Source organism: Sphaerodactylus townsendi, linkage group LG14 (genome assembly GCF_021028975.2).
Source record: "Sphaerodactylus townsendi isolate TG3544 linkage group LG14, MPM_Stown_v2.3, whole genome shotgun sequence".
Classification (NCBI taxonomy): Eukaryota; Metazoa; Chordata; class Lepidosauria; order Squamata; family Sphaerodactylidae; genus Sphaerodactylus; species Sphaerodactylus townsendi.
In genome coordinates this window covers 39,575,955-39,645,030 of record NC_059438.1, presented here as the reverse complement: position 1 = coordinate 39,645,030, position 69,076 = coordinate 39,575,955, and the positions used below count along the sequence as shown (strand labels likewise).

Sequence of the window (69,076 nt, the reverse complement as noted above, 5' to 3'; positions counted from 1 at the left end):
GGGGGGGGGGGTGGGGGGGGGGGGGGGTGGGGGGGGGGGGGGGTGGGGGGGGGGGGGGGTGGGGGGGGGGGGGGGTGGGGGGGGGGGGGGGTGGGGGGGGGGGGGGGTGGGGGGGGGGGGGGGTGGGGGGGGGGGGGGGTGGGGGGGGGGGGGGGTGGGGGGGGGGGGGGGTGGGGGGGGGGGGGGGTGGGGGGGGGGGGGGGTGGGGGGGGGGGGGGGTGGGGGGGGGGGGGGGTGGGGGGGGGGGGGGGTGGGGGGGGGGGGGGGTGGGGGGGGGGGGGGGTGGGGGGGGGGGGGGGTGGGGGGGGGGGGGGGTGGGGGGGGGGGGGGGTGGGGGGGGGGGGGGGTGGGGGGGGGGGGGGGTGGGGGGGGGGGGGGGTGGGGGGGGGGGGGGGTGGGGGGGGGGGGGGGTGGGGGGGGGGGGGGGTGGGGGGGGGGGGGGGTGGGGGGGGGGGGGGGTGGGGGGGGGGGGGGGTGGGGGGGGGGGGGGGTGGGGGGGGGGGGGGGTGGGGGGGGGGGGGGGTGGGGGGGGGGGGGGGTGGGGGGGGGGGGGGGTGGGGGGGGGGGGGGGTGGGGGGGGGGGGGGGTGGGGGGGGGGGGGGGTGGGGGGGGGGGGGGGTGGGGGGGGGGGGGGGTGGGGGGGGGGGGGGGTGGGGGGGGGGGGGGGTGGGGGGGGGGGGGGGTGGGGGGGGGGGGGGGTGGGGGGGGGGGGGGGTGGGGGGGGGGGGGGGTGGGGGGGGGGGGGGGTGGGGGGGGGGGGGGGTGGGGGGGGGGGGGGGTGGGGGGGGGGGGGGGTGGGGGGGGGGGGGGGTGGGGGGGGGGGGGGGTGGGGGGGGGGGGGGGTGGGGGGGGGGGGGGGTGGGGGGGGGGGGGGGTGGGGGGGGGGGGGGGTGGGGGGGGGGGGGGGTGGGGGGGGGGGGGGGTGGGGGGGGGGGGGGGTGGGGGGGGGGGGGGGTGGGGGGGGGGGGGGGTGGGGGGGGGGGGGGGTGGGGGGGGGGGGGGGTGGGGGGGGGGGGGGGTGGGGGGGGGGGGGGGTGGGGGGGGGGGGGGGTGGGGGGGGGGGGGGGTGGGGGGGGGGGGGGGTGGGGGGGGGGGGGGGTGGGGGGGGGGGGGGGTGGGGGGGGGGGGGGGTGGGGGGGGGGGGGGGTGGGGGGGGGGGGGGGTGGGGGGGGGGGGGGGTGGGGGGGGGGGGGGGTGGGGGGGGGGGGGGGTGGGGGGGGGGGGGGGTGGGGGGGGGGGGGGGTGGGGGGGGGGGGGGGTGGGGGGGGGGGGGGGTGGGGGGGGGGGGGGGTGGGGGGGGGGGGGGGTGGGGGGGGGGGGGGGTGGGGGGGGGGGGGGGTGGGGGGGGGGGGGGGTGGGGGGGGGGGGGGGTGGGGGGGGGGGGGGGTGGGGGGGGGGGGGGGTGGGGGGGGGGGGGGGTGGGGGGGGGGGGGGGTGGGGGGGGGGGGGGGTGGGGGGGGGGGGGGGTGGGGGGGGGGGGGGGTGGGGGGGGGGGGGGGTGGGGGGGGGGGGGGGTGGGGGGGGGGGGGGGTGGGGGGGGGGGGGGGTGGGGGGGGGGGGGGGTGGGGGGGGGGGGGGGTGGGGGGGGGGGGGGGTGGGGGGGGGGGGGGGTGGGGGGGGGGGGGGGTGGGGGGGGGGGGGGGTGGGGGGGGGGGGGGGTGGGGGGGGGGGGGGGTGGGGGGGGGGGGGGGTGGGGGGGGGGGGGGGTGGGGGGGGGGGGGGGTGGGGGGGGGGGGGGGTGGGGGGGGGGGGGGGTGGGGGGGGGGGGGGGTGGGGGGGGGGGGGGGTGGGGGGGGGGGGGGGTGGGGGGGGGGGGGGGTGGGGGGGGGGGGGGGTGGGGGGGGGGGGGGGTGGGGGGGGGGGGGGGTGGGGGGGGGGGGGGGTGGGGGGGGGGGGGGGTGGGGGGGGGGGGGGGTGGGGGGGGGGGGGGGTGGGGGGGGGGGGGGGTGGGGGGGGGGGGGGGTGGGGGGGGGGGGGGGTGGGGGGGGGGGGGGGTGGGGGGGGGGGGGGGTGGGGGGGGGGGGGGGTGGGGGGGGGGGGGGGTGGGGGGGGGGGGGGGTGGGGGGGGGGGGGGGTGGGGGGGGGGGGGGGTGGGGGGGGGGGGGGGTGGGGGGGGGGGGGGGTGGGGGGGGGGGGGGGTGGGGGGGGGGGGGGGTGGGGGGGGGGGGGGGTGGGGGGGGGGGGGGGTGGGGGGGGGGGGGGGTGGGGGGGGGGGGGGGTGGGGGGGGGGGGGGGTGGGGGGGGGGGGGGGTGGGGGGGGGGGGGGGTGGGGGGGGGGGGGGGTGGGGGGGGGGGGGGGTGGGGGGGGGGGGGGGTGGGGGGGGGGGGGGGTGGGGGGGGGGGGGGGTGGGGGGGGGGGGGGGTGGGGGGGGGGGGGGGTGGGGGGGGGGGGGGGTGGGGGGGGGGGGGGGTGGGGGGGGGGGGGGGTGGGGGGGGGGGGGGGTGGGGGGGGGGGGGGGTGGGGGGGGGGGGGGGTGGGGGGGGGGGGGGGTGGGGGGGGGGGGGGGTGGGGGGGGGGGGGGGTGGGGGGGGGGGGGGGTGGGGGGGGGGGGGGGTGGGGGGGGGGGGGGGTGGGGGGGGGGGGGGGTGGGGGGGGGGGGGGGTGGGGGGGGGGGGGGGTGGGGGGGGGGGGGGGTGGGGGGGGGGGGGGGTGGGGGGGGGGGGGGGTGGGGGGGGGGGGGGGTGGGGGGGGGGGGGGGTGGGGGGGGGGGGGGGTGGGGGGGGGGGGGGGTGGGGGGGGGGGGGGGTGGGGGGGGGGGGGGGTGGGGGGGGGGGGGGGTGGGGGGGGGGGGGGGTGGGGGGGGGGGGGGGTGGGGGGGGGGGGGGGTGGGGGGGGGGGGGGGTGGGGGGGGGGGGGGGTGGGGGGGGGGGGGGGTGGGGGGGGGGGGGGGTGGGGGGGGGGGGGGGTGGGGGGGGGGGGGGGTGGGGGGGGGGGGGGGTGGGGGGGGGGGGGGGTGGGGGGGGGGGGGGGTGGGGGGGGGGGGGGGTGGGGGGGGGGGGGGGTGGGGGGGGGGGGGGGTGGGGGGGGGGGGGGGTGGGGGGGGGGGGGGGTGGGGGGGGGGGGGGGTGGGGGGGGGGGGGGGTGGGGGGGGGGGGGGGTGGGGGGGGGGGGGGGTGGGGGGGGGGGGGGGTGGGGGGGGGGGGGGGTGGGGGGGGGGGGGGGTGGGGGGGGGGGGGGGTGGGGGGGGGGGGGGGTGGGGGGGGGGGGGGGTGGGGGGGGGGGGGGGTGGGGGGGGGGGGGGGTGGGGGGGGGGGGGGGTGGGGGGGGGGGGGGGTGGGGGGGGGGGGGGGTGGGGGGGGGGGGGGGTGGGGGGGGGGGGGGGTGGGGGGGGGGGGGGGTGGGGGGGGGGGGGGGTGGGGGGGGGGGGGGGTGGGGGGGGGGGGGGGTGGGGGGGGGGGGGGGTGGGGGGGGGGGGGGGTGGGGGGGGGGGGGGGTGGGGGGGGGGGGGGGTGGGGGGGGGGGGGGGTGGGGGGGGGGGGGGGTGGGGGGGGGGGGGGGTGGGGGGGGGGGGGGGTGGGGGGGGGGGGGGGTGGGGGGGGGGGGGGGTGGGGGGGGGGGGGGGTGGGGGGGGGGGGGGGTGGGGGGGGGGGGGGGTGGGGGGGGGGGGGGGTGGGGGGGGGGGGGGGTGGGGGGGGGGGGGGGTGGGGGGGGGGGGGGGTGGGGGGGGGGGGGGGTGGGGGGGGGGGGGGGTGGGGGGGGGGGGGGGTGGGGGGGGGGGGGGGTGGGGGGGGGGGGGGGTGGGGGGGGGGGGGGGTGGGGGGGGGGGGGGGTGGGGGGGGGGGGGGGTGGGGGGGGGGGGGGGTGGGGGGGGGGGGGGGTGGGGGGGGGGGGGGGTGGGGGGGGGGGGGGGTGGGGGGGGGGGGGGGTGGGGGGGGGGGGGGGTGGGGGGGGGGGGGGGTGGGGGGGGGGGGGGGTGGGGGGGGGGGGGGGTGGGGGGGGGGGGGGGTGGGGGGGGGGGGGGGTGGGGGGGGGGGGGGGTGGGGGGGGGGGGGGGTGGGGGGGGGGGGGGGTGGGGGGGGGGGGGGGTGGGGGGGGGGGGGGGTGGGGGGGGGGGGGGGTGGGGGGGGGGGGGGGTGGGGGGGGGGGGGGGTGGGGGGGGGGGGGGGTGGGGGGGGGGGGGGGTGGGGGGGGGGGGGGGTGGGGGGGGGGGGGGGTGGGGGGGGGGGGGGGTGGGGGGGGGGGGGGGTGGGGGGGGGGGGGGGTGGGGGGGGGGGGGGGTGGGGGGGGGGGGGGGTGGGGGGGGGGGGGGGTGGGGGGGGGGGGGGGTGGGGGGGGGGGGGGGTGGGGGGGGGGGGGGGTGGGGGGGGGGGGGGGTGGGGGGGGGGGGGGGTGGGGGGGGGGGGGGGTGGGGGGGGGGGGGGGTGGGGGGGGGGGGGGGTGGGGGGGGGGGGGGGTGGGGGGGGGGGGGGGTGGGGGGGGGGGGGGGTGGGGGGGGGGGGGGGTGGGGGGGGGGGGGGGTGGGGGGGGGGGGGGGTGGGGGGGGGGGGGGGTGGGGGGGGGGGGGGGTGGGGGGGGGGGGGGGTGGGGGGGGGGGGGGGTGGGGGGGGGGGGGGGTGGGGGGGGGGGGGGGTGGGGGGGGGGGGGGGTGGGGGGGGGGGGGGGTGGGGGGGGGGGGGGGTGGGGGGGGGGGGGGGTGGGGGGGGGGGGGGGTGGGGGGGGGGGGGGGTGGGGGGGGGGGGGGGTGGGGGGGGGGGGGGGTGGGGGGGGGGGGGGGTGGGGGGGGGGGGGGGTGGGGGGGGGGGGGGGTGGGGGGGGGGGGGGGTGGGGGGGGGGGGGGGTGGGGGGGGGGGGGGGTGGGGGGGGGGGGGGGTGGGGGGGGGGGGGGGTGGGGGGGGGGGGGGGTGGGGGGGGGGGGGGGTGGGGGGGGGGGGGGGTGGGGGGGGGGGGGGGTGGGGGGGGGGGGGGGTGGGGGGGGGGGGGGGTGGGGGGGGGGGGGGGTGGGGGGGGGGGGGGGTGGGGGGGGGGGGGGGTGGGGGGGGGGGGGGGTGGGGGGGGGGGGGGGTGGGGGGGGGGGGGGGTGGGGGGGGGGGGGGGTGGGGGGGGGGGGGGGTGGGGGGGGGGGGGGGTGGGGGGGGGGGGGGGTGGGGGGGGGGGGGGGGGGGGGGGGGGGGGGGGGGGGGGGGGGGGGGGTGGGGGGGGAGGGGGGGGGGTGGGGGGGGGGGGGTGGGGGGGAAGGTGGGGGGGGGGGGGGGGGGGGGGGGGGGGGGGGGGGGGGGGTGGGGGGGGGGGGGGGGGGGGGAGGGGGGGGGTTTGGGGGGGGGGGGGTGGGGGGGGGGGGGGGGGGGGGGGGGGGGGGAGGGGGGGGGGGGGGGGGGGAGGGGGGGGGGGTGGGGGGGGGCCCATCAGCCTCTGTCAGCATGGCCAATTGGCCAATTGGCCATGCTGGTAGGGGCTGATGGGAATTGTAGTTCCTGAACATCTGGAGAGCCGCAGGTTCCCTACCCCTGGACTAGAGTTTTTTACCCCCATCATCATTGAAAGGGATCCTAAAATTTGAAGATGGGGAAAAGCTGACAAAATTGTATTTTCTTAATTTTTTCTCTGGTGTCTTTTCTGCTGTTCTATCTCTCTACTGTCAGAGACAAACATCGAATAGATTTTCAGATGGAATCATGCTGAATGAAACCATCTAAGGCGTGGATTATTATTTCTATGAAATTCTATCGGGTTTGTTTGACTAGACTAGCAAAGTACCTTGGTGGCGGGGGGTGTCTGTCTAGGGCAGTATTTACCAACCTTTTCGATGTCACGGCACCCTTGACCTCACTCTTCATCTCATGGTACCCCTGCCATCCCCCCACCTTCCCCTCTCAGTGCCCCTGCTTGCACCACCCCCACCTTCCCCTCCCAGGGTGAAGGGAAGAACTGGGGGGGGGGGCAGGAAGTGGCTGCTGACCTTGTGGCAGGCCCTGCCCCGAGCCAGCTCCATGTCCTTGCTGGCGCCGGCAGGAGACACCACAAAAATGAGGGGGGAATTAGCATTGCCACGGTACCCCTGGGACATGCTCACAGTACCCCAGGGTACTACGGAACCCTGGTTGAAAATCACTGGTCTAGGGCTAAATTTGCAACCTAATTTACATTTTCCGCAGGAGGAGAATCAAATTGGTTTGAATTCCTTCTGAATAAACTAGACAAAATAGGAGCTAGACTTTGTGTTGTGCATTTCCCTTGAATGGTAGAAAAATACGCCCCTCGTTTTGCAGCCCAGGAATGAGATGGGTGTGTGGGGGGTGTGTGTGTGTGTGCGCGCTCCATCAGGAAGGAGCATTTTTGGTCTCTTGGAAGCTTTTTCGATTAATGCTCTCTGACTCCAACCTTGCATTCGTTGCTGTTGCTATGAGGACCCGGTAGCTGTTTCCCCGTGCTGATTCTTTGTTCATTCATCCAATCGAGCTTCATCACTCCCCCGAAACATAATTTCCCCACAATAAGCCCTGATTTGAAAATAATTGAAAAATCTTTATGTTTCTTCCAGAGCGTTGGTTTTGTGAGCGCCGTCTGGAAGACTGATACGGTGCCCGTGTAGAGATGAAAGCCCTCTTTTGGGACTGCTGGCGCTGGAAAACGTGCCATATTCTTTTAATAGTCTGATTTGAAAAAGAATATTGTGTTTAATTTTTAATGCCTCGCCTGTAATGGAAGTCTCGAATTGATCTCATTTGTTTGGTTAGTGCCCAGGGGGGAATCAATTATGTGCTATTTCAGGCCTGTCCGTTGGAAGTGAGTGCTCTGGCGTTGAGGAAACCGGGAGAACTGCGAAGGAGTCTGTTGTCCTTTGGCGAGCTGCGGCTGTGGCTAAATATAGAGCAGCAGTGTAGTTTTATGATGTGCCCACGCGGCCTGTTAGCCGTTTTCTGTGGAGGTTAAAAGTGAGGATTTAGTTCACTTTACATTTAGTAAAAGTGAGGATTTAGTTCACTTACAGATAGACGGAGGCAGAGGTGGGATCCAGCAGGTTCTCACAGGTTCCCGAGAGTAGGTTACTAATTATTTGTGTGTGCCGAGAGGGGGTTACTAATGGGTGATTTTGCCACGTGATTTTTGCCTTAGTTACGCCCCTCCTCTCAGCAGTAGCGCGCAGAACTTGAAGCAGTCTAGCAGGAGGTGCACCGGCATGCATGGCAGCCTGCGCCTGCATGCATTTGTTTCCTGCCCAAGGACCAGCGCAGCGGCTGAGTCCTTGCCACAGCCCGGCCCAGCAATGCCTGCCCCAGAATGCCTGGCCGTGCCCCCGCCGTGCCGCGCCCAGCCCCATTGGCGCTACGCCACAGTTTGAATCCCACCACCGTGGGAACCTGTTACTAAATTTTTTGGATCCCACCACTGCATGGGGGCGTGTCCCCTGGCCTCCACAGAGCTCCGAGGACAGCAGAAGGTGAGGAGGTGTTTGGGGACGGCGCAGCCTGTGTGGAGGCGGTGCCATTGGCGCCGCTTCCAGTGGGACCGTCCATGCGAACGGTCCCAGAGGGGTGCGTTGGCATGAACTATGGTGACGCACCCCCGCTAAGTGCCTGTGCAGAGAGGGCCAAGGTGTCTGTGGTGTGGAGAGGAAGGGAAAGAGTTTGTAAGCCATTGTTATTGTTAGAAATATTCCTAATATCGAATGTAAGCTTGCTCCTTTTCATATGTAATTGTCAGCTGAAGATGTTTTGGACTCTCCAACCCAACTTCTTCTTTTCAACGAGAGTTTGGGGTCCTGTCATAGCTCTTGTGCCTCTTTAGTATGCGTTGGTGAAACCTGTTTCTCCTCCTCCTCCTTGTAAACAGCTGGCCAAACTTGAGAAACAGCAGCAGAGGAAAGAGAAGACCAGAATGAAGGTTCCCTCTGAATCGAGCAGAGAAAGGAACGTTCCTAGAAGTAAAAACGACCCCAGCGCCAGCAGCGGAGCAGAGGGGGATGTGTCCTCAGAAAGAGAACCGTAGCTGATTGCAAGCGGAGTCAGGTATGGATTGGTGGTGTCTCAGCGAATGGCTTGAACTTCTGTACATGATTCCAGGCTGGGTGAGTACAGAGTTACAGAGGAACCCCTTTCCAGCCCCTTCCTTTCTTTATTGGATGCCAAATCGTTATCTTCTCCTGGAGGCGACTTCGGGCATCCTGTATGGGTGATTTCCAACCCTGGCTCAGGGAGGCAGGACAGATTTCTTTTGTCACTTCCTGTAGAGGGTTGGACATCCCTTCTGCCCAGTTCGTTTCCTGCCTACAGTAGGGAGAGCAGGACTTGGAGCTGAATTCAACAAAATCTATCCTCCTTGATCTGAGGTTGCAAATGCCTTAGCAGACCAGGTGCTCGGGAGCAGCGGCAGCAGCAGAAGGCCATTGCTTTCACATCCTGCACGTGAGCTCCCAAAGGCACCTGGTGGGCCGCTGCGAGTAGCAGAGAGCTGGACTAGATGGACTCTGGTCTGATCCAGCAGGCTAGTTCTTATGTTCTTATGTTCTTATTCTTTTCACTCCTTTTTCGTCTCTTCGTCTGTGTTGTTCCTAGCCTTAGTCTCCCCTCGTATCGTAAGTCCTTTGTGTGTGTGTGTGTGTATTCTCCGTCGTCTCCCCGCTCCCTCTACTGCTCAGTTTGCTGCCAAAAGGGGCCGCCATAAAGAATGCTGGAAGAAGTGAGCCTCGATTTCACTTATTCTTAGGCAAGGAGGGGTCACATGTCCCCGGGCGGAGGCCATCTAGTCACATGGGGGGGGGAGAGAATCCCCCCACACCCCTCCTCCTTCCTTCCTATAGACCAGTGGTTCAATCAATCAATCAATCAATCAATCAATCAATCAATCAATATTTTATTTTGGTCAAAGACCAGAAAATAACAGATACAAAATATAAAATCCAGATAGTACATTTCCAGACCAGATACAAAATAAAATTGAGGTGACCAGTTTCCAAAGACTGTTTGTCCAAACCATAATATAAGCTCAAGTTAAAAACTGGAATAAAATTTGAATAAAAGATAAAATCATTGATCCAGAGTTCCTATTTTTATTGCCCTACTTGTCCACGCCTTTTAACCACATAAGCGCTGAATTTTGCCACCTCTCTGGTTATATTTGGATTGGCATCTTCTAATAGTCTTTCCAGGGCACAATCCTCAGGGCCAAGAAAAATTGATGTTGGAAGAGAGTCAAACAGTTTTGCCCTCATTTCTTTGTCAGTGGGGCATCATAAAAAAATATGCGTCAGGGTCTCTATTTCCCCCATATCACATGGACAAAGCCTGTCGATATATGGAATTTTTTAATATCTGCCCTCAAGCATTGCTGAGGGAGGAGCATCACATCTGGTGAGTGTGAAAGCCCTCCTAAGTGACTGGCTGTCCAAGTTATATAGAGAGGGGGAAGGGCCCAAAGTGTATTTAATGGATGGTTTGAGATTAAATTTGGGAAATGCTGTTATATCTTCTTGACCCCCTTCGGGGGTCGAACGACCCTTTCACAGGGGTCGCCTAAGACTCTCTGCATCAGTGGTCTCCATCTGTAAAATGGATAAATGTTAGGGTTGGGGGTCACCACAACACGAGGAACTGTATTAAAGGGTCGCGGCATTAGGAAGGTTGAGAACCGCTGCTATAGACTATAGGTGTCAAACTCACAGCCCTCCAGCATGATGCTGGCAGGGGATGATGGGAACTGTAGTCCATGACATCTGGAGGGCCGCGAGTTCGACACCTATGCTGTAGACCAGGGGTCTTCAAACTATGGCCCTCCAGATGTTCATGAACTACAACTACCATCAGCCCCTGTTGAGGGGTGCGGTACTGAAGCGGGGTTCACACCCCAGATAGCAGGGATGCGCAACACTCACACTGGAACACACAGCAGGAACTGAGACGCACACAGCTATATCAGCTTCCCAGAAGCGGTCCTTCTTTATTAGGTTCACAGCAATGTTGCTCTCTCTGACAAAGTGCTTCGCCAGACGACGAGAAGACAAGAGTCTCACAGTACATAGCACACTGCTGCATTATATGCATTTCATCAACCAATCAGGAAACCTTTCCAATTAGCTCCAGAAAGAGGCTGTCATAAAGAGGTAGTCATATGACACCTGTCATTTAGATTTTGTAGATCAGACATTTGTCCTGACAGCCCCTACCAGCATGGCCAAGTGGAAGGGCTCATGGGAATTGTAGTCTATGAACATCTGGTGGGCCATAGTTTGAAGACCCCTGCTATAGACTGTCTGGAGCCGGGGACAGCACTCAAGCCGGCCCTGGAAGAAGCCAGTGGGGGAGGGAGAACCGACCGCAGAGGCAGCTGACCCTCCGGGGAAAGGAAAGTGGCCGGGCAAGGCCCAGAGCCGGACTGGCCGTTGTGGCTGAAAGAGGAGCTGGGCGGCAAGCCGGCAGCAGCCCAGCGGGCAGGGTGCAGCCTGGGCTCGGCCAGAGGAGGCGGGGCCAGCCGTGAGCCAGGACGAACCAGGCCAGGGCAAGGCCGGACGTGGCTGAGAGGGAGCCAGGCTGATTGGGCTGGGGGCTGGCCAGCCCTGCGGGGAGGAGGTAAGAGGGCAGGAACACTGTGGACAGGGGTGGAGAGTTGGAATGTGGAGAAGAGAGGAGAGGGAGAGGAGAGAGAGAGCTGGAGGAGGAGGAGGAGGAGGAGGCTGGAGAAGGCAGGCTGATTGGAAGGAGACGGGGCGGGGGGGAGGGAGAGAGGAAAGACCAAGGAGGAAGACGGGCGAGAGGACATCGTGGTGGGAGAGGGCGACTGCTGGGGGGGTGGGGGGAGGTGGAGAAAATTCAGTTCTTGCCCCGGGCTCTAAATACGCATGTGTGCGTATTTGGGACTGCTTAACACAAATGAAATGTGCTGTGGGTGTTACAAGTTCCAGAGTGGGTCTCTTGTGGAGTTAAAACATGTTGGTAGACCACTGGAATTTGTGGGGGTTGAACAGCCCATGCAAGACACATTTGTCCACCCCGGCGGAGTCACCTGCAGGCCTTTGACTTTCTCCAGGATGTCAAGGCGTTCAGCACTCTGGCAAACACCTCAGCTGACTGAGCGTGGGGTCGGCTTCAAGTCGGGGCTTGAGTGGAGGTCCTGCTGCTGGCGTTCGTGGGATGGCTTTGAAGAGGAGGAGGAGGGGGGCAGGAGGAGGAGGAGGAGGGGGGCAGGAGGAGGAGGAGGAGGAGGAATTCATTTGGATGCAGTATATAGATGCAGTATATAGTACCCTGTTTCCCCGAAAATAAGACTGGGTCTTATATTAATTTTTGCTCCAAAAGATGTGTTGGGCCTATTTTCAGGGGATGTCTTCTTTTTTTTAAAAAAAAGATTTTGTGCCCCCCATATGACCAGATCAGCTGCACCGGGGAATCACTAGGGCTTATTTTTGGAGTAGGGCTTATATTTCAAACATCCTCCAAGAATCCTGAAAAATCGTGCCAGGGCTTATTTTCGCGGTAGGTCTTATTTTTGGGGAAACAGTACCCAAGAGTCAGACATGACTAAATGCATCATGATGACGACGACGACGACGACGACGATGATGAAGGGGAGGAGGAGTAGTTTGGATTTATATCCCCCCTTTCTCTCATGTCTCTGTCTCTGAAGATAAACCGCAAGGTTCAACTGGCACAAAATGCAAGAGGCAGACTTGGTCTAGGACTAGATCGCATCAGATCTTGGAAGTTCAGCAGGGTCAGCCTTGGTTCGTACTGAAGAAGAAGAAGAAGAAGAAGAAGAAGCAGCAGAAGCAGAAGAAGAAGAAGCAGAAGCAGAAGCAGTAGCAGAAGCAGTAGCAGTAGCAGAAGCAGAAGCAGAAGAAGAAGCAGAAGAAGAAGAGGAGGAGGAGGAGGAGGAGTAGTTTGGATTTATGTCCCTCCCCTTTCTCTCCTGCAGGAGACTCAAAGGGGCTGACAATCTCCTTGCCCTTCCCCCCTCACAACAAGCACCCTGTGAGGTGGGTGGGGCTGAGAGAGCTCCGTAGAGCTGTGACTAGCCCAAGGTCACCCAGCTGGCGTGTGTGGGGGCGCACGGGCTAATCTGAATTCCCCAGATAAGCCTCCACAGCTCAAGCGGCAGAGCGGGGAATCAAACCCGGTTGCTGCAGATTAGAATTCACCTGCTCTTAGCCACTACGCCACTGCTGCTCCACAAAAAAAGAAGTTATATTATATTAGGAGGGGCCAACCTATGGTGCTCCAGAGGTTCATGGACTACAATTCCCATCAGTCTCTGCCAGCATGGCCAATTGGCCAATGCTGGCAGGAGCTGATGGGAATTGTAGTCCATGCACCTCTGGCACACTTAAAGGGTGGGCCACCCCTGTTAATGCTTGTCTGCTGTTGAAATACCATCATTGCTACACTTAGGGGTAAACAGTACCATTCCAGCACTTGATTTTCATCATCAGATGTCAGCTCTAGGGCTCGGCAAGGTTCCCAATCTTGACAACCTGTCACTTTATAAACAGAGATGTCATCTAACTGTTCCCCTGGGCTGCCGGATCAATACCTTTTTGGCCTTGGGTGGTGTACAGAAGAGGCGAGAGAACTCTTCCAATCCTCGCCGGCCAAATATCGATCTGGCCACATGGTGGTGCCGTTGTGCAGCTCCTTCGCTGTGCGGTTGGGCAGAGAGACTATTTCGGGTTCTCAGGGGGAGGGGAGGGGAGGGGGGTGGGCGAAGCCTCCTTGTCAGAATGACTCACTGTACATTTTGTACAATTTTCCCAACTGAGTTCGACGATAGTTTCATACAATTCTGCAGGGAAGGTATTCAATCAAACTGCTTTCCAGACTTTCATTTTGAAAATTACTTTGACTCCCTTACCTCCCGCAAGGAAGGTATTTAAGTCTCACACGCTGAGCAGCCGTGAGGCTTCCAGCAGATTCGTTTCCAAGCTGTCTAGTGGAAACTTTGGAACAAAGACGGGGAAGGGGGGGGGGGGAGCTGGTGCTCAGAAAATAGCCAAGAGAAGCCGCAGAATATAGATTCTCTGTTGAAATAGGAGACTCGTGGTGTCGCTACAGAGATGCTAATTCCTTTCCCCAAAAAGTGATTCTGAGCATCATAAATTTAGTTCTTGCTGTTGTATAATTAGGAATTCAAAACCTTTTGCAAGTTTCACTCTAACTGCCAGTCTGGTAGTTGATGGACAGAAGTCTTTCATGCTGCATGGTTTATTTGTGAAATTTGTTGCCCCGTGGTAATCAGATGGCTCTGAAAGAACACGAGCTACGTTCATGAAGCTCAGTCTCTCCATGGCTGTTAGCCCCAGTGGCTAAATTGGAGCAGCAGTGGCGTAGTGGTTAAGAGGAGATGTACTCTAATCTGGAGGAACCGGGTTAGATTCCCCGCTCTGCTGCTTGACCTGTGGAGGTTTATCTGGGGAATTCAGCTTAGCCTGTGCACTCCCACACACGCCAGCTGGGTAACCTTGGGCTAGTCACAGTTCTTCTGAGCTCTCTCAGCCCCTCACAGGGTGTTTGTTGTGAGGGGGGAAGGGCAAGGAGATTGTCAGCCCCTATGAGTCTCTTTCCAGGAGAGAAAGGGGGAATATAAACCCAACTCTTCCTCCTCCTCCTCCTCTCCCCTCACTCCTCCTCCTCCTTCATCATGATTATCATCATCATCATGGAACCTCCAGGATCAGGAACACTGTACATGTGAGCACCAGTGGCTGAGGGCCAGAGAAACTCCCTTTTTTCTTGGGGTTTCCCAGAGGCATTTGCTGGGCCGGGACTTGAAAGAAGGTGGCGGATTTGAAGGTCTCCTTGAGTGTTCTGAAGCCTCGTTGACGGCATTCCATTCTCGTCCTCAAAAATTAGCACGGAGGCTGACATAGGTCAGTAGTTGTGCTTTGGTGTCGCGTTCTCTGGATCTCACAACGAAATAGACTCCGTTAATAACCAATTCCATGTATTGACCCGAGCATCAAAGGAGTCGCACTACTGGAAAAGGAAAGCTTTGCAAAGTCTGACGTTTAGGCTGGAAACATCCCTCTGTAAAAAGGCATCAGCTGCCCCTCCGTCCCCGTTCCCAGGCAACCACTCTTCCCAGCCTCACCGTTCTGCTCAGCTTTGCTCCTGCCACGTGTTTCAGATAAGAGTCCTTTGAAGGCCCTCAGAGGCCCCGCTGCCCGGAAAAAAGCAGCGCAGCAAAATGAAGACAGGAACCCAGTGAAAACGAAACTAGGCAGGCCAATCTCCCGCGAGCACCACCTCGCCCGCTTTCCCCCAGACACTCCTGAGAAGACCACACCATCAAGGTCTTGACATTTGGTCCCTTAATGGCCTGAGCATCTAACCAATGAAAAAAACAATGCAAATTATGAAGACCACTCTTTGTTTTGTGGGGCCAGTGATGCGGGAAGAAATCCTGCTTCCTTCGAATATTTCTGCCTCCTTTTTGAAACCTTTGATGTCTGCAGTCGTATTCTGGAGTCTTCTGTTCTTTCCCCCTTTTCTGTTGTCAGTTTTGTGCAGCTTTTTGCACAAATCAAAGCACTCACTATTTCTTTAGCAATTTTGTGCAGCTATTTTAGCACTATTTCTTTAGCAGTTTTGTGCAGCTTTTTGCACAAATCAAAGCACTCACTATTTCTTTAGTCGAGAATCTTCCCCCGGCATCATAAGTGGCCGTGCATCCATTCGCGGCAGCCTTTTTGGCCTAAGCAGCATCTGCTACTAATAAATGGCTCATTTCCCTCCCACCACATAGACATCAGAACCCCAGAAATCCCGATCCAGATGGAAATGGCCCAGTACAGCCTGTAAAAATAATCTGCAGGTGGTTGGGTTCAGAGCCACAATTATTTATTTATTTATTTATAATCGATTTTGTACCCCCCCCCCCCCCCCCGAAGGGCTCTGGGCAGTGAACAACACAATAAAACAACAAATTACATTAAAACCCCATTAAAACAGCAGATTAACAAAATTACATTGGCGTCCAGCATAAAACTTCATAAACACACCCTGGGAAGAAACAAATAATGGGGCTGAGGACCCCCATAAGTATTAAGGGGCCCAGAGTGTAAAGGGGAGGGGAAAGGGGCGCACATCAGCAGCCGCCCCCCCCAAAAGCCCGGTGGAACAATTAGATCTTACAGGCCCTGCGGAACTCTCCAAGATCCCGCAGGGCCCGGATAGTTGGTGGTAAGGTGTTCCACCAGGCAGGGGCCAGGGCTGTAAAGGCCCTGGCCCGGGTAGAGGCCAGCCGCATCATCGAGGGGCTAGGGACCACCAGCAAGTTGGCCTCTGACTAACGTAGAGGCCATGCAGGGACATATGGGGTAAGACGGTCCCGAAGGTACAAAGGTCCCAGGCTGCGTTAGGCCTTAAAGGTAAGCACCCATACCTTATGAATGATTCGAAACTCGACTGGGAGCCAATTAGGGAGCTTTGATTGAAAGGGAGAACTTCCACGTTTGGAAGGTGTGTTTGGCTCCCAAGAGGGACTTGTTTTCACACTTGTCCTGGAGCGTTGAGTGAGGAAAGTGGAACACAACCTTAAAAGTTTTCTAGTGGGGCAGTTGTGCAAGTGTATCACCTCAAGAATGAAAAGGCACCGAAAAGGCTCAACAAACTTGCAGTAGCTGAAGCTTTCATGAGTGGCCTCTAAGGTCCAGCCATATAGGCCAATCCAATCATGGAAGCTGTGGTGTAGTGGTTAGGAGTGGTGGACTCCAATCTGGAGAACCAAGTTTGATCCCCTACTCCTCCACATGAAGCCTGCTGGGTGGTCCAGGCACAGTTATTTCTGAACTCTCTCTGCTCCACCTACCTCACAAGGTGTCTCTTGTAGGGAGAGGAAGAGAAAGAGTTTGTAAGCCCCCTTGAGACTCCTTACAGTTGAGAAAAGTGGGGTATAAATCCAAATTCTTCCTCTCTTCTTCTTGAATCTACCTGTGGTAGTACTAGAAGAAGAAGAGGAGGAGGAGGAGGAGGAGGAGGAGGAGGAGGAGGAGTTTGGATTTATATTCCCCCTTTCTCTCCTTGTAGGAGACTCAAAGGGGCTTACAATCTCCTTGCCCTTCCCCACTCACAACAAACACCCTGTGAGGTAGGTGGGGCTGAGAGAGCTCCGAGAAGCTGTGACTATCCCAAGGTCACCCAGCTGGTGTGTGTGGGAGTGCGCAGGCTAATCTGAATTCCCCAGATAAGCCTCCACAGCTCAGGCGGCAGAGCTGGGAATCAAACCCGGTTCCTCCAGATGAGACACACGAGCTCTTAACCTCCTACGCCACCGCTGCTCCTACTACATGAGTTTTTCTGCCGTGGCAGTTAATAAACACTTTGCATAAGTAAAATAGTGCACATGTATTTCCTGGCAAATGTCCTTTGGCCAATGCCGAGCTGATATCTCAGACAGGACCTTTTGCTGTTTCCATAAAAACGTGGCAATACATGTCAATTGGAACAGTTTGTATGAACTTATCAGCTGTACATGGCTGGGAACTGGACCTGCATGGCCACACCCACTGGAAGTATCTGTCTGCCTCTTTACCTGCTGCATTTATATATATAAATATTGTGTGTGTGTGTGTGTGTGAGAGAGAGAGAGAGAGAGAGAGAGAGAAGAAGAAGAAGAAGAAGAAGAAGAGTTTGGATTTATATCCCCCCTTTCTCTCCTGCAGGAGACTCAAAGGGGCTGACAATCTCCTTGCCCTTCCCCCCTCACAACAAACACCCTGTGAGATAGGTGGGGCTGAGAGAGCTCCGAGAAGCTGTGACTAGCCCAAGGTCACCGAGCTGGCGTGTGTGGGAGTGCACGGGCTAATCTGAGTTCCCCAGATAAGCCTCCACAGCTCAAGTGACAGAGCGGGGAATCAAACCCAGTTCCTCCAGATTAGATACATGAGCTCTTAACCTCCGACGCCACTTCGTGAACACACTCTTGGTTTTGTGCCTACACTTGCAACTTCCAGCACACGTCGGCGCAAATTATTGTCCAGCATAAAATCAAGAAACCGACCATTTGATTCAAGTCTCAACTGGTTGGTGTTTTTTTGCAAACGGGATGCCCAGGTGCAGGTATACGGTCTGCCTGATGAGATCAGGAAGGCTCCTGCCTTTCTGGCATTTTGCAACCTACGCAAAACCGAATTATCCAGGAGGGCATTTTTACTAAGGTATTAGGGCTATATTGTAACACAAGGGTTCAGAAAGATGCTTTAATAAAGAGAAAGAGATAGTGGATTATACTACTGTGTGTAGTACTATGTGCTATCTGTTACTCTGTGATTCATTCTATTATGTAATTTCTGCATCAGTGGCCAAGTGACTCTCCACCATATTTTCCAAGAAGAAATGAAGCCTTCTCAGGATCGTTAGACCAAAGGAGCTTGAAAGAAAGGAAAGGCGTCATTTAACAGGCCATATGAATAATTACACTTTCAGTTTGTTCCAGATTTTTTCTTCCACAGTCCTAATAGTGCTGTTTTGCTTATTGGATGTCTGGTTCTGTTGACTGCATTGGCTTGCAATCTATAATCTGCCTTGAGTCTCAGTGAGAAAGGGAGGCTATAAATACATATATCTGGCTTGGGACGTGTTCCTGCTATGGGCAGTGCAGGTTGTCTGAAGCCAAAAGCACAGTGCCAGCACCAAGCAGAAGGTCCTGGAAGGATCTGTGTGTGCCTGGGATCAGAGGGTTGCTCCTCGTTCACCTGCCCTTCTGAAAAAAGTTCGTCAAAAGATTTGGGGGGAGGGTGTCTGCATCTTCTTTCTTTCTTTCTTTCTTTCTTTCTTTCTTTCTTTCTTTCTTTCTTTCTTTCTTTCTTTCTTTCTTTCTTTCTTTCTTTCTTTCTTTCTTTCTTTCTTTCAGAAACAGGTATTTCTTTCTTTCAGAAACAGGTATTTCCTTCCTTCCTTCCTTCCTTCCTTCCTTCCTTCCTTCCTTCCTTCCTTCCTTCCTTCCTTCCTTCCTTTCTTTCTTTCTTTCTTTCTTTCTTTCTTTCTTTCTTTCTTTCTTTCTTTCTTTCTTTCTTTCTTTCTTTCTTTCTTTCTTTCAGAAACAGGTATTTCTTTCCTTCTTTCCTTCTTTCCTTCTTTCCTTCTTTCCTTCTTTCCTTCCTTCTTTCTTTCCTTCCTTCTTTCTTTCTTTCTTTCTTTCTTTCTTTCTTTCTTTCTTTCTTTCTTTCTTTCTTTCTTTCTTTCTTTCTTTCTTTCTTTCTTTCTTTCTTTCTTTCTTTCTTTCTTTCTTTCAGAAACAGGTATTTTTTTTCTTTCTTTCTTTCGAACAGGAACTGAGCAGCCACTGCTTAGAGGCAGTCTGTTTTTCTGATTGGCTTTTATGAGCTGGGAAAAACGTAATCCCCATTTTTAAGCGGATGCTGGACAGGTGTGGAACCATCGCCCTAGTTAGGTGTGGTGAGCGGGGAGGGGGGAATAACATTTGCAAGGTAGGCTGTAAAGTGCCGGGCTGCTGCTCAGCTCCTTCGTGCTTGACAGGCTGCTCTTAGGTATCCAGTGCTTGAGATGTGTTTCCCCTGCTGTCTTTCTCCCACCTCCCTCTCCCACCTTCCTCAGATCTTCCCTTCCCTTCCTCTTGCCTTTCATGATGGCAGGAATATGCGGCTGTCCTGATCAAGCCCTGTCCGTTTGCTCCCTCGAGCCTTTTCCATCCTGATCCTGGGCTACCAACTTCCCTGCCTTGCCCTGCTCCTCTGCTGTGGCTTCTTCCCCACAGAATTCAAACCCCCTTGTCCCTCCCACTGCATAAAAAAGAATCTTCTCCTTCGATCCATCCTTGCCTCCAAGGATCCATCCTTGCCTTCTTCCCGTTGCCCCCACATCTGGCTCCTGCTGTTCTCTCCTAGTGCCTTGATTCTCTCCCAACCCCATTCTGCAGCCTTCGCCATCCGGCTCCCTCTTTCCGCTGCTGCTGAAACTCCCCTTTGTAGAACTTCGGCGGCTCTTCTCATGTGAAGGCTTCTGCGTTTGTCCTCTTCCTCCTTGACCTCTCTGAAGCTGGGGACCATGACTTCCTCTCCACTTTGGTTTTCCACGGCTCCATTCTTCACTAGTTCTCCTTCTGTGGTCGGATGGCTCCTTTCCCCCCCTGCAAATGGAGAGTTTTCCCTTGCCTTCTCCTTCCCGGATGGACCTGTTCTTGTTCTCCTGCTATTCATTCTCTCCCCAAAGGAAAAAAAAACACGATATCAAGTTGAGAGGGGTTGGGTGCGCTTTGGAGCCATGGTTCCCTATTATTATCATCATCATCATCATCATCATCATCATCATCATCATCATCATCATCATCATCATCATCATCATCATCATCATCATCATCATCATCATCATCTGTTTGTTTGTTTGTTTGTTTGTTTAATTTGATATACCGCCCCATCCCCGAAGGGCTCTGGGCGGTGTACAACATAAAATCACATAAAATCATCATAAACACCCATAATTATAATAAAAACAGCAGTTCTAATATCCCAAGATGGCACCCCACCTGAACCTAATCCTCTTAGGAGGAGGGGGGAGGGGTAGTGGGTCCCGATGGTATTAGGGACCCATAGATCTTGATAATGGGTCCCACTAATATTGGGATCTCCAACCTGGGGGTGGGGGTGGGGCACACTCAGCGGCTGGTTTCTCCAAAAGCCCGGTGGAACAAGCCATAAGACCTTAGTGTGCCTCCGTCCGGATGTGTTGACCTCCCACAATAACTAGACTCTTGAGTTTAGAAATCAGTTTATTGACAGGAACACAATGAACAGAATTCAAGCAAGCCTTGCTGGAACTGAGCTCCTGGGGGGGGGGTGGGGGGGCTTCGCGGGGGGGTGGTGGGGGGGGGGGGGGTGGGGGGGGGGGGGGGTGGGGGGGGGGGGGGGTGGGGGGGGGGGGGGGTGGGGGGGGGGGGGGGTGGGGGGGGGGGGGGGTGGGGGGGGGGGGGGGTGGGGGGGGGGGGGGGTGGGGGGGGGGGGGGGTGGGGGGGGGGGGGGGTGGGGGGGGGGGGGGGTGGGGGGGGGGGGGGGTGGGGGGGGGGGGGGGTGGGGGGGGGGGGGGGTGGGGGGGGGGGGGGGTGGGGGGGGGGGGGGGTGGGGGGGGGGGGGGGTGGGGGGGGGGGGGGGTGGGGGGGGGGGGGGGTGGGGGGGGGGGGGGGTGGGGGGGGGGGGGGGTGGGGGGGGGGGGGGGTGGGGGGGGGGGGGGGTGGGGGGGGGGGGGGGTGGGGGGGGGGGGGGGTGGGGGGGGGGGGGGGTGGGGGGGGGGGGGGGTGGGGGGGGGGGGGGGTGGGGGGGGGGGGGGGTGGGGGGGGGGGGGGGTGGGGGGGGGGGGGGGTGGGGGGGGGGGGGGGTGGGGGGGGGGGGGGGTGGGGGGGGGGGGGGGTGGGGGGGGGGGGGGGTGGGGGGGGGGGGGGGTGGGGGGGGGGGGGGGTGGGGGGGGGGGGGGGTGGGGGGGGGGGGGGGTGGGGGGGGGGGGGGGTGGGGGGGGGGGGGGGTGGGGGGGGGGGGGGGTGGGGGGGGGGGGGGGTGGGGGGGGGGGGGGGTGGGGGGGGGGGGGGGTGGGGGGGGGGGGGGGTGGGGGGGGGGGGGGGTGGGGGGGGGGGGGGGTGGGGGGGGGGGGGGGTGGGGGGGGGGGGGGGTGGGGGGGGGGGGGGGTGGGGGGGGGGGGGGGTGGGGGGGGGGGGGGGTGGGGGGGGGGGGGGGTGGGGGGGGGGGGGGGTGGGGGGGGGGGGGGGTGGGGGGGGGGGGGGGTGGGGGGGGGGGGGGGTGGGGGGGGGGGGGGGTGGGGGGGGGGGGGGGTGGGGGGGGGGGGGGGTGGGGGGGGGGGGGGGTGGGGGGGGGGGGGGGTGGGGGGGGGGGGGGGTGGGGGGGGGGGGGGGTGGGGGGGGGGGGGGGTGGGGGGGGGGGGGGGTGGGGGGGGGGGGGGGTGGGGGGGGGGGGGGGTGGGGGGGGGGGGGGGTGGGGGGGGGGGGGGGTGGGGGGGGGGGGGGGTGGGGGGGGGGGGGGGTGGGGGGGGGGGGGGGTGGGGGGGGGGGGGGGTGGGGGGGGGGGGGGGTGGGGGGGGGGGGGGGTGGGGGGGGGGGGGGGTGGGGGGGGGGGGGGGTGGGGGGGGGGGGGGGTGGGGGGGGGGGGGGGTGGGGGGGGGGGGGGGTGGGGGGGGGGGGGGGTGGGGGGGGGGGGGGGTGGGGGGGGGGGGGGGTGGGGGGGGGGGGGGGTGGGGGGGGGGGGGGGTGGGGGGGGGGGGGGGTGGGGGGGGGGGGGGGTGGGGGGGGGGGGGGGTGGGGGGGGGGGGGGGTGGGGGGGGGGGGGGGTGGGGGGGGGGGGGGGTGGGGGGGGGGGGGGGTGGGGGGGGGGGGGGGTGGGGGGGGGGGGGGGTGGGGGGGGGGGGGGGTGGGGGGGGGGGGGGGTGGGGGGGGGGGGGGGTGGGGGGGGGGGGGGGTGGGGGGGGGGGGGGGTGGGGGGGGGGGGGGGTGGGGGGGGGGGGGGGTGGGGGGGGGGGGGGGTGGGGGGGGGGGGGGGTGGGGGGGGGGGGGGGTGGGGGGGGGGGGGGGTGGGGGGGGGGGGGGGTGGGGGGGGGGGGGGGTGGGGGGGGGGGGGGGTGGGGGGGGGGGGGGGTGGGGGGGGGGGGGGGTGGGGGGGGGGGGGGGTGGGGGGGGGGGGGGGTGGGGGGGGGGGGGGGTGGGGGGGGGGGGGGGTGGGGGGGGGGGGGGGTGGGGGGGGGGGGGGGTGGGGGGGGGGGGGGGTGGGGGGGGGGGGGGGTGGGGGGGGGGGGGGGTGGGGGGGGGGGGGGGTGGGGGGGGGGGGGGGTGGGGGGGGGGGGGGGTGGGGGGGGGGGGGGGTGGGGGGGGGGGGGGGTGGGGGGGGGGGGGGGTGGGGGGGGGGGGGGGTGGGGGGGGGGGGGGGTGGGGGGGGGGGGGGGTGGGGGGGGGGGGGGGTGGGGGGGGGGGGGGGTGGGGGGGGGGGGGGGTGGGGGGGGGGGGGGGTGGGGGGGGGGGGGGGTGGGGGGGGGGGGGGGTGGGGGGGGGGGGGGGTGGGGGGGGGGGGGGGTGGGGGGGGGGGGGGGTGGGGGGGGGGGGGGGTGGGGGGGGGGGGGGGTGGGGGGGGGGGGGGGTGGGGGGGGGGGGGGGTGGGGGGGGGGGGGGGTGGGGGGGGGGGGGGGTGGGGGGGGGGGGGGGTGGGGGGGGGGGGGGGTGGGGGGGGGGGGGGGTGGGGGGGGGGGGGGGTGGGGGGGGGGGGGGGTGGGGGGGGGGGGGGGTGGGGGGGGGGGGGGGTGGGGGGGGGGGGGGGTGGGGGGGGGGGGGGGTGGGGGGGGGGGGGGGTGGGGGGGGGGGGGGGTGGGGGGGGGGGGGGGTGGGGGGGGGGGGGGGTGGGGGGGGGGGGGGGTGGGGGGGGGGGGGGGTGGGGGGGGGGGGGGGTGGGGGGGGGGGGGGGTGGGGGGGGGGGGGGGTGGGGGGGGGGGGGGGTGGGGGGGGGGGGGGGTGGGGGGGGGGGGGGGTGGGGGGGGGGGGGGGTGGGGGGGGGGGGGGGTGGGGGGGGGGGGGGGTGGGGGGGGGGGGGGGTGGGGGGGGGGGGGGGTGGGGGGGGGGGGGGGTGGGGGGGGGGGGGGGTGGGGGGGGGGGGGGGTGGGGGGGGGGGGGGGTGGGGGGGGGGGGGGGTGGGGGGGGGGGGGGGTGGGGGGGGGGGGGGGTGGGGGGGGGGGGGGGTGGGGGGGGGGGGGGGTGGGGGGGGGGGGGGGTGGGGGGGGGGGGGGGTGGGGGGGGGGGGGGGTGGGGGGGGGGGGGGGTGGGGGGGGGGGGGGGTGGGGGGGGGGGGGGGTGGGGGGGGGGGGGGGTGGGGGGGGGGGGGGGTGGGGGGGGGGGGGGGTGGGGGGGGGGGGGGGTGGGGGGGGGGGGGGGTGGGGGGGGGGGGGGGTGGGGGGGGGGGGGGGTGGGGGGGGGGGGGGGTGGGGGGGGGGGGGGGTGGGGGGGGGGGGGGGTGGGGGGGGGGGGGGGTGGGGGGGGGGGGGGGTGGGGGGGGGGGGGGGTGGGGGGGGGGGGGGGTGGGGGGGGGGGGGGGTGGGGGGGGGGGGGGGTGGGGGGGGGGGGGGGTGGGGGGGGGGGGGGGTGGGGGGGGGGGGGGGTGGGGGGGGGGGGGGGTGGGGGGGGGGGGGGGTGGGGGGGGGGGGGGGTGGGGGGGGGGGGGGGTGGGGGGGGGGGGGGGTGGGGGGGGGGGGGGGTGGGGGGGGGGGGGGGTGGGGGGGGGGGGGGGTGGGGGGGGGGGGGGGTGGGGGGGGGGGGGGGTGGGGGGGGGGGGGGGTGGGGGGGGGGGGGGGTGGGGGGGGGGGGGGGTGGGGGGGGGGGGGGGTGGGGGGGGGGGGGGGTGGGGGGGGGGGGGGGTGGGGGGGGGGGGGGGTGGGGGGGGGGGGGGGTGGGGGGGGGGGGGGGTGGGGGGGGGGGGGGGTGGGGGGGGGGGGGGGTGGGGGGGGGGGGGGGTGGGGGGGGGGGGGGGTGGGGGGGGGGGGGGGTGGGGGGGGGGGGGGGTGGGGGGGGGGGGGGGTGGGGGGGGGGGGGGGTGGGGGGGGGGGGGGGTGGGGGGGGGGGGGGGTGGGGGGGGGGGGGGGTGGGGGGGGGGGGGGGTGGGGGGGGGGGGGGGTGGGGGGGGGGGGGGGTGGGGGGGGGGGGGGGTGGGGGGGGGGGGGGGTGGGGGGGGGGGGGGGTGGGGGGGGGGGGGGGTGGGGGGGGGGGGGGGTGGGGGGGGGGGGGGGTGGGGGGGGGGGGGGGTGGGGGGGGGGGGGGGTGGGGGGGGGGGGGGGTGGGGGGGGGGGGGGGTGGGGGGGGGGGGGGGTGGGGGGGGGGGGGGGTGGGGGGGGGGGGGGGTGGGGGGGGGGGGGGGTGGGGGGGGGGGGGGGTGGGGGGGGGGGGGGGTGGGGGGGGGGGGGGGTGGGGGGGGGGGGGGGTGGGGGGGGGGGGGGGTGGGGGGGGGGGGGGGTGGGGGGGGGGGGGGGTGGGGGGGGGGGGGGGTGGGGGGGGGGGGGGGTGGGGGGGGGGGGGGGTGGGGGGGGGGGGGGGTGGGGGGGGGGGGGGGTGGGGGGGGGGGGGGGTGGGGGGGGGGGGGGGTGGGGGGGGGGGGGGGTGGGGGGGGGGGGGGGTGGGGGGGGGGGGGGGTGGGGGGGGGGGGGGGTGGGGGGGGGGGGGGGTGGGGGGGGGGGGGGGTGGGGGGGGGGGGGGGTGGGGGGGGGGGGGGGTGGGGGGGGGGGGGGGTGGGGGGGGGGGGGGGTGGGGGGGGGGGGGGGTGGGGGGGGGGGGGGGTGGGGGGGGGGGGGGGTGGGGGGGGGGGGGGGTGGGGGGGGGGGGGGGTGGGGGGGGGGGGGGGTGGGGGGGGGGGGGGGTGGGGGGGGGGGGGGGTGGGGGGGGGGGGGGGTGGGGGGGGGGGGGGGTGGGGGGGGGGGGGGGTGGGGGGGGGGGGGGGTGGGGGGGGGGGGGGGTGGGGGGGGGGGGGGGTGGGGGGGGGGGGGGGTGGGGGGGGGGGGGGGTGGGGGGGGGGGGGGGTGGGGGGGGGGGGGGGTGGGGGGGGGGGGGGGTGGGGGGGGGGGGGGGTGGGGGGGGGGGGGGGTGGGGGGGGGGGGGGGTGGGGGGGGGGGGGGGTGGGGGGGGGGGGGGGTGGGGGGGGGGGGGGGTGGGGGGGGGGGGGGGTGGGGGGGGGGGGGGGTGGGGGGGGGGGGGGGTGGGGGGGGGGGGGGGTGGGGGGGGGGGGGGGTGGGGGGGGGGGGGGGTGGGGGGGGGGGGGGGTGGGGGGGGGGGGGGGTGGGGGGGGGGGGGGGTGGGGGGGGGGGGGGAACATCTGGAGAGCCGCAGGTTCCCTACCCCTGGTCTAGGGGCAAGAAGTAGCAAAAGTTAACCTTTAACTTGATTGGTGAATTCAACTGTAATTTTAGACCAATCAGAGGCTGCTGCTGGGACGGGGGGAAAGTATCCTGTTGGATGTATGCTTTGTATATGCTATGCTAAGTTTTTGCCGGGGTTGAGCCGGGAGGGGGACAGCGGGGATGGGGGCACCTTTCTTGGGGTTGGGGATCCCAGTGTTGATGGGACGGGGCAGGTATGGCGGTAGGCGGCGGCCATATGAGAGAAGGCGGACGAGATATGGTTATGCTCTCGACGCCTTCTTTGACCTCCTGACGATCCCAAGGGACTAAGGTGGTTGGGTCTTCAGAGACACCCTGCTTCGGCTCTTTGGTGTTGATAAATGCCAGTGGTCCATAAATAATAAGACCGCTGTCCTCCGGGATTTTCTTGGAGCTCAGCAGATGGACCTGGCCTGTGTCAACAAAACCTGGGTGCTGGTTGGCGAGACCGTCAGCCCTAGGCGGCGTCACGCCACCAGGTTTTGGCATGCGGCTCCACCATCGCGTAACACAGGGCCGGGGTGGAGTGGCGATGTTAGTCCGAGATTCTATCCCTTTTAGGGCTATCCTGTCCTCGGTAGATCATTGGTATGGAGTGTGTCGGCTCAGAGTGGTTGGCATCGGAGAGGTTGGCTGTTCTCCTGATGTATCGGTCGCCTAGCTTCCCGGGAGACGCGCTCTGCCAGCGGCTGCTGGAGGTGGTGGCGGATCTGGGCGCTGCGGTACCCCAGACTTATTGTTCTGGGGGGACTTCAACGCCCATGTCGACGCTTACTCCGGCGCTCATGCACGGTGGCCGCTGATTCCTGGTGTCATCCATGGCGACGCTGGGCCTCTCCCTGGTAAATTCTGCCCCCACTCATGAGGCCGGTCACACACTGGATTTGATCTTTGGGTCAGGGTTGATGTGGTCATATCCTCTATTGATAGGAAAGCGCCATGGTCTGACCACTATGCCCTGAAGATGCTCGGATGGGCATGCCGCAACACTCCGCTTCCAGGCGACTTAATTTGAAGCCGAATTTATGCTCGCCCGCGGAGACTTCATGGATCCTGATGGATTCCAGAATGCTCTGCGGATCCTGAACCCACCAGCACCCTCGATGGACTAGTAGCTGATTGGAATGTCCGGCCTTCAAATGCTGTATTGAGGTTATTGCCTCTCCGACGCCCTCTTCGACTCGCCTCCCGGCTGCCAGTGGGTGGTACACTCGAGGAGCTACGGCCATTTGAAGCGGAGCTTAGACGGCTAGAGCTGAAAGTGTGGAGGAAGTCTTCGCGGACTTTATAGGCTGCGCTAACATCTTATAGGACGCTTTATGAAGGCCTATGAGATGGCTTAATTTAAGGAGATGCGAAGAGAGTGTTCTTCTCCTCCTCGCTGGCGCCTGCTAGCTCTACCAACGCAACTGAATTCCGTATAATTCGGGATCCCCTTTACCTCTTTATCAACAGAGTGGTTCAAAAAATGATCAATTGGCTATTAGGCTGTGAGGCATTTTATGAGCTATTTCGGGCAGATACAAATCACTGCCAAGCTCCGCCAGGGACCTCCCGGCCACCTTTGGAGACAATTTGAGCCAACTGGAGGCCTTGCCGCCTTTTGGCCCTCGCTTGGCCCAGTTCTCCCTGGGTCCGGAAGACGATGTTGACAGAGCCTCAAGGGCTGCTGGTTAGACCTACTACTCTGTCCTTTCTGGATCCGCGGCTCCTCCTGGCTTATTAAAGCATGCCGTGGGAGGAGCTTTCAACTTAATTCCCCCACCTGTTAGGTATTAGCAATTGCTCCCTTGAGCAAGGAGCGTTCCCAGGGGGGTTGAAGGAGGCGGTGGCCCGCCCACTCTTAAAAAGACCATCTTTAGATCCTAGCAATCTGGCTTCACTTACCGCCCCCCGCCTTCGAATCTTTCGCTTCTGGGGAAGGTAATTGGAGAGAGTGGTGTTGGAGCAGCTTCAGGGGTTTCTGGAGGACGATCGCCTTCGGGATCCCTTCCAGTCCGCTTCCGTGCTGGGCATGGGACGGAGACTGTTCTCGCCGCCACAGATACGCCTCGGTATACAGCTCGACACGAATGCGCGGATCGGGCGCCAAGCTGGTGCGTTGTTGATCTCACCGCAGCCGCTTGGATGTGGTCGCACGATCACGCACCTTTTGACCCACCGCTTCTGGCCGCTTCCGGGGTACGGGTACTGTCCTTCAATGGATTGCCTCGTCATCTCCGGGACCGGAGTCAGCAAGTGTGGTGTGGGGACTAAGCTTCCCGGAGGTGCCCGCCTTCCACTGTGGTGTGCCTCAGGAGCCGCTGCTGTCCCCGGGCTGTTATTTTAACATCTATATGTTACCCCTTGCTCAGCTGGTACGGAGCTTTGGGCTGGAGTGCCATCAGTATGCTGATGATACCCAGCTCATTCTGTCGATGGAGGGGGGAGCAGACACTGCCCCTGCAGCTCTACAGCACTGTTTGGAGGCGGTTGCTGGTTGGTTGACGCAGAGCAGGTTGAAACTGAATCCAGCAAAGACGGAGATCCTGTGGCTAGGCCGTCGGGGGGGGCGGGAGTTTTCCAGTCGCCGGTGTGGGAGGGGGTCTCATTGGCACCGGCCCCCTCGGTTCGCAGCCTGGGGGTCCACCTGGATTCGTCTCTTTCCATGGAGACCCAGGTGGCCCATGTAACCCGGGTTGCGTTTTTCCATCTTCGGCCAGGCCCGGCGGCTGGCTCCCCTTCCCTCTCCCCGGCGGATTCTGGCCACAGTGATCCACGCGAACGGTCACCTCCAGGTTAGACTATTGCAACTCGCTCTACGCAGGCTCTACTCCTTGAGGCTGATTCGAAATTGAAACTGGTCCAGCATGCGGCGGCTCGGTTGCTCACGGGAGGTGCTCTTTCAGAGATCACATCACGCCTGCGGTTGCACCGGGCTGTGCACTGGCTCCCTGTTGAGCGTTCAATCGCCTTCAAGGTATTGGTGTTAACTCTTTAAGGCTCCTTACGCTGTCTGGGGTTCTGCACCTTTAGGGGACCGTCTGGCCCCATATGTCCCATCGCCGGGTCTTCTCGGGCGCTCAGCCGCAGAGTGCCAATCTATCTGGAGGTCCTCGCCCCTCTATGATGCTGCTGGCCTCCACCAGGGCCAGGGCTTTCTACGGCCCTGGCCCCTGCCTGCGGAATGCTCTTCCTCCGAAAGCTGTCCGGACTTCCCGCAAGGGATCCTCAGTGAATTCGCGCAGGGCCTGTATAAGATCGAAGAGTTCACAGGCCTTTGGGGAGGCCGTGGGCTTGCTGATAGCGCCCATTAACAACTGAGATCCGCTGTTCCCCCCCCCTCAGAGTCAGAGGAGTGAAAGGTTAGACGCCATCTGTTTTAAATATTTATAAGTTTGGACCGCTGCATTTTAACTTGTATAAATTTTAGTATTTTATTCTATTATCCACTTGTATGTATTATGTTGTTAACCGCCCTGAGCCCTTTGGGGGAGGGCGGTATAAAAGTGGAATGAATACATAAATAAATAAATAAATAAATAAGTTCAGATAGAGTTCTGTGTGTGTTGAACTTTGTTATTGCTGAAGAGTTCTGTATAGCCTTATAGTCTTGTATAGAATAGACTTGTGTAGCCTTGCAACTGCTAAAGTAAAAGCCTTCCTATGGAAAGAACATCTTGAGTGAGAGTATTCTTTTCCAAGAGTGGTAGCAGGCTGCAGTGAGTGCAAGAAGACTAAACCTTCTCATCTTACCAGAGTGACTCCACTTTAAACTCTGCTGATACATCCCTTGTCCACCCCTGGAACACAGACGAACAGCAGCAGGCGCAACCATGACAAAGCATGCAGGCTTTTATTAAATATGTTCGTGGCAACCTGACAGTCCATCCAAACAGACTTTCCCCCACCATCCTCCATTCATTGTTTTCCTTGCAGCAGCCCTCGTTTTAATTTCCCAAGTGCATTCGGCACATGGCCTCGCAGAAGGAAATACCAAAGGACACTGCCAGGAACTGAAGACCGGCTCTTCGTTTTGACCAGTGGTCCTTAGTAACAAAACATCTACAAACAAAACAGGGCAACAGCAATAAAGACGCAACAGGATTAGAGTCGCGGTTTTGCTGTTAATGATATTTGTTCTCAGAAAATCCGTGCAGGTCTCAGTCTGAACATAATGTTCAGCAGCAGTGGCGTAGTGGTTAAGAGCAGGTGCATTCTAATCTGGAGGAACCGGGTTTGATTCCCCGCTCTGCCACTTGAGCTGTGGAGGCTTATCTGGGGAATTCAGATTAGCCTGTGCACTCTCACACACGCTGCAAGCTGGGTGACCTTGGGCTAGTCACAGTTCTTCGGAGCTCTCTCAGCCCCACCTACCTCACAGGGTGTTTGTTGTGAGGGGGGAAGGGCAAGGAGATTGTAAGCCCGTTTGAGTCTCCTACAGGAGAGATAGGGGGGATAGAAATCCAAACTCTTCTTGTTGGGGAGCTCTTCTACCACTCCAAACCCCCAGAGACAGGGTCAGTTCAGAGATCGCACAAGCTGAAGTTTGAGCTTCCAAACATACTGAAGATCTGGCACTCAGAGCTGCTTGTCTGTTGTCCTTTTCCTTCAGGTCAGAATTCCTCTTGACTAGCTGCCGTAGCAAAGCAACAGCTGTAACAACGGTTCAGACGTCATGCCAGCAGTGAGCGTAAACCATCATTTGTAAACTAACATCACACCACAGTTTCTGGCTGGATCAGCAACTGCCTGAAATAGTACACGGGGTTGACATTACCCATAATCAACCTCCGTTAACTCTGCTGTGTTGTTTGACCTGAATCAGGATCTTGCCTCCCTCCGAGTAGAACCACAGTGCTATGGCTATGGCGTTATGTGGCATTAGGGTCTAGAAAACTTCTCTGAGGACTCAATATATATCTCAAATACAGGCCTTATATTCCAAGGGCTGCACAACTAAAGGCAAGGTGCTCAGGACCACAGTGAAAGACTCAGCAACAGGGACGAAGAAGGAGAAGGAGAAGGAGAAGGAGGAGGAGGAGGAGGAGGAGGAGGAGGAGGAGGAGGAGAAGGAGAAGAAGAAGAAGAAGAAGAAGAAGAGTTGGATTTATATCCCCCTTTTCTCTCCCGTAAGGAGACTCAAAGGGGCTTACAAACTCCTTTCCCTTCCTCTCCCCACAACAAACACCCTGTGAGGTGGGTGGGGCTGAGAGAGCTCAGAAGAACTGTGACTAGTCCAAGGTCACCCAGCTGACATGTGATGGAGTGCACAAGCTAATCTAGTTCACCAGAAAAGCCTCCACCGCTCAAGTGGCAGAGCTGGAAATCAAACCCGGTTCTCCAGATTAGAGTGCACCTGTTCTTAACCACTACTGAAGAACAGCTGAGAATCTGTTCCAAATACATACATGAAACCACTTTGTACTCAGTCAGACCACCACCTCCTCTGACTGGCAGCAGCACTCCAAGATGCGGAAAGATCTCTTGTCATTGTTGACAGAGAGAAATTTTTCTCTCTTTCTCACAATACTAGAACCAGGGGGCATTCATTGAAAATGCTTGGGGGAAGAATTAGGACTAATAAAAGGAAACACTTCACGCAACGTGTGATTGGTGTTTGGAATATGCTGCCACAGGAGGTGGTGATGGCCACTCACCTGGATGGCTTTAAAAGGGGCTTGGACAGATTGATGGAGGAGAAGTCGATCTTTGGCTACCAATCTTGATCTGCCTTGATCTGAGATTGCAAATGCCTTAGCAGACCAGGTGCTTGGGAGCAGCAGCAGCAGAAGGCCCTTGCTTTCCCATCCTGCATGTGAGCTCCCAAAGGCACCTGGTGGGCCACTGCAAGTAGCAGAGTGCTGGACTAGATGGGCACTGGTCTGATCCAGCAGGCCAGTTCTTATGTTCTTATGTTCATATGTCACCCACTGAGGGATCCTTTCAACTACCGATGCTGGGGATTGAACCAAGACCTCTAGATGCTCTGACATGGAGCCACGGCCCCTCTTTTATTGTTAGAGAAGAAACAGTTAATAACATGTCAAGATGAACACACCAAAGCAGTGATGGCGAACCTTTTGGAGACCGAGTGCCCAAATTGCAACCCAAACCCCACTTATTTATCGCAAAGTGCCAACCCGGCAATTTAACCTGAATGCTGAGGTTTTAGTTTAGAAAAAACTGGTTGCCTCCCTCTTCCTCCACCCCACCATTCGAGCAGGGGCCAGCCTGCTCTAGCCTCCAGCAAGTCCCGCGCGCATCGCTTTGTGCCTCTCTAGCATCTCTGTCTCCTCTGTGCACACACACACACACACACCCCCGGGGCAGCAGTCACCCAAAGCACAGGCACCAGGCACACTAGCCGAATCCTCCCTGCTCACCGCGGTGCACGCACATCATGCTCAGTGACCCAGGCCAGCCTAGATGTGTGGGGGGAGGGTGATTTTCCGCCCCCCACATGACGAACGCTGTGTGCGCGTGCCCACAAAGAGGGCTCCGAGTGCCACCTCTGGCACCTGTGCCATAGGTTCGCCATCACTGCACTAAAGCTTCAGTGACCCATGAACTCTACCCACAAAGCTCTCTAAGGCTGGAGCTTTTTCCTGGGGTGTTCCCTGTGACAGCAACTCCTCCAAAGATGAAACCAGCATTTGTTTAAGATGACAACACAAGAGCTGTGTGTTTTGAAAGGAAAACGCACTTTTTATGCACACTATATACAGTTGTGTTTTTCTGCTGGGTACAAACATGTAGGAGAAGCAGAGGTGGTTTTTGTACCCCACTTTTCTCTATCTCTAAGTAATTTCAAAGCAGCTTACAATCACCTTACAATCACCTTCCCCATAGGTGAAGGAAGATAATAGGAGCCTACCATGTGTTTCTGCCTCTTTAAATTCATTGTCACTGAAAGAGTGGGGGGGAGGGGGATCTGATCCCTGCCCCCACTGCAGATAGCTACAAGGTGCTCAGCACTATTCCTGTAAGCTGCTTGAATCCAGGAGTGGGTAGCATTTGGCGGGGCATGGGAAACCCATTTCTGCAAATGAAGCTCTACTTGTGGGTCAATTAGATCCAACGGCATATATTTACAGTTCAATTTGATGAGAATGTCTCTGTAACTGGTACCCCTTCCATTACTCAAGAGGATGTGCATGTAATATAACTCTAGGCCAGTGATGGCGAACCTTTTTGAGACCGAGTGCCCAAATTGCAACCCAAAACCCACTTATTTATCGAAAAGTGCCAACCGGGCAATTTAACCTGAATACTGAGGCTTTAGTTTAGAAAAACTGGTTGGTTCTGAGGCACGGTTTACTCGGGAGTAAGCTTGGTGGTAGTTGGTGGCTTTGCTTTGAAGCAACCGTGCAACTCTTCCAATGGGTGAATCAAGACCCTAGGAGGATTTACTCAGAAGCAAGCCCCATTGCCAGCAACCAAGCTTACTCCCAGGTAAAGGATCGCGCTTTAGTTCTTCGCATGAAAATCAGTGGGGTTTAACAGCGCTTAACAGGGTTACCTACACTGCTTCCCCAAAACTTGGTCTTAGCTTTAATGCTAATAATTGAGCCTAGTGACCCAGGCCAGCCCAGATGGGGGGGGGGGGGGTTTGACTCTATTTGAGCGTGCCCACAGAGAGGGCTCTGAGTGCCACCTCTGGCACCCGTGCCATAGGTTTGCCACCACTGAACTAGGCCCTTATGGATATACACCTCAACTTGCAGATTTCTTATCTCTTTCTGGCTCTCCGTCCCTGTTTGCAGGATACAAGAAACCTGCGCAGTTTGCACTGGGAGAATTTCCACTTACAATCATAGTATTGCCCAATATGAATCTTTGTTATGAAACAGGAACATATCATAGACTCTGTCTTTTAAGGAGGTAAAGAAAACAGCACTCACAGGTTTACATTGGTAAGACGCTTCAATCCCACTATCTGTAAGACACTTCAACCTCACTATTTATCAAGCAATCTTTGTACAGGCCAAGAGAAGGAAGATACATCTTACCTGCTTAGAATCAATCGGAGCCAAAGGAGACTCTAGTTCTATGGTCACAGGCCCATCATTCTGGATATGTACCTGCATGTATGCACCAAATTTGCCATCTGAAAAGAAAGGAGGAGGAGAGATGCTTGCTTACGCAGGGAGAAACGTTTAGTTTTTCCTACATCCCTATTTTAGGAAAGCTGTTTAGCACAACCTATGCGGAGTTTTATTGCTTCCCAGAACTATGGGAGTGAAACTACAAAAAAAATAAAATAAAAGCACCTGTCTTTGAGGCTCAACTTCTAGCAGTGGCGTAGGAGGTTAAGAGCTCGTGTATCTAATCTGGAGGAACCGGGTTTGATTCCCAGCTCTGCCGCCTGAGCTGTGCAGGCTTATCTGGGGAATTCAGATTAGCCTGTACACTCCCACACACGCCAGCTGGGTGACCTTGGGCTAGTCACAGCTTCTCAGAGCTCTCTCAGCCCCACCCACCTCACAGGGTGTTTGTTGGGAGGGGCGAAGGGCAAGGAGATTGTAAGCCCCTTTGTGTCTCCTGCAGGAGAGAAAGGGGGGGATATAAATCCAAACTCCTCCTCCTCCTCCTCCTCCTCCTCCTCCTCCTCTTCTTCTTCTTCTTCTTCTTCTTCTTCTTCTTCTTCTTCTTCTTCTTCAATTTCATTTTATTAAGAATGTCTGGGAGTTTGGATTTGACAGACCGGCTCTTAATGCCCCCCCCCCTCCCCCGAAAGCATTTTGGTTCAGCAGCTTTTCAAGCACCTGTGTACACTATATCCATGTGATTGTTTGCGGGGAACTTTCCATTTCAACCAGTGTGAAACCAAAAAAGATTCATCTGTCATTCAAAGCAGATTGCTATCAACGCAACGGCGACTATAAACCGGGTTGCACTGAAATCCTTGGCACGGTTGACAGGAGCCTGAGATTTTGGAAACGGATTTAAGCACTACTCGATGCAACCCATTTCAAAAGACCATAAGATAAGGCCGTATCTTTGGGCTGCCAGTCAAGATCTCAATCCTTTCTCTAGTTATTTCTTCCCATTCAAGCAGGATAACAAATACTTTTTGCTATTTTTTGCTTCAGATTGTCCTGATGTTAAGGTTGTTACATGGCGGTAAGTTTAAACCGATTATTTAAGTACACACCGTTGTCTGGGTGTGGATCAGGGGTTTTTCCTAATTAGGACCAAACTCGATCTATTAAAATGGCCCCTGCAAGCCCCCATCTTTGACCAGAGGGAGAGGGAATTTACAATTTCAATTTCAATAAGCCTTTATTGGCATACAGAACATACAATATAAATACAGTTAAAATTACTAGATAAAACTTCACACTGGATCATAAGTTCGGTTCGCAAACCTCAGCCAGAAACTTTGCCACTGCGAGACAACAGTCAAGATCGTTACAGTTTAAGAGCGTATTTACTTTATCAAGCTCTGTCAGGGTTTTCATAGAGTCAATGGTTTGTAATAATAAGCTGGATCTTGGATTCTGGTAAAAGTGGGCAGTGGAGGAGAATGTGCGCCATGGAATTCAACTGCCCTGGACTGCAGGGGCAAAGCCTCTTATCTTTGGTAGACCCTTGAGTCTTCTTCTATGGAGCAGGGATGGCATAATGTTAAATCTAGCCAGCATGTAGGCTCTCCTATATATAGGGTTGGTCAGCGCTGCGCAATATAGTAGGCTGGGTTTCCCTGCACAAATGGAATTGCCACGTTCGTTGGCGAGCGGGATTTGTTGGCCAAGCTCTGCAGTTGTTGGTAATCCATTGCTAGTAGCCGCTCTTTGATGAGGGCAAATGTCTCAGTAAGGGTTAGCATGTTCAGAGAGTCACTATCATAGCCCAATTCCCCAATCTTTGTTATAATTGTTGTGCACCATTTAGAGTGATGGAGTTCTGGGAGAGGAAATTTATCAAGCTATCTCAGGTCCAAAGTTAATAGATCATCATAAGAAGCCTGGGGAGGGCCTGTGGCTCAGCACAAGGTTCCTGGTTCAAACCCCGGGACCTCCAATTAAAAAAGATCCATCCATCCATCCATTCCTTTCCCGGCAAAGCCAAGCTTAGGGCAGCTTGCAATATTAACTGATACAACAATCAATCAATCGATAAAACAGAAAAACATTAAACATTAAAACAGGAACATATATTCCTCTGAACATAAAAATTATAACTATATATAATATAAAGATGGTGTCCTTGATAGTGTTTGGATGGAAAGATAAGAAAAAAATGGACGATTCAGAAATGGTTGGAATATATATGGGAACAAGTGACATTAGACATTTTTGAAACATTATCAAAGAATAAAACATGGCAAGAAAAACAGAATGTAAAAACCAAGAATCGCGTCACACACTAAGGATTTATAAAGACTGGAGATATTTATTTTGACGCTCTTTGAACCATTATTTTGGCCTTTTGCATATAATATCACACTATATGAATTGTTATAAGAATTTGAATGAGAGACTCTAGATACTTACAGAGACTTAAGATAATTAATTTGATGAATTTGAATCATGACTTTGGTCTATTTTTTTGTATGTTATACAAGACTTTATGAATTATAGTAGTAACTTCAGAGATTTATTGGTTTTGCATTTATTTAGTTTCCGCCTTAGTGTGTGACACGATTCTTGGTTTTTACATATCTATAAGTTACACACATTGTTGTATTGTTCTTTGTAAGAAAAACAGAATGAAATAATGAAGACGTGGACAAGTTATGAGAATTGGACGAAGGAGACGGGAGTCAAAGAAGACGTATGGATAAGAAGACAACAACGAATGAACTTACTGCTGTTTGGTTAAAGAAAAGTTAAACATAATATTAGGGGAGGGTGGGAGGAAAAAAAGGGAAAATGAATTGTTTGGACATTATATCAGAAAGATGTAAATAGAATGATTATATCAAACTATACAATAAAAATATTTTTTTAAAAGATGGTGTCCTTAACTATATGACCACAACTCGTATATTTCAACTAATATTCAAGAGGGGGAGCCGTAACTTATTTACTTATTCTATTGGATTTATATCCTGTCCGAAGTATGGATGAGAGGTAATAATAACAACAGGGGAGAGACCCCCCCAAACGTCAGGGAGATGTGGAAGGCCTCCACCTGAGATCCTGGAGAGAAGCTGCGAGTCTGAACAGACAGTACGGACCAAGGCTCTGATTCGGTATAAGATGGCAGAAGCCTATAAGACACAGCTGTTCCACCAGGTGCTTGCTTACATTTCCGAAGGCGAATAAGGATAAACATTTTAATGTCTTAGGGTTAAATGTTTAGGGTTATATGTTTTTCAGAGTTTTTCAGAGTTGCATCTGTGATCGCGTGCAGGCAGGAAGCCGGGTGGCTTTATCTTACTACCTGTCGCCAACCTTGGGGCGCCTTAGCTCCGGGGATTGTTTTTCACAACTTCCTGGGAAAGCGGGAGGGGGGACTTGCAGGGGGATAAAGGGGGTGGCAAAGGTCATGTTTGCCAGAACTGGCTTTGCCAAGCTTTGGTGCTTCTACGCCTCATCAATAATCGCTACTGATCAACAATGCAGAGTCCGTTTATTGGCTTAAGGTTGGAGACCGAACAATAAGGCTGTTGCAAGGACAAATTGGGGGAGGGGGCATGGACTAACCAAGAAGAAGAAGAAGAAGAAGAAGAAGAAGAAGAAGAAGAAGAAGAAGAAGAAGAAGAAGAAGAAGAAGAAGAAGAAGAAGAAGAAGAAGAAGAAGGAGAAGGAGGAGGAGGAGGAGGAGGAGTTTGGATTTATATCCCTCCCTTTCTGTCCTGTAGGAGACTCAAAGAGGGGCTGACAATCTCCTTGCCCTTCCCCTTCCACAACGACAAACACCCTGTGAGGTGGAGGTAGGAGAGCTGAGAGAGCTCCGAGAGAGCTGTGATCTTCAGTCCAAGGTCACTCAGTTAGGTGTGTATGGGGAGTGCACCACAGGCCTAATCTGAATTCCCCCAGATAAGCTCCTTTTCGCATTGAAGCTTCAGGGCGGCAGAGCTGGGAATCAAACCCGGTTCCTCCAGATTAGATACACGAGCTCTTAACCTCCTACACCACTGCTAGAAGTTGAGCCTCAAAGACAGGTGCTTTTATTTTTTGTTTTTTTGTAGTTTCACTCCACTTGAGTTGTGGAGTCCCTTTGAGTCTCCTGCAGGAGAGAAAGGGGGGATATAACTCCAAACTCTTCTTCTTCTTCTTCTTCTTCTTCTTTATTTACAGGGTGGTTTGCCAACACTTTCCCCAGCCTATACCCCCAGCAAACTGGGTACTTATTTTACTGACCTCGGAAGGATGGAAGGGTGAGTCAACCTTGAGTTGGCTCCCTGAAACTGACTTCCGCTGGGATCAAACTCAGGTTGTGAGCAGAGCTTCGACTGCAGGACTGCAGCTTACCACTCTGTGCCACAGAGCATCAACTGACAGGTGGCTACAAACAAAACAAGTGATCCCCAAAGGCTGTCTGCTTTCATGACACATAAAGAGTCCTCCTTGAGAAACTCTCTCCCCGTTGGCATGGGCTACTTGACTTCGATGTTACCTTTAACGAACTCTGGCTTGTATGCTTTGCGGAGGTGCTCCAAGAAGCTGTTGTAGAAGGTCTCTGCTTGCTCGGTTGGCATGGCCATGTGATAATCGGGCTTGTTTCCTTTGAGAATGCAGTGCAGAGTGAACTGGCTGACACAGAGCACCTCATACTGCTGGTCCATCACACTTTTAGACCACTGCTTCCCACTCTCATCTTCAAACACGCGGAGGTTTAATATCTTTCGAACGCTAGTGTGAAAGTAAAAAGGCACGGAAATAAAAATCAACATGAAAATGGGATAAAACACCCCCCCGGAAAGAGTAAAAGAGAGAGAGATTTTAAAACGAGGGCCGTTTCCCCTTGAAGGATTCACATTTTGTTAGTTCAGCCACCACTGTCGGAAAGTTAACGTTGCATGAACACTGCATGAACATGGAACACAAAAACACAAGGGCCATTGGAGAGTCCAGCTCAGCTGATTTAGTGCCTCTATCCCAGCTGTTTCATTGGGTCCCTCTTTTAACATCATTGGGACCCACTTCTTTTCTGGGGAGGGCTGTATATGGGTTTCGTGGGTTCCTATGCTAGAACATAATTGTTTTAAATTGTATGTTTTATATATGATTTTATGCTGTTCACCGCCCTGAGCCCTTCGGGGATAGGGCGGTATATTAAATTTAATTAATTAATTAATTAGTAAGTAAATAAATAAATAAATAAATAAAGTTAAATGCTTTGTCCTGACTTACATATGTTCAAGTTCTTTTTGCGTGTCCTCCACAGACAGACCCAGCAGCACACAAAGGCCTCGTCCAATCGAGCTTATTTGTTCTCCGCCAACTGTAGAAGGAAGTAGGGGGGGAAAGACGTTAAAACTTGCAGAATTTCTTTCACGCCACAAGCAAAGCTGCCATTACCATGATGGTGGAGCTTCGATGGTTTCCCTTGAAGTGATACCTGTAGATACCCAGTCCATTTCTGGGAAAAGAATGTTTCCCAATAGCCTTTAAAAAACTTTCCTCGGAATATTATGCAAAGGAATCATTCCCTTCTCATATAAACCAAAAGAACAAGTACGTCCCAGCCTTTTGAAATTACTTTACACTTTGATTCAAGGTCAGTTTGTGGTCTGAATTTTATGTGCTGTCAAATCCTTCAAAGCACTCCTGTACCCTAATACGTAACAGTTGGACAGAAGGAAGACAATCTGCAGGCAACGCTTCTCTCCCAATACCCCTGGCAACATTCTTCTGTTATAGGGGGTCTGCAGCCTGCGGCTCTCCAGATGTTCATGAACTACAATTCCCATCAGCCCCTATCAGCATGGCCAATCTATTTAATTAACAGGAGCCTGTACCATTATTTAATTAATCTGGCAGCATGAGTGAATATAATTCAATCTTAATTTTGGTCATGGACCAGCATAAGGTAGATAAAATACTCACAATTAAAAGCATAAAATATATTCGATAAATATGTATCTAAATAAATAAATTAGATTTATCTAAATAGATTTAGCTAAATAAATTAGATAAATATGTATCTAAAATAATCTACCGGCAGAAGAAAACTAGGTACACAAAAAGGTACGGGAACATAAAGGGGACGGGATAAGAGCGTAAATATTAAAAGGAAATAAGGCATAAGGGAACAATACATTGGCAGATAAAAGACTAACGGCGCGTTATAGACAGGATTGGCGGGCTGGGACAATGCCGCTCCAGCACCACGCCATGCACTCTGGCCCTTTGTCCTATTCAGAAGCTTATAGAAAATTAAACGGTCAACTATTGGATAGAGAATTCTCTACCCTAATCATCGCAGCCAAGAAAACGTGCTCCCCCCCTGTATTTTTCTCTCCCATTTGAATGGGGCCACTTGGCACACTACCTGTATTGCTTAATAAACCCTGCTAAAAGGAGAGCCATAATGCTTGCCAGGTTTAATGTTATGCCTTCTGCCTTGTTACATGGCAGATTCAATAAGCAAGAAAAGGCTAAAAGATTGTGCCCATGTAACGATGGCTCAGTTGAATCTCTGGCCCACCAATGACTACACTGTCTCAGATTCAAGGAAATCAGATCCAAGTAGGTGAATCTTACTCCTTTACATTTACCCCATCTCCCCGATTTAATTAGATTACACTACTTGTTGGACAACCCTGATCCTTCTCTCTGTATGATAGCGGCAGACTTTCTCCTGGAAATTACCAAACGCCAGTAGATTTCCTCCGACCTAACATTTATTTCCTGTATTGTATATGCTTTTTAATCAGTTTTCTATTATTGTTGTACTGTTGTCTATGGCAATAAAGGCTTGCACCCCATGCACTCCACAGTGTTTTCCTGCAATGCAGGAAGCGCGAAAAAGTTTTTAAAGGAAATCGCCTTGAAATCGCCCATAGGGGAGAACAGAGATACGCTACAAGAATCATGGCATATTTCTGCCAGCAGCTTTGCCAGCACACAGGGTCTGACTAACGTTGGCCCTGCCCCTGGGAATGCCCCCAACCATGCCAGTGTAGCATTTCACACTGCTGGGTCTGGGGGACTGAGGATGCTTCCAGGTCAGGCACTGCAGACCCACACAGTGCCCGGCTGCCCAGGTAAGTTGCCCCTCCGCTGGTGCATTTGTTCCTTGTTCCGGCAGAATGGGCACTTATGTCAGGGCGGTGCAGGGCTCAGGGCGGTGCAGGGATTCGCCCCCTTCTCTGGATTGGGCTGCCCAACTTTAATCTTAGTATTCATTAACTTTGCTTTATAGCAGCGGTGGCGAACCTATGGCACGGGTGCCAGAGGTGGCACTCAGAGCCCTTTCTGTGGGCACGGGTGCACAGAGTTCATCATGTGGGGGGGGGCGGAAAATCACCCCCCGCACACACATCTAGGCTGTCTTGGGCATAATCCTTTACCTGGGAGTAAGCTCGGTTGCTGGCAATGGGACTTGCTTCTGAGTAAAACCTCCTAGGGTCGTGATTCACCCATTCAAACCGTTGCACGGTTGCTTCACGAAGCTTACTCCTGAGTAACGCGTGCCATGGAGTCAACTGTTTTTTCTAAACTAAAACCTCAGTATTCAGGTTAAATTGCCATGCTGGCACTTAGCAATAAATAAGTGGGTTTTGGGTTGCAATTTGGGCACTTGGTCTCAAAAAGGTTCGCCATCACTGTATTAGGACATCAAGTTCAATACTATAACATTGAAAACAACAGATTCTATAATAAAACATATAGTCTACCAATTGTTGCACAACCATAGCCTTGTAAATATATCATATTTTCAAAAACATACAAAGGAAATATTATCTAATGCAGTAGATTATTGTCATGTAAAATTATTCATTCTACATATTTTGAGCTAGTAAAATCTTGTCTTTAAAAGTGTTTTATCCCTCTCAGCTGAAACAAAGAAATCATAAGGTATTTTTCAGTGCCCTTCCTAATTGCTCAATTGTTTCCATTGGTAAAACTGAAAAAGAGTCCATGTTTATTTCCGCCTCCCTTCCCCCCCCCCCACCCCCAATGATTTATTGTCTCATCTCTGCTTCCTCCAAAATCCAGTGAGGGCCCAACGTTAGAAGATGCAGCTGCTGAGCAAAGACGCTCAAAGGCTGTTCCTCACAGACACTGAAACTCCACTATAAACAGGTCTGGCAGAGATAACAAAATAAAACGTGCCAAGATTAGAACCCAAAACGAATTATATACCCAACGATAGAATAGCACTGTGACATCTACAGGACGCTGGGCTGAGCAGCCATGTCCAAGAGAGGAACTAATTAAACAAATTGCACATATTACAGGAAAGGGAAGTCAACCCCATAGCTCTGATGAATGTGCCTAACACCCATGGTGGTGAACCTTTGACACTCCAGAGGTTATGGCCATGCTGGAAAGGGCTGATGGGAATGGTAGTCAATAACATCTGGAGTGCCAAAGGTTCGCCACCACTGGCCTATACCACTTGTATGCCTTATTCTAACCTAGGGTTGCCAACTTTCATGTGAGGTGTGGAGATCTCCTGGAATGACAACTAATCTTTCTCCAGAGTTACCTGGAGAAAGTGGCTGCTTTGGAAGGTGGCCTCCAGGGTATCCCTTCTCATGCTCCTTCCCCAAATCTCCAGACGCCCCCCCACCCCACCCCGAGTTGGCCACCCCATTCCACCCTGGATTTTTAACTGGAGGTCTCCCATTTAGAACAAAATGGCTTTCTTCCACTGATAAAGATGTGTGCTGAGTAAATGGAGTTTCTTCTAGCTGCGCTCAAACAGAAAAACTCCTTGAGACATCATACCTACACTGCAAGAACTGAGAGTTTAAAAGGCTGCAGTGATAAAATTTGGTAAGGTGAGGAACTGACAGGCTTTCATGGCTAGAGTCAACTGGCTATTGAGGATTTTCCGGGCTGTGTGACTGGGATCTGATAGTTTTTGCTCCAAACGTTTCACCGGCATCTATGTTTGGCATCTTCAGAGGCAAGTCACAGTAAGCTGGGTTTTTCAACATGATACATTGTGGAATGATTGTGTGCAGGGGGGTGGGGTGGAGGGGGTGTATATGTTTTGTTTCCCTCACAGGTGCGTGGGGGGCAGGGGGTGAAATACATGCACATGTGGAATGAGGAAAGACACAACCTCCGCTAGCGTAACACAAGGAGCAAAAGCTGCCAAAAGACAAGATTCTGAAGATGCCAGCCAGAAATGGGAGTGAAATGTTAGGACCAACAACCACCAGACTGCGGCCACGCAGCCTGGAAAACCCACAACAGCCAGTTGATTCCAGCCGTGAAAGCCTTGGACAAAAAAAAAACAATCTTAATGTGTTGCCCTGCTCAAGCAAACTAAGCGACTCCTCCTCGCCCTATAAGCCTGGCGTGTTTTTCAAGCAGTCTGTTGCCCATCCCATGAAATAACTCAACTCAACAACCTTTATTGGCATAATACAATTCTATCAACAGAGAATTCAGTCACCAAACAGGTAATGAAAACAAAATTATGAATAAATAGGTAAAGTTTCCCCTTCAGTCGTGTCCGACCCTGGGGTACACTGCAAGCAGTGATTTCACAGGCAAGCCATTGTTGTGGGGTAGTTTGCCATTGCTTTCCCAACTATTCTTTACCCCCTAGCTATTCGCTAGGTCAGTGGTGGCGAACCTATGGCACAGGTGCCAGAGGTGGTACTCAGAGCCCTTTCTGTGGGCACATGTGTACAGAATTCATCATGGGGGGGCGGAAAATCACCCCCACACACACACACACACACACACACAAACATCTAGGCTAGCCTGGGCATGATCCTTTACCTGGGAGTAAGCTCAGTTGCTAGCAATGGGGCTTGCTTCTGAGTAAACCCTTCTAGGGTCATGATTCACCCATTTGAAGAATTGCACGGTTGCTTCACCAAGCTTACTCCCAAGTAACATGTGCCTCGGAACCAACCGTTTTTCCTAAACTTAAACCTCAGCATTCAGGTTAAATTGCTGTGTTGGCACTTGGTGATAAATAAGTGGGTTTTGGGTTACAATCTGGGCACTCGGTCTTGGAAAGATTCGCCATCACTGAGCTAGGTACTCTCGGAAAGATTTGCCATCACTGAGCTAGGTACTCATTTACCGACCAAGGAATGGATGGATGGCTGAGTCGTCCATGAGCCAGCTGCCAGGATATCTGACCCACAGGGGGCTCGAACTCCTGACCATGTGAGTGGCAGTGCAAGCACTTAACCACTACGCCACGCGGCTCCTATGAATAAATAAGAACATAAGAACAAGCCTGCTGGATCAGACCAGAGTCCATCTAGTCCAGCTCTCTGCTACTTGCAGTGGCCCACCAGGTGCCTTTGGGAGCTCACATGCAGGATGTGAAAGCAAGGGCCTTCTGCTGCTGCTGCTCCCGAGCACCTGGTCTGCTAAGGCATTTGCAACCTCAGATCAAAGAGGATCAAGATTGGGAGCCATAGATCGACTTCTCCTCCATAAATCTGTCCAAGCCCTTTTTAAAGCTATCCAGGTTAGTGGCCATCACCACCTCCTGTGGCAGCATATTCCAAACACCAATCACACGTTGCGTGAAGAAGTGTTTCCTTTGATTAGTTCTAATTCTTCCCCCCAGCTTTTTCAATGGATGCCCCCTGGTTCTAGTATTGTGAGAAAGAGAGAAAAATTTCTCTCTGTCCACATTTTCTACCCCCTGCATAATTTTATGGACTTCAATCATATCCCCCCTCAGCCGTCTCCTCTCCAAACTAAAGAGTCCCAAACGCTGCAGTCTCTCCTCATAAGGAAGGTGCTCCAGTCCCTCAATCATCAAATATCAATACATAAAGTGGAAGCTAAAAGAAGGGGGGGTGGGAGGAATTAGGCGAGTTAAGGAGAAATAAAAAAGCAAATTGCACCTCAGGAGAGAAAGCGCCGACGGGCAAGGGAGGGAGCCTGAGCTGGCCTATCAGTGCTGAAGGCGGCGCCCGTCACTCGGGATGGGCTTCATCGCGGCCCGTCCCCTGCAAGCGGGCGGAGGGAGGGAGCCCCACTCGCGGGAAGCTTGTCGCGCGGGGCCCCCCTCGAGCAACACCTGGGGAAGAGGCGGCGGCCGTCCCGCACCTGTCACGCTGGCCCGGGTGACCCGCTGGACGATGGCCTTCATGTCGCCGGCATGGAGCGGCCCGAGACCTCGAGAGCGACGACTTCCGGCCTGGGGCGGAAGCGGAAAAAGAACTCGCCTCTGACCTGGCGTGACCCGGAAGTTACTTTTCTCGGCGAGGTGAAGCCGGAGTTGAGAGTGGCGATGGGCGGGAGGTTGGCGTCGCTGTCCAGCGGCTTCCTTTCCTCCGAGTTGGGAGGCAGAGAGAGGAAGATTGACGCGGGGGGGGGGGGAGTTTCTGTGGGGAGGGCTCAAGTGAAGGGGGGTTGCGTCGACATGTTTCCCCATGTTCGTGGTCTCCAGCCTGCACGGTTTCTCTCCAGATAAATTATGGCGGATCACTACAATTCCCATCAGCCCAATTGACCATGCTGGCTGGCAATTCCCAATTGGCCATGCTGGCAGGGGCTGATGGGATTTGTAGTCCATGAACATCTGGAGAGCCGCAGGTTGCAGACCCCATTGCGAAACCCAGGAGTGAGCCATCTGCTCTCCGCAATTAAGACATCTACCCTGTTTCCCCGAATATAAGACATCCCATGAAAATGAGACATAGTAGAGGTTTTGCTGAAGTGTGAAATATAAGGCATCCTAAAGCATCTAACGAAGCAAAGTTTTTGTTTGGGAAACGCTCAACTTAGACAACAGAACACAGAAAAAATAAGACATCCCATGAAAATAAGACATAGTGCATTTTTGGGAGCAAAAATTAATATAAGACACTCTTATTTTCGGGGAAACACGGTAATTAGGACTAACCGTGTTAGATTGGTGTCTGGGATTTCTGTTTCCTCAGAGGTAGACAAACCACTCCACAGCTGATGGTAGCAACTGAGTTACTCTGCCAAAAACCAAAGCGCCGCTTCATCCAGGAGATCCCAATTTAATTAAAGGAGCAAGTCAATGGGCACAGAATTGCACCACCAGCAGCATCCTGCTTCAATGATACCAGTCACCCTGAGGGCTGCCGAAGGTCAAAAAGCAATAGGTACTCCTGTCTGAGCCCAAAGCGTGCTCACCATTGTCTCAGCTTCAGTCTGGAGAGAAGTGACCAGTGGGGTGCCTCAGGGTTCTGTTCTCAGCCCAGTGCTATTTAATATTTTTTATCAATGACTTGAATGGTGGAATAGAGAGCATGCTAATCATTTGAAGATGACACCAAATTGGGAGGGCTGGCTAATACCCCAGAGGACAGGGTCAGAATTCAAAATGACCTGAACAGATTCAAGAGCTGGGCCAAAACTAACTAAATGAATTTCAACAGAGATAAATGTAAGATTCTACACTTAGACAAAAAAAAATGAAATGCACAGATATAGGATATGTGCCACCTGAGTTGTCAACAATACATGTGAAAGGGAGCTGGGAGTCTTAGTAAACCACAAAGTAATCATGAGTCAGCAGTGTGATGCAGCAGCCAAGAAAGCCAATGCAATTACGGGCTGCATCGATGGGAGTATAATGTCTCCTTCAAGGGATGTAATAGTACCACTATTCTGCATTGGAACACAGTTCATTGGAATATTCTGCACCTGGAATACTGTGTCCACTTATGGACGCCTCAGTTCAAGAAGGATATTGATAAGCTGAAATGGAAGCTGAAGTGGGTCTAGAGCAGGATGACTCTCAGATTTTCCAGATACCATTAGAACTACAATTCCCATCAGCCTCTGTCAGCATGGCCAATTGGCCATGCTGGTGAGGCTGATGGGAATTGCAGTTCCTGAACATCTGGAGAGCCGCAGGTTCCCTACCCCTGGTCTAGAGGAAGGAGGCTAAAATCGTAAAAAAATTATGGATTCTGTGCCCTATGAGGAACACCTTAGGGAGCTGGGTATGTTTAGTCTGGAGAAGAGAAGGTTAAGGGGTGGCATGATAGCCATGTTTAAATATCTGAAGGGATGTCATGTTGAAGCAAGCTGGTTTTCTGCTGCTCCAGAGAATTGGACAAGGAGTTATGGATTCAAGGCACAGGAAAAGAGATTCCACCTAAACATTAGAAAGAACTTATTGACAGTAAAGGCTGTTTGACAGGGGAATATGCTGCCTCAGGGTGTGGTGGGAGTCTCTTGGAGGTTTTTAAACAGAGGCTGTCTGGCCATGTGTCAAGGGTGCTTTGATTGTGTGGCAGGGGGGTTGGACTTGAGGGCCCTTGTGATCTCTTCCAGCTCTATGATTCTCATAGAACTCTCCAACATTCAAGACACTGAACAGGAAAAGATCAGAAAGAGGAGTAATGGAGTAGACGCTGCTGCTGAGGTGATTTTCAAGCCGCACATCCTAGAGCAGACAAACTGAGGTCCATGAAGCCCCAACACAGCCAACAATTAGGAGGGGGTTCCTTTGGAATGCCAGCCTTCAGGTGGAACGGGAATCTCACAGAAATACAACTCATCTCTAAACCACAGAGGTCAGTTCCCCTTGAGGAAATGGATGCTTTGAAGGGTGAACTCTATGACCTTGTACCCTCCCTGTCCTCCCCAGGCTCGACCCCCCAACTCTCCAGATACCCAAACTAGATCTGGCGCCCAGAGGCATGTGTGAAGATGTGAGGACAGAGCCTGTGCAGGGCAGAATTTGAGGAGGGCACTTAGCAACCCTCGACCGCAAAACTGCCAATTCCACCAGGACAATTAACCAGAGGTGGGATCCAGCAGGTTCTCACAGGTTCCCGAGAGTGGGTTACTAATCATTTGTGTGTGCCAAGAGGGGGTTACTCGTTGGTGATTTTGCCACATTATTTTTGCCTTAGTTACGCCCCTCCTCTCAGCAGTAGCACGCAGAACTTGAAGCAGTCTAGCAGGAGGTGCACCGGCGTGCATGGCAGCCTGCGCCTGCATGCATTCGTTTCCTGCCCAAGGACTGGCGGGCGACTGCATCCTTGCCACAGCCCCACCCAGGAATGCCCGGCCACGCCCCCGTCATGCCCCGCCCAGCCCCATTGGCGCTACACCACTGTTTGAATCCCACCACCATGGGAACCTGTTACTAAAATTTTTTGATCCCACCACTGCAATTAATCTCTGTAGTCTGTACATCAGTTCTAATTCTGGGAGCTCCCCAGGCCCCACCTGGAGGTTGGCATAATACCTGAGAATGCAATATGCCACCTTCCCCTGAGAAATGATAATGGGACAAAACTTAGAATGCTGACTGATTCAGCTTGATTGTCCCCACCCCATCAAAAGAAACAGAAGTACTGCCACAAAGGATGACAGCTGGAACTGGTAACTTCAGAATGACTGCAAGATGAGTGGTAGAAACAGTAGAGGGTAGAACTCATAATAATGGGTTTAGATTGTGGGTGGAAAGGTACAGGCAATTTGTTACAGAATTGTTCAGCTGTGGAATTGACTGCCTAGGGAGGTGGTGAATTCCCCCTCTCTGGTGGACTTCAACCAACCATTGGACAACCACTTGTCAGGGACACTTTAGGCCCATGGTGGCGAACCTTTGGCACTCCAGATGTTATGGACTACAATTCCCATCAGCCCCATGGCCAATTGGCCATGCTGGCAGGGGCTGATGGGAATTGTAGTCCATAACATCTGGAGTGCCAAAGGTTCGCCACCACTGCTTAGGCTGACCCTACATTGAGCAGCATGTTGGACTAGGTAACTCTAGTAATCTGAATCACACTTGTAGCTCAAGGTCAATTATTCGGGCGGTTTAAAATCTAATATATAAATGAATAAATAAATAAAATGAGAGTACTACTCACTCTCCTTAGAGGCAACTACCACACCCAGGAAACTGATGGGCGCACAGAACTCAAAAGAAATATAAATAATGTGGAGAACATTGTATAGTGTTTCAGGTCTCTGTGTTCATATACATGTGTTTCTATTCCCAGAATTGGTTTTTCATGGAGAGCATTAACTAGGAGGGGAGTTGATAGATTGAAGGAAAGCACAGAAAACATTTATAATCTATCAGCCTAACAGGAAAATAACACACTTAAGAACCTCTCTTTGTTGCAATAACCCAATCCAGTGTGGCTAATGAGACAAGCAAGATAAATGGGTTAGCATGAAGACAAACATTTGCTGTCCGATTCACAGAATCTAGAGACGTTATAAAGCAATCCTCATTCTTATAAAATCTCTGGGCACTTTTGGAATTTTGAGAACAGGGAGGGGGGTGCTATAACAAAATGGCTGCTCCTTGCCAATACAAAAGTGATGCCTCCTGAGCTCTTCTGGAGAGCCCACCAGGGCTGGCGCTTTGCTTCACAAAAGAAACTAGTGGGCACCAAAAAACACACAGACAGCCACAACATTAGGGATCACTGTATTGTGCAACACAACATTCCAAACAGCGTCACAACTTTAGAGAAAACAAGACAAATCATGTTTTAATAGGTCCAGATTTCCAGCCTGCCTCCGTTATCCGTAAGGTAGTCCATGAAACAGCCAGCAGTCTTGGAAAGTCAGTGATTTTTAAAATAAATGGACAGCTTTTAAAACTTGCCGAGATCTGTTACTGTAGACTTGAGCCTTGTGCAGCCCAGTGCAAGAAGCCGATCTTGGGAGGAGGCATCTTGACGTTGCCTTTCGAAGCGCTGGAGTTTCTGCACCCAGAGGGGTTCATTTTTCGTTGCCACCACTGTCGTCAAAAAATGACTGCACATAATTATATAAGCGAGTTGTATAAGGCACAAAATTGGGTTTATAAACTACTGTTGTTGTGACAGTAAAATTTTCCGCTGGTCTGTATACTGTAGTCTGTCTCAGTCCATCTTCAGAAATGGTTGTAACACCCATTTTGTTACCTAAATATAAAAATAAGTTAAACAGCAAAGTCCAAAATTACAACTGTGGTCTTTTCCCCCAAACATTATCAGTTAAGTGATCTCTGATTATTTTAGAAGAACAGCTATTGTACACAACAGATCCATTCTAGAATTACCATGGTCCTTTATTAAGCAGATTTGGCAACATATACATGCAATCCTTCTTGCATCAGGCATGCATGGAAATCAGTACTTCCAAAGGTATTAGTCCCTATGCGCTGCCCTATTCTGCGCAAAAAAAAAATTTCTGTACAAAAAAGTAACCAAGTTAGATTAGAGTGTAAATTATTCCAGAATAAAATCAACACATCTTAGTGGGCAAATCTCTGCACAGAAACTCACAAACCAGCAGACGTTAAGAACCAAAAATAAGATTTGTTTTTCCCCCCTTTGCCCCCCCCCCCCCCGCAAAAAACAAAAAACAAACCAGGACTCTCCATTCCTGGGAAAGCTGAGCAGCAGCCAAAAGAGTCAACAGTCAAGGTTTCCTTACATGTTATCTCCCTTACTGAAACAACTTTCTGTTCCCTTCTCAGGACTGAGGTTGATACCTTCCTAATATTTGTCACTAATGCAGCTGTTTCTCAACAGCAGTTCTACCTAGAAATAAGCTTAAGAAAGCGGAACTCTCAAGGGCCAACCTAGATAAAAATGCAGAAGTTTGCAACTGCAGTTCCCTTCATGTTATTAACCAACACCAGAGGGAATGCACTAACTGAGTCACAAGAACGCCCACAGAAAACAACAGACGTTATCTGAATGCCCATTGGATCTAATGGGAGCTGTGAATGCCCGTTGATTGGAATGATTTCGATGCACTGCCAAGTCAGTGGGTGAAGACTTTACTGCTTTGTTTGGCATTCCTTCTGCGAGCCTCCTTCCAGGCATTCTGGAAATGTGAAAGAACCAGGATGTACATGGAATGAGTTCCTCTTCATGAAATATATGTGTGTGTGCGTGTGTATATATATATACATACACACATATACATACATACACACACACTCATTCCATGTACATCTTCTAGTTCTTTATATATATGTGTATGTGTGTGTGTGTGTGTATATGTGTGTGTGTGTATATATGTGTGTGTGGGTCGGTGGGTGGGTGGGTATATAAAAGAACTAGAAGATGTACATGGAATGAGTTCATTATACACACACACAAATCTCCAGGTATTTCTGCACCCATTCCATGTACATCTTCTAGTTCTTTGTGTGTGTGTGGGGGGGTCTGGGGGTGGGTCTGGGACGGTGGGGGGTTGGGGTACCTTGCTGGGGGGGGGGGTGCCATTCAGCCGACCTTCCCAAGTAGCCGTTTTCTCCAGAAGCGGAACGAATGCTTTTAAATGAGCAAAGACGCGGTTTATGCACGTCGTCTAGAAGTCAGTTGCAATTGTAAGCGATCTGCAGCGCCCCGCCCCGGAGGTTGGCAACCCAGTGAGTCCGGAAGGTCGTGAACCCACCTGCGGAGCGCTCCTCCTCCCGCGGCACCTGCGGCTCCTCCTCCCTCTTCTGAATGTAGCGGCTGGAATAGAAGAGGATGGACCCGAAAACGGTCCAGGAGCCGAACGTGTACAGGAGCGCCGAGCGCCGCTTCCACAACAGAGCGCCCCCCTGCATGCCGCCCCGTCCCCTTGAAGGGCGCGTGAGACGGACTGCGCAGGCGCAGACGAAGAACGGGAACGCTAACTTGATTCCTGATTGGCTAACCCACCACCGCCTATAAGCAATCGCTGGAGGCCTCCGAAAAGGAAGGGGCGGAGCGTTCTTGCGTCGGGCGTCCGCCCCGCGTGGTGCTCCGGAAGCGTGTAGCCGCGAGTTGTAGCTCCCGATTTTTCTTCTGCTTGTTGATGTAGAGGTGGCAAACCTATGGTGCTCCAGATGTTCATGGACTACAATTCCCATCAGCCCATGCCAGCATGGCCAATTGGGGTGATGGGAATTGTAGTCCATGAACATCTGGAGCACCATAGGTTGGCCACCCCTGATGTAGGGGCTTTAAATAAACACATTCATACACACATACATACACATATTGTATATATACACACACACACACACATACATACAATATATACATATTATATATACATATAATATATATACACATATATATTATATAAATATATGTATATATGTGTATATATATACACATACATACATATAGATACACACACATATACATATATACATACATATATAATTTTTTAATATAATGTATAAGCTACCTGCTATACATATGCACAAAATTTATATATGAGAATAGGCTGTCTACTATACATACACATACACACAAACACACACACACACACACATATATATACACATATATGCTGCCTGCCCTGGAACACAGAGGTGGCGAACAAACAAAAATAAAAAGAACCAAAACCACTAAAATAACGTAATGCTTAGGAGTGTCAGACTAGCATCTGGGAGACCCAGATTCAAATCCCTCACTCGTGCTATGGAACCAATCACATTCTCTCAGCCTAACTACCTCACAGGGTGGAACACTCTGTCTGCAGACACCAGGACTCTGCAGGGTCTTACTCGATTTTGCAGGGCCTGTAAGACAGACATGTCCCACCGGGTTTTGGTTAGAGGCCATCCATCCATTGCTATAACATCAGCTTGCTGGCCTCCCGACCACTTACCATCGATGAGCAATTGGACCATTGTCCCAAACACCAACGTGCACGTACTGTGACATATATCTATGGAATGGCCTCTTCTAGATTACATCCTGTACCCCCAGTCATCTTTCAAGACCTGGAGTTGGCTTTTATAGGCTGAAGGGATGTTGATCGCCATAATTGGAAGAATGGGAACTGGTTTGGTTTTACCTATTTTAAATGTTAATTTAGTGTATTGTTTCACTGAATGTAAGCCACCCCAAGCCTGGCTACGGCCAGGGATGGGCAGAGTACAAGTCTAATAAAATAAAAATAAACATATGACTGGGGTTGTAAGTTTACTTACACGGTTAGGGGACTGTTTTGACATTGCTCCATCCTTGGTCGCTTTAGCATCATATGATTTAAGTGTTTTAAATGTCCCATATGCAGTTCTATGTCTAGAATCTGGCTAATACTCTATAGAGGCCACTATCTGGGTAAACATCATAAAATCTTGGCTGCATATTCGTTATCAAAGCTCCAACAACTCACTGACGCAACTCACCTTGAGAGAACTCCATCACTCTAAATGGTGCACAACTGTTATAACAAAGATTGGAGAATTGGGCTATGATAGTGACTCTCTGAACATGCTAACCCTTACTGAGACATTTGCCCTCATCAAAGAGCAGCTACTAGCAATGGATTATCAACAACTACAGAGCTTGGCCAACAAATCCTGCTTGCCAACGAACATGGCAATTCCATTTGTGCAGGGAAACCCAGCCTACTATATTGCAGCGCTGACCAACCCTATATATAGGAGAGCCTACATGCTGGCTAGATTTAACATTATGCCATCCCCGCTCCATAGAGGAAGACTCAAGGGTCTACCAAACGATAAGAGGCTTTGCCCCTGCAGTCCAGGGCAGTTGAATTCCATGGCACACATTCTCCTCCACTGCCCACTTTACCAGAACCCAAGATCCAGCTTATTATTACAAACCATTGACTCTATGAAAACCCTGACAGAGCTTGATAAAGTAAATACGCTCTTAAACTGTAATGACCTTGACTGTTGTCTCGCAGTGGTAAAGTTTCTGGCTGAGGTTTGCGAACTGAACTTATGATCCAGTGTGAAGTTTTATCTAGTAATTTTAACTGTATTTATATTGTATGTTCTGTATGCCAATAAAGTCTTATTGAAATTGATTTAAATGTTTTACTGAATATATCAGATGCGTTTTGTTACATATGTTATACATTTTATTGTATGTTGAAAGCTGCTCTGAGCCTGCTGTGTGTTGATTACAAGAGGCGTTTAGTGGATTCTCATGGCAGATCAAGAACATTCCCATTTTCCTGAAAAGCAGACTCCCATCCAATATTCAGATTTATGTGCATTATTCTAAAGTTCCTGGGGTGTCCAACTCTGGTGCCCCAGATCTTCATAGACTATGATTCCCATCAGTCCCTGCCAGCATGGCATCGTAGTCCATGAACATCTGGGGTGCCGGAGTTGGATGCCCCTGCTCTAAACTTCACAGCTACACTGAGCAGCTCACAGAAACAGTATGTCTCGAATAAGCTGGAGGTTGGGGACTGCATCTCGTAAACCAGGAATCTGCAACCTGTGGCTCTCCAGATGTTCAAGGACTACAATTCCCATCAGCCCCTGCCATGCTGGGAGGGGCTGATGGGAATTGTAGTCCTTGAACATCTGGAGAGCCGCAGGTTGCAGACCCCTGTCTTAAGGGCTTTCCCCACTGACAGAGTTGAACTGGTTTCTACCTAGGTTTGCCTCAGTGAATCCCCACTGCCCCCGAGCTCAACATTGTTTTGTCTCAGTTGCCCCCCCCAGAACTGCGACATCCTTGTCGCAGTTATGAACTACACTTTTCTGCTGGAACAAGGTCGATACCACTTCGAAGTGGGGAGGGGAAGCATCGAAACGACACCTCATCCGTTCAACCAATCACAAGCCGCTTTTGTGGCATGTGCAGAACGGGAGAGTGGTGGCGGGCAGAAAGCGCATGTAACTGTAAACTGTAAAAACTGTAAGAAAAAAAGAACGCTCCCGTTTCCCGCCGTAACACAAGCGCCAATCACAATCGAGGAGCGAAACAGGCACCAAGATGATCCTGCCCACTTAGTTCAGTTCCAGGGGGCCAACTCAGTTGCTGTGGGGACAGCCTGGAATCGCTGTCCACTGAAGGGAACCGAGTCGATCTTAGCTCCCTTCTGTAGTGGGGAAAGCCCCTTAAACTGTTTAAATCTTCTGTCCAGTCTGCTTTAATGTATTGATGCTTTTAATTTCACAACATCTATCCGAAGCAGACAATAAAACCCGGGTAACACGAATGCAGATTTCACATGTACGCCCACTCAGACAGTCATGCTGGTGATATCATTAAACACTAACGCCATCTGCAATTTATTTTTCTGAAGTACAAATACTGAAGGACAGATTATTACATAGGGCAGTTTAGGTGAGAAAAATCATGGCCCTGGAATCATTATGTGAATGGAAAAACCAGAATTGGCAGGATACTGGCCACAGGTGCGTCAATAAGTTAAGTCCAAAATACAAAATTCCCGTTATTTCTTTGTGATAAGTAATCGTTATAAAACATGACTTAAAAGAAGGGAAGGAATGTTATCAGCTTCGTGGCAGGGCGTGATTGGTGAAAAGCATGACCGAAGCAGTTCCTTGATTTTAGAGGCTTCCTTGACAAGTCGGAATTAGGATGCACTCGACACAGCCAGCTTCTTCAGGTGGTCCATAAATACCTGCAGGCTAACGTCATCTGTTAGAATCGGAGCCCCAGATTCCTGGAATGAGAAATTACAGTTTAAACCCCAAAACCCCACAGAAAGTTCCAGCAAGAAAAACTGGATCAGGGGCTAGAAAAATCTAACTTAGCCACTGGATGACCCAAACAACTCTTCTAATCGCTTACATTACTATTGCCACCATTTTCATCCGCGCTCCATATAACAGAACGGCTGGGCTGAAACCCACAGAAGACTGACAGCCCCGTTCAAAATTGGTTGTGGTGCCGATGCTGTACTCCCCCACCTCTCCCCAGCGGAGTGGAAAGGCTAAAATAGGGGAGGAAGTCTCCCTGCTACCATGAAGCCTCCGTTGGGTTGAATGGACCTTTTTGGAAGCATAAGTCAGGGCGCAGGCCCAGTGGTGGGATCCAAAAATTTTAGTAACAGGTTCCCATGGTGGTGGGATTCAAACTGTGGTGTAGTGCCAATGGGGCTGGGCGGGGCACAACAGGGGCGTGGCCGGGCATTCCGGGGGCGAGGCTGTGGCAAGACCCAGCCGCTGCGCCGGTCCTTGGGCGGGAAACAAATGCACGCAGGCGCAGGCTGCCACGCACGCCAGTGCACCTCCTGCTAGACTGCTTCAAGTTCTGCACGCTACTGCTGAGAGGGGGGCCGTAACTAAGGCAAAAATCACGTGGCAAAATCACCAATTAGTAACCCCCTCTCGGCACACACAAATAATTAGTAACCTGCTCTCGGAAACCTGCGAGAACCTGCGGGATCCCACCTCTGCTCAGGCCACTGGTGGAATACCAGCAAAGACCAGGAGGGAGCCAACTGATGTCGGCCCCTCCCCTGGCCACACACCCAGACTCACCCTCACTGAGGCGGCAGCAGGGGCCCTGGGACACTGGCATGGTGTCCAGCGTGGTGACACAGTGCCAGGGAGAGCTGCAGCAGCCAGACGCCAGCAGAATCACCCCCGAGGCAAGTGCCCCAGGAGGGCAAATCTGCTGGTCCGGCCACGTGCCACTCCCATGAATGGATCCCCCCCCCCTTAGAAGAAGAAGAGTTGAATTTATATCCCCTTTTTCTCTCCTGTTAAGGAGACTCAAAGGGGCTTACAAACTCCTTTCCCCTCTCCCTTCACAACAAACACCCTGTGAGGTAGGTGGGGCAGAGAGAGCTCCGAAGAACCGTGACTAGTCCAAGGTCACCCAGCTGGCGTGTGTTGGAGTGCACAGGCTAATCTGAATTCCCCAGATAAGCCTCTACAGCTCAGAGCAGGGAATCAAACCCGGTTCCTCCAGATTAGAGTACACCTGCTCTTAACCACTGCACACTGCGTAGAGAAAGCTTTCCAGTGAGCAAAGCCCAAACCTCCCCTTGAGTGACAAAGAGAAATGATACTTTTTACCTGTGCTTTCCATGTAAGTTAAGGTCACAAATTAATTTATTTTCCTCTTGCACAGTGAAAGAATGACATCCTTAATCCAAGAGCCAGGCAAAGTAAATTAGTTCATTAACTAATCATAAAAGTAATCACTTACTTGTCCCCATGCATAGAGGTTGTTATGAGTCTGAGAAGGATTCACTTTGGACAACAGAAACCGTGCCTGTACAAACAAAAACGAGAAAGCACTTCAGACAAAACAGACCAGGCACTGCCAGGCTTATTTTAGATCTAGATGGAATCTGCCAGGTCATCTTTTAACATTGTTTAACCCAGTGTTTCCCAACCTTTTCGACATCGTGGTACCCTTGACTTCGCTCTTCATATCTCAGGGTACCCCTGAGGTTCATTTGATTTTTTTTTTGCATTTTTTAGGTTTTTTCCCATTTTTGACCTGTAGGTGGGGGGAGTGGCAAGCAGGGGGAGGGGAGGGAAAGCAGCATTGACAGCCGCGTTGTTTGTTTGCCTAAATTCGACATGGATTGGGGGGATTGAAAGGGAGAGTTCCGTTTAAATCTATCCCCCCGCCCATCCACACCGAATTTAGGCAAATAAAACAATGCTGTTTTTCAGTGTGGTTTAAAGGGAGCCCATGAAGCTTCCAACCCGCCCCCCCCCCCTTCAAAATCCATTTGATTCCGGTGGGGGGTGGGGAGGCGGTAGCATTGTCATGGTACTCCTGGGACGTGCTCATGGTGCCCCAGGGTACCACGGAACCCTGGTTGAGAATCCCTGGTTTAACCCGAGAGAAAAAAATAGTTCACTCAAAAAGAAATCAGACCCTCTTTGACATGGCTGCAAGGTGAATCGGGAAGGGCGAGTTTAACGACAAGCTGGCATTTATTGTTTCAAACCCTGCCACAGTCCAGATTCTTTTTCCCCATCCCAACCATTATTTCTGAAATAAATGTTTAAAACGAGAGCGGGGACAATGTCCCAGTAGACACTGCCTGAATTTAATGTATTGCACTATCTAAGCTATTGTATTGCACTATCCAGAAGTCAATAATCAGTAGTATATTTGTGACAGCTAAATTGTTAACGTAACTTTAGTTAGATCACAGTGGATCGCAGAAGGTTTCAGCTTAATTGACAGAGTATTCAAGACCCCAGAGAATTCTATGAGTTTTTGTTTAACATTCTCCCTTTCATACTTTCATTGAAGGTAATGTCAGAAAAAAGTTTTAGGTTTTAGCTTATAGTTGTTGTTCAGTATTTTGTGCTACTGAGTCTATACAGATGGAAATGTTGGTGTTAGTAACTGTAGTAGATCTGCTGGTTGGATTTTTGTTCAAAGTATCTGTACCAGCACTCCTGGATTTTGTAGAAATCTCCTAATAAACAATTTACCAAAAAAAAATTCCTGTTCACCTAGAGCAGTGGTGGCGAACCTTTGGCACTCCAAATGTTATGGACTACAATTCCCATCAGCCCCTACAATTGGCCATGAACTATGGGGAACATGAAAGGTGTGTGATTTCTTTGCATGGTCCCAGTGAAAGGTATCACACAGCTTTCTTTCTGGCATTTTACTCTGAAACAGCACAGCTACCTGCAAGATGGTGACAGGCTAGTTTTTCCCACTTCTCTTTTGTGGGGAGCATTAAGACAGTGGTTCTCAACCTTCCTCATCCCGCGACCCTTTAATACAGTTCCTCATGTTGCGGTGACCCCCAACCCTAACATTGATCCATTTTACAGATGGAGAACACTGATGCAGAGAGTCTTAGGTGACCCCTGTGAGAGGGTCGTTCGACCCCCAAAGGGGTCCCAGCCCCCAGGTTGAGAACCACTGCATTAAGGAGTCTGAAAGAGCAGTTCAAAAGAAGAAGAGTTTGGATTTATACCCCACTTTTCTCAAATGTAAGTGTCTCAAAGGGGATTACAAATGCCTTCCCTTCCTCTCCCCACACAGGCGCCTTATGATGCAGGTGGGGTGAGAGAGTTCTGAGAGAACTGCGGCTGGCCCAAGGGCACCCAGCAGACTTCCTAAGGAGGAGAAGAAGAAGAGTTTGGATTTATATCCCCCCTTTCTCTCCTGCAGGAGACTCAAAGGGGCTGACAATCTCCTTGCCCTTCCCCCCTCACCACAAACACCCTGTGAGGTAGGTGGGGCTGAGAGAGCTCCGAGAAGCTGTGACTAGCCCAAGGTCACCCAGCTGGCGTGTGTGGGAGTGCACAGGCTAATCTGAATTCCCCAGATAAGCCTCCACAGCTCAGGCGGCAGAGCTGGGAATCAAACCCGGTTCCTCTAGATTAGATACACGAGCTCTTAACCTCCTACACCACTGCTGCTCCTAAACTGGAAACTAACCCAGTCCACCATTTTTGTGAAGCAGTGGGGAGTCAAATCCAGTTCTCCCTATTAGAGTCCACCTCTTAGGCCCCTTCCGCACATGCAGAATAATGCACTTTCAATCCACTTTCAATGCACTGTGTGGCTGTGCGGAACAGCAAAATCCACTTGCAAACAATTGAGGAAGTGGACTGAAAGTGCATTATTCTGCATGTGCGCAATTGGCCTTGGTCACTACACAACACCAGTGGAACGGCCCTGCTCCATTCGGTTGAGGACGGAGGACATACCCAGTGAGATTGGAACAACATTTCATCTCCAGGAGGCCCGTCTGGTCAAGAGCGCAGGCATAAATATCGATGCAGTGTCCATTGGCAGCTGTACGGTTCGCCAACATTTCATAATGCTGTAGAAATAAGGAAGAAGCAATCTGTATATATAAAAATCTATCAGTGCATTTTTCTGCTGACAGGTAATCTCCCAAACTACTGGACCGATTGCTTTGAAATTTTCACACAATGTCGCATTCGCATGCGGCCCAGTTTCCATACTGTTTCCACACCTCCTGTTGTGTACATGTCACAACTGTGCCAGTTATTGTGTACATGCCACACCTGTGACAGTTGGAACCACAGTTCTGTTCCGCAACAGCGCCATCTGCTGGCCGTCAAAGCAACACCCTCTGATACAAGGGAAACAACCATGCCTTCCTCGAAAACCGCTGCCATCTGGACATGGCCCACCCACCCTACCGGAGGAAGGGGAAGGTGAGGGAGGGTCTGGGGGTTTGCTGGACCAAACGCTATGAAATTTGAACACAACATCACTCATGCCTCCCAGCATGTTTTCAACTAGGTAATTCGCCTGCAAGGGGAGTGAAAGGGACAGGGCCAGCCACCTGGACAGGGCCCACTCACCCTAGCAGAGGAAGGGGAACATTAGGGAAGGACGGGGTGGGGTGCCATGCAAGGGAACGGGAGAAAGGGAGGGGAGCGAGGGGCCCCTTGCCCCTCCCTTGCAAGCATTGTGCAATGACACATGTTCGAACTGTTCGCTTCCCCTTTTCTTTCTTTTCCACTTCACCAGACTGAGCCACAGCAACGCGTGGCCAGGCCTGCTAGTAATACTGAAAATCCAAAGACAGGCTACCTCAGAGCTTCCCAGTACTCATTCCATGAGCTGTGCAGCTACAGAACATTCACAAACATTCCAGTCCTTCTGGATTAGTGTGTCTGACTGGGTATGGGTATGTAATTTCTGTGAGGAATGTAAGGATTAGTTTACAAGTCAGGATACTAAATGGCATACAGGGGAGCTGTGCCAGAAAGTGTACACTACACTACACAGTGTGTAGCACACTTCTCTACACCACTTCGGGAGAACCAGTTGTTAAAACGGTGCTTGTAAACAGCCAGTTGTTAAATTATTTGAATCCCACCACCGGAACCGGTTGTTAAATTATTTGAATCCCACCTCTGAAGATGCCAGTGTGTAGCACACTTCTCCCTGTGAAACTGAAGATGCCAGCCACAGATGCAGGCAAAATGTTAGGAACAAGATCTACTAGCCCAGAAAGCCCACAACAACCATTATTATTATTATTATTATTTATTATTATTTATTATTATTATTATTTATTTAATTTAGTATACCGCCCCATCCACGAAGGGCTCTAGGCGGTGTACAACATAAAATCATACATAAAATAATCAAAATACAACTTCTATAAATAGGATAAAAGCAGCAGTTATTTCCCAAGATCGGCATCTCACTTAAAACTCAGTCCTCCTGAAAGGGGGTCTAGATGATATTAAAGACCCATGGACCCCAGGGATAAACCCCGATGGTATTGGGGACCCATGGAATGGGGGGGGGGGCACACACACTCAGCGGCTGGTCTCTCCAAAGGCCCGGTGGAACAACTCAGTCGCCACGGGCCCTCTTGAAATCACTGGAGTCCCGCAGGGCCCGGAAAGCTGGAGGGAGAGTGTTCCACCAGGCAGGGGCCAGAGCCGTAAAGGCCCTGGCCTGAGTGGAGGCCAGCCGCATCATTGAGGGGTCAGGGATCTCCAGTAAGTTGGCCTCTGCCGAACACAGAGGTCGAGCTGGGACATATGGGGTCATGCGGTCCCGAAGGTACGAGGGTCCCAGGCTGCGTAAGGCCTTAAAGGTCAAAACCCACACCTTGAAGATGATTCAGAATTCGACTGGGAGCCAGTGCAGGCGGCGCAACACAGGCTGTATATGGTCTCGAAAGGCGCCCCCTGTGAGCAGACGAGCTGCCATGTGACTGAAGCGTTCACCAGCACTGGTACAAACTGTGGTTAAGGTGAATGAGGGTTCCTCTGAAACTGACTTCCAGCAGCCAGGAAAAGGATATGTGCTTCCTAAGGCTGGCTCCTGATTTTCTTAACCCCAATTAACAGAGCACCAGCATTCAGTCTGCACGGGGTCTTTTCAATCATTTAAATTCAGAACGTTTACTCTTTCCTTGTAGTACTCCCAACCCCCCCTTCCATCTTCCTAGCTGCCCTTAAAGTCTAAGCCGCTCAAGGTATATGACAGCTCAAGGTATATGACAAACTTTCCAAACCGGCATCTTTCACGCTGGTCCTTATCATCATTTTTGGCAGAAATGACCAGATGATTTCTTAAACCGAGAATAGAAGCCTACGTGATACAGCTTCGGGGCCAAGCCAGACGAACTGTGTCCGCCTAGCGCATTTATTTCCTGCGCAGAAATCAGATTAGGCTGGCCTGTTTCCTCTGGTTTCTCAGTGCACCAGGGATCAGAGCAGCCACGACGGCGGCAGACTGGCTCATCACTGAATCCCTATGATGTGCGTGGGGGGGGGGAAGGGGGGGCGGCAAGATGGAGGGCAGTTGAGCCCATCTCAGCCAAAGTTTGTCTCCTGAAACAGCTTGTCTGCTCTTGGAGCCTTGCTGGAAGAAAGATGGTTCTTAGAAGAAGAAGGAGAAGGAGAAGAAGAGGAGGAGGAGTTTGGATTTATATCCCCCTTTTCTCTCCTGTAGGAGACTCAAAGGGGCTTACAATCTCCTTGCCCTTTCCCCCTCACAACAAACACCCTGTGAGGTGGGTGGGGCTGAGAGAGCTCAGAAGAACTGTGACTAGCCCAAGGTCACCCAGCTGGCATGTGTGGGAGTGTACAGGCTAATCTGAATTCCCCAGATAAGCCTTCACAACTCAAGTGGCAGAGCTGGGAATCAAACCCGGTACCTCCAGACCAGAGTGCACCTGCTCTTAGCCACTACGCCACTGCTGCTCCACAAGCAGTTTCTTGAATAAGGGGGGAGGGCAGGGGGGAGGAGAGAAATGTTTTAGCTCCCTCCAGTGGTCTCTGCTCCACTTTAACTCAGCTCCCCCCATCTGCACTTTATAAGGCATGGGCAGGAACCAGACTGGACCTTGCCACAGTTGCTCGATGAATGCTCGGACGTGCAAATAACACAGGAAAGGAGGGTCGCCCATCGTCCGCTTCACTGGCCGGAATTCTGCCCCCTCCCCGGTTTTTCCACCCCCTCCCTCGATGCGTCATTCACAAGCATGACAGAAGCATCATTTGTCTGCTGCACTGGTTTCCAGATGGATGAACTCTGAGAACAGGAAGCAAAGAGAGCAGCAGCCGATGATGATGATGATATGGGGGAGAAAAGTATCCATTCTATTTTTCCACGGGAAAATTTCACCCTGCAGATGTCAATATAGTCTGCTTACTGATAACCGTCAGGACTGTTGTGCTGCCAATCCATCATGTTCTGATGGGCTAAATGTCAGATAGGAAGTACAGATCACGTCTATGGTCCAACCCAGCCATTCTCAACCAGGGTTCCGTGGTACCATGGGGAGCCGTGCATGTCCCAGGGGTACCGCAGAAACACTACCGGCCCCCCTCATTTTTGTGGTGTCCCACTGGCGCCAACAAGGTCATGGCCCAGGGGGCAGGGCCTGCTGCAAGGTCAGTAGCCACTCCCCCCCCCCCAGTGCTTCCTTTCACCCTGGGAGGGTGTAGGGGTGAGCCTGCGAACCCGGCAGAGCTTCAGACAGAGCACAGGAATGCCTGCGCCATCTGTTGCCCTCTGGGCAAGCACCCTCACCGGTCACAAGACCCCCGTGACTCACGGGTCACAAGATGTCCTGGACAAAGGGACAAAAGGTGCATACCCCCAGGTATGGATTGGGCCCAGACAGGAACGTTTCCTCTTGCACGTACGCAGCCCCTATGAGTCATGTATTGTGCAACATTCTCCCGCTCTCCCACCTTCCCAAAAACCCTAATAAAAGGTGCCAGGGACCGCCAGCTTGGCAGAGTAGCCAGATCCACGGATCACGCTACATCGCCACTGGCTTCTCTCCACCGGATGATATCGCCACGTCTCGCCTATTCCTTGCGTCGCACGTAATGACTTCAGGAGGGGAAGGTGGGGTGGGTGGCAGGGGTACCGTGAGATATGAAGAGTGAGGTCAAGGGTACCCTGACCTTGAAAAGGTTGGGAAACACTGGTCCAGCCTCATGCATGATGTATTTGCCGCCTTTTGTGAACATTGTTTAAATTCTGCTAATGTTATTTAAGTTAGAATTGGGAAATTTTCACCAGAAAACCCGCACCACTGGCAGAGGGAGCCCGCCACCCGTATCTCTGGACCACCAGATGCCCCAAAACGCTTCCCAAAAGAAACACATGTAGGAAAAGTTTCCAAAAAGATTGTTGCGGGGGAGAGTAAGAATTTCACTGAAACTGGTCCAAAAACTTTTTATTATGGACAGAACTTCCTTTGATTTGAAAGATCAGCCAACCGAAGAGTATTATCGTATTTGGCAGCCTTGGATAAATTATGTATCTTCAACGTATGAAATCTCAGTTTATTCAATAGGTTTTTAAGGTTTAACCAATTATGTTATGAAACTGTTTCTTATCCTTTCCCTTCCTCCAAAGATGGAAGTTTTTGGTTTTTTTTCTCTCTAATTGCAAAAGGATTAACCTGTGCTTATCTATTAATACGTTGCCATTGCTTTATTGTACAAGTGAAGTCAGGGATGGACAGAGGGGTGGGTGGGTAGGTTATAAGGGAGGAATGATTTATACTGGATGAGTAGCAAAGCTTATGTAATAGTTATGATGATTTTAATGTGTAACTTTTTTTCTTCTTCTCTTGTACAGACAAACTTGCTCTCATTTGTATATTACTTTACTGTTGTACTAATTGACCCCCCTTTTTTGGAAAAGCAATAAAAATACTATGGGGAAAAAAGAATTTAACTGAAACTGTATGGATCAAAGGCCAAACGTTTCCCACCTTTTATCAGCTGTGGAAGAGTTCGGGTTACTTTGTGCAGGAAAGCCAAATGCTCAGGAGACATCATAGAAAAACTGCCTCCCCTAGCCCAGAGGAACTGTCACACGGGAGACCAGAGAGTCCATACCTTCATTGCCTTCTTCATAAACCGGGCATTGTCTTTCTCTATGTCATGCCACGAACGGATGGGAGTTTTCAGTTCATCTCCTACCACCATGCCTGGCCCTTGAGTTGGCGGACCACCCGTGAACAGCATTATTCTGGCTCCAGTGTTTGGAAACGTTCCCTGGTGTAGAGCAGAAGAGACAAAGAAAAAGGTCCTGTTAAACATTGAGGCAGATGACCATCATATCTGCAGACAAACTCCATAAATGTCAGGCCTGCGCCACGCTCGGCCTGACAGCTTGCACGTCCACACCAAGGTCACAGATGGCTCTACTATTAGCATCGCCGGAGGTCTCCCCCGGCTTGCATGAAATTAGTCATTAGAGCAGTGATGGCGAACCTATGGCACGGGTGCCAGAGGTGGCACTCAAAGCCCTCTTTGTGGGCACGCGCAAACAGAGTTCATCATGTAGGGGGGAATGCCCCCCCTAGGCTGGCCTGGGCCGCTGGGCTCGATTATTAGCATTAAACCTAAGGCCCAGTTTTGGGGAAGCGATGCCGTGTAACTTCCTGTGTTAGAATTGCTATTAAAGCTCCACTGATTTTTCATTCAAAAGAACTAAAATTAATGATGCATTACCAGGGAGTAAGCTTGGCTGCTGAGGTGTGGGGCTTGCCTCCTAAGGTCATGATTCACCCGTTGAAAGGATTGCATAAGTTGCTTAGCTAGAAGCAAAGCCAGCGACTACTGCATCAAACCTACTCCTGAGTGCGCGTACCTCGAAGCCAAGCGTTTGGTGCCTAAGCTGCGCTTAAAACCTCAGGCTAAATTTCCGTGTTGGCACTTTGCAATAAATAAGTGGGGTTCGGTTGCAATTCGGGCACTCTTTCTTGAAAAGGTTCGCCATCACTGCATTAGAGCTTAAATGTTCATTCTTAACTGCCTTCCTATGAAGGAGTGAACTGCCTGTCCTAAACAATGCCTCTGTTCCCACCGTCCTTTCTAATGCTGATATTATGGGAATGCGAGGATGGGGGGATTATGGGTTGAACCTTTCTTGTAACTTACCAAGGGGCCCAGAGGAGCCAGAGCTTCCCTTTAAAATACGCTCTGGGCCAGCAGGGTGACTTCTGGGATTCCAATAAAGCTCTTTGGAGAACCGCTGCCAGAGTCTGGATTTGGCTGACCCGAGATTGAGCAGACCCTTACAATACCAGGGGTCAGCAACCTGTGGCTCTCCAGATGTTCATGGACTACAATTCCCATCATCCCCTGCCAGCATGGCCAGTTTATCATATACAAATACAAGTGTTGCCCCCAAACCCCATAAACCAGGACTTTAAACAGGGATTGAAGTTTAGACCCTCAGTTGGGGAGGATGATCCATCTCCAATTAGCCCAGGCACTTGGTTTCAGATGCCACAGCAAACTGGTGTTTGATTCAGGGCCTCCCAGAAGAGGAAGCCTTCAACACACCTCTACTAGCAAGAGGTAGGAAGAGCTGCAGAAGGACAGCCACACGCTGTGTAAGTTTACTTGGGTTGATGTCTGGCCATCCTGACAACATGGTCATTATCAGTAATAACAACAATAGGTCATAACGATACCTCCAATAACCCAACAGCAATGGACAAAGCTGCTCCAGTGGATCGCAGGGGTCTCTTTCCCTGAGTGACAGGCCATGGGTCCCTTTGCAGTTCTCCTAGGAGATCAGTCAGATTCATGTCGATCTTGTGAACGGGCTGGAGAAATCTACAGGAATTCAAAGGAAAAGAACACCATTTAACCTCTCTATAGAGAATCGACTCAATGGAGAGAATCGATACGTAAAATTCTCAGGTTGTTACTTTACTGTCTACATGCACATGCACAGACACACACAAAATATGGGCAATTTCACTGCTCAAAGATTCTCATATTAATAAGCAGAAGGAAAAGAAAAGCAACCTGGACTGTGCAAAATACAAAGAGCATGTGCAACCCAGATGCACAGTGAACTCTGGCCAAAGAAGGCTTTAGGCTATAGATCATACCAAATTTAATTACCGTGTTTCCCCGAAAATAAGACAGTGTCTTATATTAATTTTTACTCCCAAAGATGCGCTATGTCTTATTTTCAGGGGATGTCTTATTTTTCTGTGTTCTGTTCGTTGGGCATGCTTCCAAACAAAAACTTTGCTACGTCTTACTTTCGGGGGATGCCTTATATTTCGCACTTCAGCAAAACCTCTACTACGTCTTATTTTCCGGGGATGTCTTATATTCGGGGAAACAGGGTAGTTGCTGGAAGACCCCACCAGGATTCTATAGTTCCAGTACATACCATGAGAACATGGCACATAACTGCAGGCAGGAAGAGATGCACAGCAATAAGAAATAGTTCAAGCAAATCTCCAAGTGTTCAACTCTTACTTCTCCCTTAATAACATGATTACAGTCTGCTGGAGAGCCACAGTGGTGTAGTGGTTAAGAGCAGGTGCACTCTAATCTGGAGGAACCGGGTTTGATTCCCTGCTCTGCCTCTTGAGCTGTGGATGCTTATTTGCGGAATTCAGATTAGCCTGTGCGCTCCCAACACATGCCAGCAGGGTGACCCTAGGCTAGTCACAGTTTTTCAGAGCTTTCTCAGCCCCACCCACCTCACAGGGTGTTTGTTGTGAAGGGGGAAGGGAAAGGAGATTTTCAGCCCCTTTGAGTCTCCTTACAGGAGAGAAAGGGGGGATACAAATCCAACTCTCCTTCTTCTCTTCTGCACTGACGAACTAGAGAACTCTTGGGAAACCTATTCTGATTAAAAGCATAGTTCCTAAATCCGTGGTGGTGAACCTTTGGCACTCCAGATGTTATGGACTACAATTCCCATCAGCCCCTGCCAGCATGGCCAATTGGCAGGGGCTGGTGGGAATTGTAGTCCATAACATCTGGAGTGCCAAAGGTTCGCCACCACTGTCCTGAATAGACACGAAGTGGCCACCTTTACAAGAAAACGAATTAACACTTCCTTCTGTAAAATCCATACAGCAACTTGGATGTTTAGAAGCTGCGTGCGAGCGCAGCAACGGCGGCCTTGTGGACGCAGCATGCCCTGCATAGCAACGTACCTGCTGGAGACGACGGGCTGCTCGTGAGGCTGGAAGGGCCTCCCTTGTTGAGCGGGTGCAGCAGGCCTCATGAGACCCAGCATATTCTGAAAACCAAGGCAGACACGAACGTTGAGAAAAAGAGCCCCTTTCAAAATAATTCCTGGGGGGTGGGGTGGGGGGAGACAACTGGAAGGCCAGGAGACCACTATGGAAAAGGCAAAGCCAAGGGAGAGAGAAATACCTGGATTTGCTTTGCGGTGAGATCCTTCGTGCCCCTGAAGACGTAGCTTTTGGAGATGCCTTCGCAGCTCAGTTCGTGAACCTGGACCATCCTGCCAAACGTGATCAGCCCCACCAGGGCATCCGGAGGCAGCAGACTCAGGGACATCTGCAGGGATTCCTTCAGCGCCTGCAAGTCCTCCTCTTCCAAACACGTGTCCACGACATAGAGAAAGACCAGTGGGGTCTGAGGTCCACGCTTGGGAGGAAAGAGGAAGAGGGGGTTTTTTTATACCCTGCTTTTCAGTATCTTTGAGGGGTCTCAAATGGCTCACAATCACCTTCCCTTCTTCTCCCTACAACAGATCCCTTGTGAGGCAGGTGGGGATGAGAAGAAGAAGAAGAGTTTGGATTTAAATCCCCCCCTTTGTCTCCTGCAGGAGACTCAAAGGGGCTTACAATCTCCTTGCCCTTCCCCCCTCACAACAAACACCCTGTGAGGTAGGTGGGGCTGAGAGAGCTCCGAGAAGCTGTGACTTGCACTAATATTATCAAGAGTTTGGCGTAGTTTTTGCCAGAACTCTCTTTCTATGTTCCTGACATGTCTTCAGTAAAAACCTTGAACCAATCAAGTGATTTATTGTCTGAACAGGGAATCTGACAACTGGCTTCTTCAGCCATGCCGATGTCTGTCAATAAAGGCTTCTGATCTGAAATTCAGAGTCGCATATTGGTCTACAGGTCCGGGGCTTGACACACGGTGGCTATAGGGTGGCTCAGCCATCAGAGGCAGCAAACCTCTGAATACCAGCACTAGATGAAAACGTCAGGAGAAAGCTTTGCCCTGTGACCTGTTTGTTGACTCTCCACAGCAGCTAATTGACCACAGTGTGAAACAGGAAGCTGGACTGAATGGACCACAGGCCTGATCCAGCAACAACTTATTGCAGTGATGGCGAACCTTTTTGAGACCAAGCGCCCAAATTGCAACCCAAACCACACTTATTCATCACAAAGTGCCAACCTGGCAATTTAACCTGAATGCTGAGATTTTAGTTTTGAAAAAACCGGTTGGCTCCCTCTTCCTCCGCCCCACCCGCTTGAGCAGGGGCCAGCCTGCTCTAGCCTCCAGCAATGCCCCCCGCACACCACTCTGTGCCTCTCTAGCATCTCTGACTCCTCTGCGCGCCCCACCCCCCTCGAGCAGCAGCAACCCAGAGCACAGGCACCAGGCCCGCCAGTCGAGTCTTCCCTGCTAACTGCGATGCGCACACGTCGTTCTCAGTGGCCCAAGCCAGCCTAGATGTGTGTGTGTGGGGGGGATGATTTTCTGCCCCCCATGACAAACTCTGTGTGCGCGTGCCCACAGAGAGGGCTCCAAGTGCCACCTCTGGCACCTGTGCCATAGGTTCGCCATCACTGACTTATTGTGTTCTTATTCTAAATTGAAATTCTGAGGTTTAAAATCCTAGTTTGTAAAGAGGAAACAAGCTCCAACTTGCCCAGGTAGGACTCAGCTACCATGTGGGAGTTCGATCCAGCGCTTCACAAACTACATGAGTATGACAACTAGATCTGTTCGGGTCTGAGAAGAACATCTCTGTGATGCCTGACCGGGACCTAGGTCATCAAGGAAATCACGTTCGGGACCACGGCACAGGGATTCTAAAGAAAAAATTATCTATGGCAAATGTCATGCTTGGTATAGAAATGCTTACCTGGACAATGTACTCGATTGTGGAAAACTGTGGCATAAGTTCTGCTGGTTGGTTTGTTTCCGATATGCCGGCATATGCTGGAGGAAACTGTAGAAACATATCAAGGATCAGCAGTGCAATCCAGAACACGTGGGCTTAAGATGGAGTAACTCTGTTCTGGACTGCACTGTAGGACACACAGGATGACAAAAAATGTCAGCAGCAAATAGTGTTACTTTAATCAAATGTATGAATAAGTTTCATTCCTTCCCATTCATTCCATTAAAATGGTGCCCAGCTATAACTGAACAATTGAACTTTTATTATTATTATTATTATTATTATTATTATTATTATTATTATTATTATTATTATTATTATTATTATTATTATTATTATTATTATTATTATTAATTTATTTAATTTAATATACCGCCCTATCCCCGAAGGGCTCAGGGCGGTGTACAGTATAAAATATCACACATAAAAACATACATACAATTTAAAGCAATTAAATCCTAAGCAGATTATATCCCAAAACAGTGTCCCACAAACCCTTACACCACCCTCCCACAGTAAAAGAATAATGGGTCCCGATGCTATTAGGGACCCATATGGAGCAGCGGGGGGGGGGGGGAGCTGGAGTACCCTCAGCGGCTGGTCTCTCCAAAGGCCCGGTGGAACAACTCAGTCTTACAGGCCCCGGGGAATTCTCCAAGGTCCCACAGGGCCTAGACAGCTGGTGGGAGAGTGTTCCAC

General features: G+C 54.6%; 4 protein-coding genes across 4 annotated transcripts in view; all 4 read right to left on the bottom strand.

Moving 5' to 3' along the window:
* Positions 1–13,931: 13,931 nt before the first annotated feature.
* Positions 13,932–24,702, bottom strand: LOC125443342 (basic proline-rich protein-like; the record flags this gene model as incomplete). Its single annotated transcript, XM_048515365.1, has 4 exons — positions 13,932–14,083; positions 14,170–14,250; positions 18,791–19,085; positions 23,680–24,702. Coding segments are annotated over 4 exons (1,551 nt in total), but the record flags the coding sequence as incomplete, so codon positions are not given.
* A 3,969-nt stretch (positions 24,703–28,671) lies between these two features.
* Positions 28,672–44,018, bottom strand: DTD1 (D-aminoacyl-tRNA deacylase 1). The gene is made up of 5 exons (XM_048515872.1): positions 43,923–44,018; positions 38,073–38,163; positions 37,336–37,571; positions 32,778–32,875; positions 28,672–28,830 (listed from the first exon to the last, which is right to left on the bottom strand). Exons 1-5 carry the CDS (start codon positions 43,963–43,965, stop codon positions 28,816–28,818), a joined length of 483 nt encoding a protein of 160 aa, XP_048371829.1. The 5' UTR covers positions 43,966–44,018; the 3' UTR covers positions 28,672–28,815.
* Positions 44,019–48,236: 4,218 nt separating this feature from the next.
* SMIM26 (small integral membrane protein 26) lies at positions 48,237–50,425 on the bottom strand. Its single transcript, XM_048515276.1, has 2 exons — positions 50,220–50,425; positions 48,237–48,733 (listed from the first exon to the last, which is right to left on the bottom strand). The coding sequence occupies exons 1-2, from the start codon at positions 50,374–50,376 to the stop codon at positions 48,549–48,551; spliced, it is 342 nt and encodes a 113-aa protein (XP_048371233.1). The 5' UTR covers positions 50,377–50,425; the 3' UTR covers positions 48,237–48,548.
* Positions 50,426–53,776: 3,351 nt separating this feature from the next.
* Positions 53,777–69,076, bottom strand: part of SEC23B (SEC23 homolog B, COPII coat complex component) — a 26,007-nt gene continuing 10,707 nt past the window's right edge. The window contains exons 4-11 of the mRNA XM_048515364.1: positions 68,339–68,425; positions 66,643–66,879; positions 66,420–66,505; positions 64,926–65,070; positions 63,340–63,498; positions 58,134–58,301; positions 55,697–55,762; positions 53,777–54,203 (exon numbers count right to left, since the gene is read on the bottom strand). Of these exons, the coding sequence (XP_048371321.1) occupies positions 54,114–54,203; positions 55,697–55,762; positions 58,134–58,301; positions 63,340–63,498; positions 64,926–65,070; positions 66,420–66,505; positions 66,643–66,879; positions 68,339–68,425 (1,038 nt within the window). The 3' untranslated portion in view covers positions 53,777–54,113. The remainder of the gene's footprint in view (positions 54,204–55,696; positions 55,763–58,133; positions 58,302–63,339; positions 63,499–64,925; positions 65,071–66,419; positions 66,506–66,642; positions 66,880–68,338; positions 68,426–69,076) is intronic.

Coding starts and splice junctions, on each gene's coding strand:
- DTD1 (XM_048515872.1), bottom strand. CDS start 43,965: ATGAAGGCCATCGTCCAGCGGGTCACCCGGGCCAGCGTGACAG. Junction 37,572..38,072: donor CAAAAAGAACTTGAACATAT/GTAAGTCAGGAC, acceptor CTTTCACACTAG/CGTTCGAAAGATATTAAACC. Junction 32,876..37,335: donor CAAGCCAGAGTTCGTTAAAG/GTAACATCGAAG, acceptor CTTTCTTTTCAG/ATGGCAAATTTGGTGCATAC.
- SMIM26 (XM_048515276.1), bottom strand. CDS start 50,376: ATGCAGGGGGGCGCTCTGTTGTGGAAGCGGCGCTCGGCGCTCCTGTAC. Junction 48,734..50,219: donor GGAGGAGGAGCGCTCCGCAG/GTGGGTTCACGA, acceptor TTTTATATTTAG/GTAACAAAATGGGTGTTACA.